We start from the raw sequence: 72,089 nt of genomic DNA, 5'->3' as shown, positions 1-72,089 counted from the left end.
GGGTGAGTGTGTTTCTGAAGCTCCCTATTCTGTTCCAAAGGTCTAATTATCTATCCTTGCACTCATATCACACTGTTTTAAAAACAATAACTTCATTTTTTGTTTTTTTGAGACAGGGCCTCACTCTGTTGCCCAGGCTGGAGTGTAGTGGCTGATCATGGCTCACTGCAGCCTTGAACTCCTGGGCTCGAACAATCCTCCCACCTCAGCCTCCCGAGTAGATGGGTCCACAGGTGTGTGCCACCATGCTTGGCTAATTTGGTTTTTTTTGTTTTTCTTTTTTGAGAGATAAAGGTCTCCCTATGTTTCCCAGGCTGGTCTCAAACTGCTGGCCTCAAGCGATGTTCTCACCTCAGCCTCTCAAAGTCCTGGGATTACAGGTGTGAGCCACCATGTCCAGCCAATAACTTCATATTAAAGATAGATTTTGGCCAGGCATGGTGACTCACGCCTGTAATCCCAACACTTTGGGGTGCTCAGGTGGGCAGATCACTGGAGGTCAGGAGTTCAAGACCAGCCTGGCCAGCATGGCAAAACCTGTCTCTACTAAAAATACAAAAATTAGCCAGGTAGTCACAGCTACTCAGAGGCTGAGGCAGGAGAATTGCTTGAGCCCAGGAGGCAGAGGTTGCAGTGAGTCAAGATTGTGCCACTACACTCCAGCCTGGGTGACAGAGCGAGACTCCGTCTCTAAATAAATAAATAAATAAAAATAAAGGTAGATGTCTGATAGGAAAGGCCCTTCTCTATCTTTTTCTTATATTTGATTGGGTCTAACAGAATCCTAAATGAAAAGTTATTGCCGGCCAGGCGCAGTGGCTCATGTTTGTAATCCCAGCACTTTAGGGGGCTGAGTTATTGTCTATCAAAACTACAAACATTTCATCGCACTGATTTTTTTTTTTTTTTAGACATAGTCTCACTCTGTCGCCCAGGCTGGAGTGCAGTAGTATAATCTTGGCTTACTTTAGCCTCCACTTCCCGGGTTCAAGTGATCCTCCTGCCTCAGCCTCCCAAGTAGCTGGGATTACAGGCACCAGCTAATTTTTGTATATTTAGTAGAGACAGAATTTCACCATGTTGGCCAGGCTGGTGTCGAACTCCTGACCTCAGGTGATCCACCTACCTCAGCCTCCCAAAGTGCTGGGATTACAGGCGTGAGCCACCATACCCGACTCACACTGATATTTTTTAATACAATATCACTGATAAGAAGTCTGATTTCAATCTGATTCTCTTTCCTTTGTAGGCATTCTGTTTTTTCCTCTGGAAGATTTTAAGCCTTTTCTCTTTATCTTTTCTACTCACAAATTTCGTGCTATTTGTAGGGACTTTGTAGGTTCTGTCCCTCTCAGGAACTAAGACTTCTTCGAATTATTTAAATGCACTGCCTCTCTTCCCTACTCATATTTCTTTCTTTCTGGAGCTTTTTTGAGACATGGTTTCACTCTGTAGCCCCGGCTGGAGTGCAGTGGTGTGATCCATGGCTCACTGTAACCACCTAGACCTCCTGGGCCCAAGCAATCCTCCCACCTCAACCTCTAGAGTAGCTGGGATTATAGGCACACACCACCATGCCTGGCTTAATTTTTTTTTAATTATTTTTTTGTAGTGATGTGGTCTCGCCATGTTGCCCAGGCTGGTCTTGAACTCCTAGCCTCAAGCTATCCTCCTTCCTTGACCTCGAAAAGTGTTGGGATTACGGGCATGATCCATCACACCCAGCCACCTTCTATTAAATTATTTCAACAATCAATTGAATTTCCACAAAATCTAATTTATTCTTATATATATGTATATTACCCTTTCACATTTCTTTAATGATACAAGTCATACTTATTGAAAAGCCCTAATCTTCTTGCTGTGTTAATTCTATTTTCTCAGACAGAAGGTTTATCATCTGTTGAGTTTTTTGTCTCTCTTTCATGTTAGCCTTCTTTAAAGTTTGGCCATTCTTGATTTGTTACTCATCTTTTTTTTTTTTTTTTTTTTGAGACGGAGTCTCGCTCTGTCGCCCAGGCTGGAGTGCAGTGGCCGGATCTCAGCTCACTGCAAGCCCCGCCTCCCGGGTTTACGCCATTCTCCTGCCTCAGCCTCCCGAGTAGCTGGGACTACAGGCGCCCGCCACCGCACCCGGCTAGTTTTTTGTATTTTTTTTTTTTAGTAGAGACAGGTTTCACCATGTTAGCCAGGATAGTCTCGATCTCCTGACCTCGTGATCTGCCCGTCTCGGCCTTCCAAAGTGCTGGGATTACAGGCTTGAGCCACCGCGCCGGGCTTTTTTTTTTTTTTTTTTTTTTTGAGATGCAGTCTCACTCTGTTGCCCAGGCTGGAGCGCAGTAGCACAATCTGGGCTCTCTTAAAACTCCACCTCCTGGGTTCATGCCATTCTCCTGCCTCAGCCTCCCAAGTAGCTGGGACTACAGGCACCTGCCACTACGCCTGGCTAATTTTTTGTATTTTTAGTAGAGATGGGGTTTCACCTTGTTAGCCAGGATGGTCTCGATCTCCTGACCTCATGATCTGCCCGCCTCGGCCTCCCAAAGTGCTGGGATTATAAGCGTGAGCCACCGTGCCCGGCCAGTGATTTGTTACTCATCTTTACAGAGGCAATGTCCTTTTAGATGTATATCATATCTATTTGTTTAGCCTATTGTGAGGCAGGATGGGATGTAGCACTGGTCATACCTTGGTGGCTAGTGTTCCAATGTGAGTGCACCCCCCTCCTCCCAGGTATTGCCAGACACTGGGGGTTGGGCACTGCCATATCTTACCATCACTCTCCTACCCATTTTTCTTGAGTGGAGATAGATACCACCCATCACTATTACCTGGTTAAACAGATAGAGAAGGGAAAGCAACCAGCAATCAAACCATCTAGATAGTCCTACTGTGGTACCTGAATTAGTCAATCTATTAGTTACCTTTGAACTTCCTGTCACTGCTATCCACCACTCTGGGGCAAGGAGTATTCTTAGTGTCCTGCTATATTTTGCAGCAATAGTCTACTGTTCTAGTTTTAACTGTGGTTTACCTCCTTCACCTGATCCTATGTCATTCAGGGATTTGTCGTAGTTTCTGGTTCCTGGCAATTTCTTGTTTCCGATGCAGTTGTGATTTTTTTTAAATCGTCTCCACTACTTACAGAAATTGGGAGCTAGAAGAGATTGTACCATTTTTGTCCAATCCATTATCCTCAAATTCACCCTTTTGCCATGCCTGAGTGATGAACAAAGAGAAGTCAAAGAAGTGGTCTGTGGAGGTCAAAATATCACCATATTCTGATTAAAACTATGGAGAATATAGCTTAACATGAAAGCCAAATGCTAATACTGAACCACAGAGTTACATGAAGTTAATTAGCCACCCAGGTCCAAGTCCAGCAACACTGAGTGGGGCACATCTCATCACATGGGTAGCACCCTGCCCTGCAACAAGTAGAGCTTATGCTTTCTTGGGCTTGACTGGCTCCCAAAGAACAAAGAGAAGGAAACTAAGCCAATCATGCTCAGTTTATTATTCTAGAATTTACCAGTCAGATTAAATTACCCTGTCCAAAAACACAGGAGATAAACAAAATCAAGTTCCTTCTTATAGAAGGTCTCCTCTTGCCACTGTAACAAATTACCACAAATATAGATGCTTAGAAAACAAATTTATTCTCAATAGTTCTTGAGGTCAGAAGTCCAAAATCCACTTCATTAGGGGTAAAGTCAAGGTGTCAGAGGGACTGGTTCCTTCTGAAGCCTCTGAGGGGAGAATGTTTTCTTGCCTTTTTCAGTTTCTAGTGGCCTGTATTCCTTGACTTGTGGCTTCTTCCTCCATCTCCAAAGCTCATCACTCCAACCTGCTTCTGCTGTCACATCACCTTATTTTATTTTATTTTTTTATTTTTATTTTTTTTGAGACGGAGTCTGGCTCTGTCGCCCAGGCTGGAGTGCAGTGGCGCAATCTCCACTCACTACAAGCTCCGCCTCCCAGGTTCAAGCCATTCTCCTCCCTCAGCCTCCGGTATAGCTGGGACTACAGGCGCCCGCCACCGCGCCCAGCTAATTTTTGTATTTTTTTAGCAGAGACGGGGTTTCACCGTGTTAGCCAGGATGGTCTCAATCTCCTGACCTCATGATCCGCCCGTCTCAGCCTCCCAAAGTGCTGGGATTACAGGCGTGAGCCACCGCGCCCGGCCGGCACATCACCTTATTTTACTGACTCTTCCTCTGTCCTTCTCATCGAGATCATTGGATTATATTGGACATACAAGGTAACCTCCCCATCTCAAGATCCTCAACTTAATCACATCTGCACAGTTCCTTTTGCCATATAACATACTCATGGATTCTGAGAATTAGGATGTGAACATACTTGGGGGCCCATTATTCAGTCTATCACAGAAGGTACTATCAAGGTCGCTTAAGAATCACTCCTGGGTGGGCGTGGTGGCTCACGCCTATAATCCCAGCACTTTGGTAGGCGGAGGTGGGTGGATTATCCAAGGCCAGGAGTTTGAGACCAGCCTGGGTAGCATAGAAGGCCTTGTCTCTTCTGAAAATTTAACAATTAGTGGGGCATGGTTGAGCGCCCCTGTAGTCCCAGCTATTTGGGAGGCTAAGGCAAGAGGATCCCTTGAGCTCGGGAGGTAGAAGCTGTAGTGAGCCACATTTATACCACTGCACTCTAGCCTGGGCAACAGAGCAAGACCCTGTCTCAAAACAGAAAAGAATCATTTCCCACTAATATTCTCTTGATGTTTGTTCTCTTAAGACATTGGTTTAACCATTCAGCCTATGCCAGCCAGAGGTGTGGCTGACATCCTCCAGACAGCATCTTGACAGCCTGTGAGGAGCGTCCTTGCCCCACCTTCATGACATTACCCTTCCCTCTCATACCACCCTACTTTGTACCTTTCCAGGAATCCTGGTAGGCAATGGCGATTTTGCTCACATAAGATTCCAAAATAGTTCACTATAACACATCAATATTTCAGGGTCCAGGCGTGGTGGCTCACACCTGTAATCCCGACAATTTGGGAGGCTAAGGCAAGTGGCTTGCTTGAGCCCAGGAATTCAAGAACAGCCAGGGCAACACGGTGAAATCCCATCTCTACCAAAAGACGACCAAAAAAAAAAAATTAGCCAGGTGCAGTGGTACATGCGTGTAGTCCCAGCTACTTGCAAGGCTGAGGTGGGAGGATCACTTGAGCCCAGGAGGTCAAAGCTGCAGTGAGCCGTGATCATGCCATTGCACTCCAGCCTGGGTGACAGAGTAAGACTCTGTCTCAAAAAAATAAAAAGTTCAGTTACATTCTGTATCCAAGGCTTAACTCCATTCATTTTTTCTATTACTAATTTTTATTGTGTTTATCTATATTGTCCACATATCAGAGGATCAACAATGAGATTAAATGACAAAATTATACTACTCTAACAACATTCACAGAAAAACCTCAATAAGAAAATGCCAATAATATTAAGAAAAAAATACATTTTAACATAAATCTCCTCCCTTTATCAAGTTTCTAGGGAGAAATTAATGTCCAAGAAATGAAATCCATCTCCTTATAAGTCAAAATCATGAGACATTAAAGATAAAAGAAAGTGAAGTTCAAAATAAAATTATCTTGCATGTGTGGGTTAATATTCAAAGAAGTCCAAAAATATATCTTCCCCAATTTCTTTTCTTTTCTTTTTTTTTTTTTTTTTTGAGACAGAGTCTTCCTCTTGTTGCCCAGGCTGGAGTGCAATGGCCCTCTCTCGGCTCACTGCAACCTCTGCCTCCCGGGTTCAAGCGATTCTCCTGCCTCAGCCTCCCGAGTAGCTGGGATTACAGGCATGTGCCACCACACCCAGCTAATTTTGTATTTTTAATAGAGACAGGGTTTCTCCATGTTGGTCAGGCCAGTCTCGAACTCCCAATCTCAGGTGATCCGCCAGCCTCAGTCTCCCAAAGTGCTGGGATTACAGGCGTGAGCCACTGTGCCCGGCCATCTTCTCCAATTTCTTATTATGCTGTGTCTCTACTGGAAGGGATTTCAATGTAGGGGTAGAGTCAGGGATCTTTTGGCAGGTACAGCTTAAGCTGTATTTCACTGGAATGGGGGCATTTCCTTCAGGGCCTCCAAGTCAAAAAATAATGATAATATTGTTACTGGTAGAGGGTCTTGACTGCAAGTTGTCCAAGTTCTTGGCGTTTTGAACAAATAATTGGACAAAATGCCCAGCAAAACAAAGAATGAAGCAACGAAAGGATGAAAGCAGGGATTTATTGAAAACGAAAGTACACTCCACAGTGTGGGAGCGGCCCAGGCAGCGGCTCAAAAATCCCGGATACAGAATTTTCTTGGGTCCAAATACCCCCTACAGGTTTCCCATGGGCCACCTGGTCGTCACCTCATGTAAATGAAGTGGTGGTCCGCAGCTGGTCTGATTGGTTGCGGAAAGCCACCAATTAGAGGCTGAAGTGAAGTTACCAAGGTCACACTCCTGTGCGAACATCTAATTGGCTGCAAAAAGCAACCAATCAGAGGCTAAGGTGAAGTCACAAAGTTGCACTTCTGTGGAAACTAAGACTCTGCCTGCAATCAGTCTGATTGGTTGCTGACAGCCACATGCCCATCTGCTGGGCAGAAAAGGTGGGGGTTTGCAAAGGGAGTAGCCCCTGGTCCTTTTGTTACTTAGGTGTGGAATGTTAGGGTTTTCCTTTAAATTTAGTTCTAGGAAGTTAGTGTGAAATGGCCTTAGGTTCCCTGTTTCCAGACTCTATTCTCCTGCCTCAATATCACCCTAGTCTGGGATGTACTTTTTTCTAAAGAGTCTATAGATATTTTTTTTTTTTATTTTTTTTTATTTTTGAGACGGAGTCTCGCTCTGTCGCCCAGGCTGGAGTGCAGTGGCCGGATCTCAGCTCACTGCAAGCTCCGCCTCCCGGGTTCACGCCATTCTCCTGCCTCAGCCTCCCGAGTAGCTGGGACTACAGGCGCCCGCCACCTCGCCCGGCTAGTTTTTTTGTATTTTGTAGTAGAGACGGGGTTTCACCGTGTTAGCCAGGATGGTCTCGATCTCCTGACCTCGTGATCCGCCCGTCTCGGCCTCCCAAAGTGCTGGGATTACAGGCTTGAGCCACCGCGCCCGGCAAGTCTATAGATTTAACAAAACCTGTAAAATGATCATAGCAGTGGCTCTATCCCAACCATCTCCATAAAACAAGTCCATCCCTAGCAGGTAGTTCAAGCAGAATTGCATACCCAGAATTAGTGCTTTGGGTGCCCAAAGACTGTTGCAGAGACTGCAGCCTCACCAAAATGCCAGTTGATCAATGCCAAGAGTACAGACTCTATAGCCTGTGAATTTACACCCAGTTAGTAGAAATCTCCTGGCCACAGGTTAATTTCAGCATTGTGGCACCTCTTACCATATCTGGGAAGATCCCCCTCTGAGTACTTTCTCCTGTCTCAGAGTATTTGAGAGGATGCTGCCTTCTTGTAAAGTTTAGAAATACGAAATGGCCGTATCTTCAGTCATCACATCTTATTTGAGAGGAGCTGGGGTTGTTCTTTCTCACCCAGATATTCAAGACCTTTACATTTCCATGTCCCCTTTGAACTTTAGGTGCCTGCACTGCAGTGCCGCAATGGAAGTGAACTTCTGCCTAGTAAGAGGGCTCCCACAATACCAAGTAAATATTTCTTTCCTATGCCACATGGCTTTTCCCATTATCTTTTTCTGTGGACTTCCTTAGGCCTATTTTAAAAAAAAAACCCCATAATTATATATTTTAAAATAGTTAGAAGAAAGATTTGGAATGTTCTCAAAGAAATGGTGTTTGAGGTGGTGCTGACCATCACACATGGTATGCATGTATCAAAATATCATATGCATCCCAGAAATATCCACAAGCATTATGCATCGGTTTTAAAAATTCACAAAAAAAGATTGTGTGATACTTTACCATGCTAAGAAAGAAAGAGAGAGAGAAACAAAAAAGAAAGAGAAAGAAAGAAAAACGGAAAAGAAAAGAAAGAGAAAGTCTAAGCAACCAGTTTCTAGCAACCTTGAGAACAAGTTGAGGGACTGATTCTTCAGCCACATGAAGTCAAACTTAGCCCTTGCCCTCTCTTGCCCTTAAGGATAGTGCAAAACAACATAAAAAAGGAATTGAAACTCGGACTGTTTACGTTACCTCGTGCTAACACATTGGAAACCAATCCCTCACTAATGCTCCATGGTCCATAGAGAACCCAGCTGCTCCATGGTTTTAAAAACAGCAAATATTTTTTTCACTCTCTTAATAACTAAAAGGATAGTATATGAAAAGACTGTTTCTTCCCTCCTTTAATTGAATCCTTGCATCAGCTGTGACTGCTTATTAATGTTCTTCAGCCTACCAGTCCCCACTTAGGCCCTCTGATAGCCCCATGCCCTTGTCAAGGCCCTGCTACAGCCTCTGAGTGGCTTTTCCAACGTTTTCCCCAGGCCATGGCTGTTAAATGCTAACTGCACTGCCATCATAAAACCGTACCTAGCCCAATATAAGCCTTTACAAACTGCCAAGATCAACATGTCCAGCACACATACTAAGAACAAGACCCAGGCCCAAGGCCAGTCCCTCACCACTCCAGAAGCCTCGATCCCTCCATGTGTGTTCACTTGCTTCCCCCTAATTGTGCTCCTTCCTTTTTTCTTACATTTCAATTTTTTAGCCAATGAACCAAATGTTGGAAGAAGGGCCCAATGAAAAGCACCCCTCCTCCTTTTTAAATTTCACAGCCAACTCAGAAATAAAGGAATGGAGGGAGAAGACCAAATTATTAGTTCATGCCTGATAGGACTGGGTTGCAGGATGCAGTTTAATCTGAGTCAGAAGAGCTTCCCAACACCAAGCTGCAGAGTGAGATCTAGCCGTTCTGGTCCAAAGTAGACTTGCCTCACTGGGGACCAGAGTGTCAGCCTGCCCCTACCGCAGGCCATGCTGGCTGGATTCCCAAGGGGAAAGTGGACAGGATAAGCTGAGCATATGCCCATTTTATTTTCCCCAAATTTGCCAATTAAATCACAGCTCAGGAGCAGAGTTAGGAAAGGGCAGAGAAAAGCCAGGGGTTACACTAAAGCAACTCCCTTCACCTGGAATGACAGGTTTTGCTTTTTGTTTTTTAACTAGTAAGAGACGTGGGCTAGACACAGTAGCTCACACCTGTCATCCCAGTGCTTTAGGAGGCCCATGTGGGAGGATTGTTTGAGTCCAAGAATGCGAAGCTGCAGTGAGCTAGAATGGCACCACTGCACTCCAGCCTGGGTGACAAAGCGAGACTGTCTCTAGAAAAAAATATATATGTATTATTACATGGGTAATTAAATAACTTAAAAAGCAAGGTGGAAGCTGCTACCTGGTTCCGTGGTTATAATCTAGAAGTCTAAAGATAAGATGTATCTGGCATTATCAATTCACATTAGAGAATATGCTGCCATAAAAAAGAATGAAATCATGTCATTTGCAGCAACATTGGTGTAGCTGGGAGCCATTAACCTCAGCAAATTAAAGCAGGAACAGAAAACCAAATGCCGCGTATTCTCACTTACAAGCGAGAGCTAAACACTGGGTACACACAGACATAAAAATGAGAACAATAGGCACTGAGGACTCCAAAAGGAGGGGAGGGAAGAGGAAGGGAGGAGGGTTGAAAAGCTACCTATCAGGCACTATGTTCACCTATTCGGGCAACAGGATCATCCAGAAACCCAAGCCTCAGCATCATGCCCACGTAGAAACCTGTGCATGTACCCCCCTGAATCTGAAATTTTAAAAAAATTAGAGGATGTTTTCCTATGTTCTCCAATAGTTTTTTAAAATGTCTTTATGAAGACATGAGAGTTCATACACTTAGTCATGCACATGTTCACCATTTGGAGCAATATTTATGTATTTATTTATTGGAGATGGAGTTTCACTCTTGTTGCCCAGGCTGGAGTGCAGTAGCACGATCTCAGCTCACTGCAACCTCTGTCTCCTGGGTTCAAGCAATTCTCCTGCCTCAGCCTCCTGAGTAGCTGGGATTACAGGCATCTGCCACTACACCCAGCTAATTTTTGTATTTTTCTTAGAGACGGGGTTTCACCATGTTGGCCACGTTGGTCTCAAACTCCTGACCTCAGGTGACCCACCCACCTTGGCTTCCCAAAGTGCTGGGATTACAGGCGTGAGCCACTGCACCCGGCCTGGAACAGGATTTAAATAAAACCTTTTCTCAACTACGGAGACACACGTTTTAAGCCTTCTTGGATTCCCACCACCCTTCCTTTTGTTCTCTCTTGGTCACGCCTCACTACCAGACTCGGATGAAACAGCCACACAGCAAGGTGTAAAATTAATTTCCTGAGTGATCGATCACGGAGCTGCCATATGACACCACATGGCATTCAGGGGATTTAGCTCTGCTAAGTAGTATGAACCCCAGCCACAGCAAATGGAGACAGGAGGGAGCTGGCAGATAAATGCCCTCTTCTTGATCCCTTTCTCAGAGTACTCTGGAGTGCAGCTTCTTCTTGCAACCTTTCTAGAGAATCCTGAGTACGGAGCAAGCATGCCGGCTGAAAGACCTGCTGTGGGCAAGACCGCTTTGCATTTTCCTTGCCTTTTGCTTTCCTTCTTCCTCCCCCTTCCCACCTCAAACATTTGTGCTATTTTGAGACATCCTGCCCTTGCCTGGAGGCCAATCTCAGCACTTAATACACCCAGTCTACCACAAATTCAACGTGTACTGTATACTTAGAGAGGCAAAGAGAATGTTAAACTACATGCAATATAGGAAGCTTTCCATTAAAATATTCTTTGGGGTTCTTTCCTCAAAAATTGTACAGCTCACTCCTCTCTCCTTCATTTTCTCTTCAGTCTCTTTTTTTTTTCTTTTTTCTTTTCCTTTTCTTTTTTTTTCTTTTTTTTTTTTTTTAAGACAGAGTCTAGCTCTGTTGCCCAGGCTGGAGTGCGGTGACACGATCTCGGCTTACAGCAACTTCTACCTCCCTGATTCAACCGATTCTCCTGCCTCAGCCTCCAGAGTAGCTGAGATTACAAGCATCTGCCAACATGCCCAGCTAATTTTTGTATTTTTAGTAGAGACAGGCTTTCACCATGTTGGTCAGGCTGGCCTCGAGCTCCTGATCTCAGATGATCCGCCCACCTCGACCTCCCAAAGTAATCTCCCAAAGTGCTGGGATTACAGGCGTTAGGCACCTAGCCCGGCCCTCTTCGGTCTCCTCCTTGTAAAATTATCTTTCAAATATCTCCTCATTTTAGGTTGGGTAGAGCAATTTGGTCTTCTCTCTGCCTTTTAATTCTCCTCACAGCCAATCACCCTGCTTAATTCAACAAAGGCCCACTAGGGAGATGAGTACACAAAGAATTTACTTTTTTTTAGACAGGAAGTCAGGTATTGCCAGTACATCATTTTAATACATTTTTCCCTCTGACACACAGGCATAAAACAATACATTCCAAGCAGGCCAGAAGTAGAGGGAAGAAAAAGCTTTGTCAGGGTGAAGGAAGTATGGGGTCCAGGTAGGCACAAGTTCATAGTGATATTTGGTGAAGGGAAAGCAGATCACGGCACATGGATCTTGTTCTCTGATCTGCCCCGTGAAGTTGGGCAGACAGTCACTCTACATAAATCAGTTCAGAATGAGGCCAAATCACCTGGCAAGAGGAGGCCAGGAGCTAGACAGACACTGAGCACAGGCAAGAGGAAAGCAGCTTAATAGGTAATAAACCAAGTTCTAAGGCAGGGCACCCCGGAAATTTACAGCCAGGATCAGAACCGATCCCAGTGGCAGCGTCCAATTCCCATCTCTTAAGTGGACAGACAAACCGACCTGCCTAGAGTCGAGAGCTGAGAAATCAGGAACCAAGCAGTTCTTTGTTTGTTCGTTTTTTGAGATGGAGTTTCATTCTGTCACCCAGACTGGAGTGCAGTGGTGCGATCTCTGAGCACTGCAACCTCCACCTCCCAGGTTCAAACAATTCTCCTGCCTCAGCTTCCTGAGTAGCTGGGATTACAGGTGTGTACCACCACACCCAGTTAATTTTTGTAATTTTAGTACAGATGGGGTTTCACCATGTTGGCCAGGCTGGTCTCGAACTCCTGACCTCAGTGATCTGCCCACCTCAGCCTCCCATAGGGCTGGGATTACAGGCCTGAACCACCACACCCAACCATTTTTTTTTTTTTTTTGAAACAGGGTCTGGCTCTATTGCCCAGGCTGGAGTACAGTGGCACAATCTCGGCTCTCTGCAACCTTCACCTTCCAGGCTCAAGCAATCCTCTCACCTTAGCCTCCTGAGTAGCTGGGACTACAGGTGTGCACCACCACACCCCGCTAATTTTTATATTTTTTGTAGAGACAGGGTTTCACCATGTTGCCCAGACTGGTCTCAAACTTGTAAGCTCAAGCAATCCACCCACCTCAGCCTCTCCAAGTGCTGGGATTACAGGCATGAGCCACTGTGCCCAGCCAGTTCCCTACTCTTAATATTTTCCTTTCACACTTAAGAATACACTCTCCATATGTGTTAGTTTCCTACTGCTGCTGCAACAAATTACTACCAACTCAGTGGCTAGAAACATCATACAATTAATTTAATTTCTTTTTTGGGGGGGACAGGGTCTCCCTCTGTTGCCCAGGTTGGAGTACAGTGATGCCACCATAGCTCACTGCAGCTTTGACTTCCTAGGCTCAAGTGATCCTCCTGCCTCAGCCTCCTGAGCAGCCGGGACTACAGGTGCACACTGTGTTCCTTGCTAATTTCTTATTAGTAGAAATGCGGTCTTGCTGTGTTCCCCAGGCTGGTCTCAAACTCCTGACCTCAAATGATCCACCAGCCTCAGCCTCCCAAAGTGTTGGGATTACAGGCATGAGCTACCATGCCCAGCCATCATCAATTTAATATCTTGCAGTACTGTGTGCTAGAAGTCTAATGTGGGTCTCAGCTAAAAGCAAGGTGTCAGCAAGGCTGCATTTGTTTCTGGAGGCTCTGGGGGAGAATCTTTTTCCTTGCCTCTTCCAGCTTCTGGAGGTTGCTGCATTCCTGTGCTCCTAGCCCCTTTCCTCCACCCTCAAAGCCAGCAACGGCAGGCGGAGCCCTCACATCACATCACTCTGAACCCCTCTTCTGCTTTCCTCTTCCAAGATTCAGGACCCTTGTGATTACATTGGGTTCACCTGGATAATCCAAGCCACTCTCCCAATCTTATAGTCAGCAAATCAGCAAAGAATTCCATTTGCAACCTTAATCTCCCTTTGCCATATAACATACCATATTAATAGGCTCTGGGGATTAGGATGTGTATCTCTTTGGAGAGGGGCATTTTTGTGCCTCCCACAGAGTGACTAGTGCTGTGGAGAAAACAAAGCAGGGACAAGGGAAAGGGAGTGACCACTCTTCCATAGTCATCCATTCCTCTGATCACAGATGGAAAGGCTCTCTGCTTTTGCTTTTAAGGATTTATTTTGTTAGATTGGGCTCACCTGGATAATCCAAGCAACTCTCCTCATCTCAAGGTGCTTAATATTAATCACACCTGCAAAGACCCTTACGCCATTTAAGGTAACATAGTCACAGGTTTCAGGGATTAGCATATGGACATCTTGAAGGGGACTGTCATTCTGCCTGCCACGCCTTATACATGATGGAATGTTCTAGGCATCTAGGCTTGTCACTGACTCTGAAATTTCCAACTGGTGCTCTGTCAAAAGCTTGTGTCGAAAACTCAGCTGCTGGACATATTTCAATTCAGTCAGAAAGCACAAGATTTCTCACTATTAGCTTCTTAGACAGTAAAATGTGTGCATCTTTTCTCTTGACTTGGACGTGAAGCAGCAATATGCTGCCATCACCACCGTCAAGACACAAGAGTTACATCAGCCCAAGTCATTCCCTGTGCTGCCTCTTTGTAATCAAAACCCTCTCCTAACTCCAGGCCCCTGGCCACTACTGATCTGGTTTCCATGCCTTTACTTTTGCCTTTCTGAGAAAGGCATATCGATGGAATTATACAGCATGCAGCCTTTTGGATCTGGCTTCTTTTGTGCAGAAAAATGCCTTTGAGATGCATTCACATTGTTGGATGTATCAATAATTCTTAATTTTTCATTGCTAAGTAGTACTCCATTGTATGGATATCCCATAGTTTATTTATCCATTCAATTATTGAAGGACATTTGAGTTTCCAGGGTTTTTTCACTTTGGTTTTGGTTTGGACTTTTTTTTTTTTTTTTTTTTGAGACAGGGTCTTGCTCTGTTACCCAGGCTGGAGCACAGTTGCACAATCATGGCTCTCTACAGCCTCAAATTCCTAGGCTCAAGTGATCCTCCTGCCTCGGCCTCCACCAAGTAACTGGGACTACAGGTGCATGCCACCACACCCAGCTACTTTTTGTATTTTTTGTAGAGACAGGGTTTCACCATGTTTCCCAGGCTGGTCTCAAACTCCTATGGTCAAACGATTTGCCTGCCTCAGCCTCCCAAAGTGCTGGGATACAGGTATGAGCCACCGCACCCAGCCCTGGTTTTTAGTTTTTGGTGATTAGGAATAAAGCTGCAATAAACATTCGTGTGCAGGTGGGTAAACTTAAGTTTTCATTTGCCTTGGGTAAATACCTAATATTACCAGGTCATATGGCAAGTGTATATTTATTTTTATAAAAAGCTGCCAAACCGTTTTCCTAAATGGCTGTATCATTTTGCATTCCAACCATCAATGTTATGAAAATTCCAATTGTTCCACATCCTTGCTAACATTTGGTGTTGTCAGTTTTTTGTTTTGTTTTGTTTTGGTTTGGTTTGGGTTTTTAGCCATTCTGATAGATGTATGGTATTACCTCATTGTGGTCTTAATTTGCAATGCCCTAATTACTAATGACATTGAGCATATTTGCACGTGCTTATTTGCCATTCATGTATCTTCTCTCATGGAACGTTTGTTCAGAATCATTTGTCCAATTTAAATTGGGTTGTTTTTCCAGGCTGGAGTGCAATGGCATGATCTTGGCTCACTGCAACCTCTGCCTCCCAGGTTCAATCAATTCTCATGCCTCAGCCTCCCAAGTAGCTGGGATTACAGGCACCTGCCACCATGCCCAGCTAATTTTTGTATTTTTAGTAGAAATGGGGTTTTACCATGTTGGCCAGGCTGGTCTCGAACTCCTGACCTCAAGTGATCTGCCTGCTTCAGCCTCCCAAAGTGACGACATTACAGGCATGAGCCACTACGCTTGGTACCGGGTTGTTTATTTTCTTACTGTTGAGTTTTGAAAGTTCTTATATATATATATTTTATATATATATTCTTTATCAGATAGGTGATTTGCAAATATTTTCTCCTAGTTTGTGTTTTGTCTTTCCATTCTTTTTTTCAAACTTTTTGAAAGACTAGTCAAGTGCAGTAGTGAGAAAGAGGGAAACAGTAGAACAAGGAGTTTAATAACTGTGGGGTTTTATTTGTTTATTTGTTTGTCTGTTTTGAAGACAGGGTCTTGCTCTGTCACCCAGGCTGGAGTGCAGTGGTCCCATCTTGGCTCACTGCAGCCTCAACATCCCGGGTTCAAGTGATCCTCCCATCTCAGCTCTGCAAGCAGCTAGGACTACAGCCAACCACCATCACGCACAGCTAATTTTTTTCTATTTTTTGTAGAGATGGGGTTTCACTATGTTGCCCAGGCTGGTCTCAAACTCCTGAGCGCAGGCCATCTGCCCGCTTCAGCCTCCCAAAGTGCTGGGATTACAAGTGTGCACATCCGGCTGGGAGTTCAATAACTGTGAACAGTCTATTGATAACTTATTACCTTTGGACCAGCCTAAACATTTTAAATTTTATTTTATTTTATTTTATTTTAGAGTCATGGTTTCTCTGTGTCACCCAGGCTGGACTCAAACTCCTGGATTTGAGCAATTCTCTTGCCTCAGCCTCTCGCGTTTCTGGGACTACAGGTGTGCACCACCATCCCCAGTTTAACAGTGTCTTTCACAATCAGGTGCGGTGGCTCACGCCTGTAATCTCAGTACTTTAGGAAGCTGAGGCGAGCAGATCACTTGAGCTCGGAGTTCCAGATCAGCCTGGGCAACATGGCAAAACCCTGTCTCTATGAAAGATTAAAAGTTAACGGGGCATGGTGGCATGTGCCTGTAGTCCCAGCTACTCAGGAGGCTGAGGTGGGAAGATCACTTGTGCCCGGGAGGTCAGGACTACAGTAAGCTGTGATTGTACAACTGCACTCCAGCCTGGGTGGCAAAGCAAGACCCTGTGTCAAAAACACAGTGTCTTTCACAAAGGAAAATCTTTAAATTTTTATGACATCTAATTTATGAGTTTTTTTATTTTATGGATAATGCTTTTGACACCATATCCAAGAACTCTTTCCCTCATCCAAGGCCACAAATAGGTCTATGAGTCATTTTGAGGTGATTTTTGTGAAATGTGCAAGGTACCTGTTGAGGTTCTTTTTAAAAATTTTTTGCATATGGTTGCCATCTGTTCCAACACCATTTATTGAAAAGACTATCCTTCCTACATTGAGTTGGTTTTGTGCTTTTGTCAAAAATCAGTTGACAATACATGGTTGGGTCTGTTTTTGGACTCTGTATTCTGTTCCACTGATATATGTGTCTATCCTTGCAATAAATAATACTCTCTTGATTACTGTAGCTTCGATGAGTAGATAACTCTATTTCATTCACCCAAAAGCTCCATCAGTCAAGATGTGTCATCTTAAGCAAGTTACATAACCTCTCTTAACCTCAGTTTTCTCCACTATAAAAAGAGGATATTAAAGCTGGAAGGGTGGCTCACGCCTGTAATCCCAGCACTTTGGGAGGCCAAGGCGAGAGGATCACTTGAACTCAAGGAGTTCAAGACAAGCCTGAGCAACATAGTGAGATCCCATCTTTAAAAAAAAAAAAAATTAGCCAGGTGTGGTGGTGCACATCTGTGGTTGCAGCTACACAGGAGGCTAAAGTGGGAGGTCACTTGAGCCCAGGAGGTCGAGGCTGCAGTGGACCATGATTATACCACAGCACTCCAGCCTTGGCAACAGAGAGAGACCTTGTCTCAAAACAGTAACAACAACAAAAACACAACAAACAAAAATGTAAAAGAGATGGGGCAGGGAAAAGATACATGTTGAAAAGTCACCACCTGTGTACATAAACCAGCTTCCTCCATTAGGCATAATATTGACTTGCACTGCTATTAATAAGAGTTAACATTTTGTAGCACTTCCATTAGTCATCATTTTCACATATTATAATAATAAATTTGTAAAGCGCTTCCAGATACACTATTTCAGTCAATCATGACAACACCTTTGTGAGGTTGTTTTCTTTATAAGCTTAGAGAGGTTAGGCACAGAAATAATGACCCAGCCTATAAGTTGCTCCTGGCCTAGCCAATGGAGGTGTCCCACAGAGGAAGACTGCCTTAGATTTCAGTCAATCAGATCCACACCCGTGCCCACCTCCATCCGGGAGTATATTTTCATCAGAAAAGCAAACGGCCTCTTCTGTGCCTGTACAGTGAGGCTTAAAAGAGAGGCTGGCCGGGCGCGGTGGCTCAAGCCTGTAATCTCAGCACTTTGGGAGGCCGAGACAGGCGGATCACGAGGTCAGGAGATCGAGACCATCCTGGCTAACAGGGTGAAACGCTGTCTCTACTAAAACATACAAAAAACTAGCCGGGCGAGGTGGCGGGCACCTGTAGTCCCAGCTACGCGGGAGGCTGAGGCAGGAGAATGGCGTGAACCCAGGAGGCAGAGCTTGCAGTGAGCTGAGATCCGGCCACTGCACTCTAGCCTGGGTGACAAAGCAAGACTCTGTGCCCCCCCCAAAAAAAAAAAAAAAAAAGAGAGGCTGAGAAGAAGACCTAGGATTTCACTATTTTTCACAGAATTAATTAGAAAATAGGAACCGAGGCCGGGCACGGTGGCTCAAGCCTGTAATCCCAGCACTTTGGGAGGCCGAGACGGGCGGATCAGGAGGTCAGGAGATCGAGACCATCCTGGCTAACAGGGTGAAACGCTGTCTCTACTAAAACATACAAAAAACTAGCCGGGTGCGGTGGTGGGTGCCTGTACTCCCAGCTACTCGGGAGGCTGAGGCAGGAGAATGGCGTAAACCCAGGAGGCGGAGCTTGCAGTGAGCTGAGATCCGGCCACTGCACTCCAGCCTGGGCGACAGAGCGAGACTCCATCTCAAACAAAAAAAAAAAAACAAAAAAAAAAAGAAAATAGGAACCGAAAAACATATAAATGAGAAAACGTCCATAGGAGGTTTGTTTTTTTTTTAAAAAGATCGGGTCTCACTATGTTGCCCAGGCTGGCATCAGTGATTGGGCTCAGGAGATTCTGCATCTCAGCCTCATCAGTAGCTAGGAATACAGGTGTGTGACACTATACTGGGCTCCATAGGAGTTCTTTGATTGCACAAAGAAAATGACCTTTTAATGAGATCCCTCACTCAGTAAAATTAGCAAGCAACACTTGGCTCTTACCTACCTACACCTACCTCCAAAGTAAGCTGGGTCTCCCCTTTCAGGCAAATGATATAGGAAGTGGGAAACCAGCTTAACCAAGATTAACAAACATAAAGTTTTGACCATGGCCGGGCGCGGTGGTTCATGCCTGTAATCCTAGTACTTTGGGAGGCCAAGGCGGGAGGATCACTTGAGCCCAAGAGTTCGAGACCAGGGCAACATGCCAAACCTCATCTCTACAAAAAATACAAAAAATTAGCAGCTGTGGTGTCACATGCCTGTAGTCCCAGCTACTCAGGAGGCTGAGGTGAGAGGATCATCTGAACCCTGGATGTCAAGGCTGCAGTGAGCCGAGATCATACCACTGCACTCCAGCCTGGGTGACAGAGTGAGACCCTGACCAGGGCCTTCTTTTTTTTGTTTTTTGAGATGGAGTCTTGCTCTGGAGTGCAGAGGCACAATCTCAGCTCACTGGAACCTCTGCCTCCCAGGTTCAAGCAATTCTCTGCGTCAGCCTCCTGAGTAGCTGGGATTACAGGCACCTGCCACCACGCCCGGCTAATTTTTGTATTTTTAGTAGAGATGGGGGTTTCACCATCTTGGCCAGGCTGGTCTTGAACTCCTGACCTCGTGATCCACCCGCCTCAGCCTCCCAAAGTGCTGCGATTACAGGCGTGAGCCACCATGCCCGGCTGACCAGGGCCTTCTTATCTACCTTGGAAGAAGGTGGCCTTTGAGAAATGCCTGAATCTATATGGAGGTTAGCAGCAAAGGAGGCTTAGAGGCAAGTTCATTTAAAACTTCTCCCTTGGGCCTTCCATGCTTTTCTTACCATGAACATCCTTTGTCCTTTGCAAAGGGGCTTCCCGACCCTAAAATGTCCTTTGATAGTTGTAAACTGCCATAAAAAGTGGCTCCTAGTCCTAATAAAGTAGTATCCATTGTTTCTTTTTTTGCCAAAGCAACCTCGTAATTTTGTTCTTTCCAGCTTGCCTCAGGAGAGACTAAGGTGCAGAGAAGTAGACAGATGTTCTTAGAGCCATTCCGGACATAGCTGGGCCTTTGTTCTTGTTTTTAAAGAAGCAATTATTAAAGATATTGTGGTATTATTTTTCAATAAATGGTAAGACATTGCTGGCCAGAAATATTTAATTACCATATGGTCTTTTAATCAGGCAGAAAGTAAAAGGGAATAATTTAGGATTGAGTGTCACACTGAGCCAGCTGGCCTTCTTCCTGTTGAGATTATTTATAAGAATGACAGGACAGCCCCAAGACCTGAATTTGAGCCCAGACTCAGCGGCCTCATGTACGTTGAACTACAGCTCCAAGGCTCAGTTTCCTTATCATTACAGCTACTTCTCAGAATTTGCGTCAGGATTAAAGGAAATAATGTAGATGAGTGGCTTAGCAGACACTGAGTGCTCCACAAATGGTAGCTATTGTTATTATGTCTTTAACTGTACAGAGAGAACATCTCTCTGCTTATCAGACTGTGTGTCTTGTTTTGTTTTTCTTGTGTGCAGACTGTAGCAAAATGCAACCCAGGAACTTCAGGGAGCTATAACTCAAAACCTAAAATTGGGAATCATTTTTTATACTTTTTCCCACTGGAAACTGTAGACAATCCACATGTTACAATAAAAACTGGGTTGGGGCCGGGCACAGTGGCTCATTCCTGTAATTCAGTACTTTGGGAGGGCTGAGGCAGGAGTACTGCTTGAGGTCAGGAGTTCAAGACCAGCCTGGACAACACAACAATACCTTGTCTCTACAAAAAAAGAAAAATGTTCTAAATTAGCTGAGTGTGGTGGCACATGCCTGTAGCCTCAGCTACTCAGGAGGCTGAAATGGGAGGATCACTTGAGCCCAGGAGTTTAAGATGGTAGTGACTCTATGATGGTGCCACTGTCCTCCAGCCAGGGCGACAGAGCAAGACTCTGTCTCTAAAATGTTTCTTTTTCTTTTTTTTTTTTTTTGAGACGGAGTCTCGACCCGCCGCCCAGGCTGGAGTGCAGTGGCGCGATCTCGGCTCACTGCAAGCTCTACTTCCCGGGTTCACGCCATTCTCCTGCCTCAGCCTCCCGAGTAGCTGGGACTACAGGCGCCCACCACTACGCCCGGCTAATTTTTTTGTATTTTTAGTAGAGACAGGGTTTCACTGCGTTAGCCAGGATGGTCTCGATCTCCTGACCTTGTGATCCGCCCGCCTCGGCCTCCCAAAGTACTGGGATTACAGGCGTGAGCCACCGCGCCGGGCCCAAAATGTTTCTTTTTTTAAGTTAAGTTGGTAGAAAAAGTATGAAAGTTTGCAACAGATAGTCCAGGTTACAACCTGATGTTCAGTCTCTTGCATTGTAGGGTACTTTTTCCAAATGGCGGAGGGAAAGGTAGGGAGATACAATTTTTTTTTTTCTTGGTAAGAGGTACCAAAAAGTTGCAAAAAGGTACAAAGACTTTGAGAGACATAATTAATGGGTTTGTTTTTTTCCCAGGTAACCTCTGCTAAATTCCTGTTTCATTGTGGCTATTTAAATACATGGTTATTGAGTAATTTGCATTCTGCTATTGTCAAGTGGCCTGAATTTCCAGGTAATACTGAATAGCCTCCTGCCTCAGCCTCCCAAAGTGCTGGAATTACAGGCGTGAGCCACCATGCCCAGCCCCAACTCAATTTTAATAGTAATATATGGATTGTCTCCAGTTTGTAGTGGGAAAATTATTAAAAAATGATTCCAAATATTATGTTTTGAGGCAAAACCTAGTAAGAATTTTCAGGTAACACTGGGCACATCCCTTTCCATGTGTAGAGGGAAGGCTGAAAGTCACTGCCTGGAGGGACCTTGAAATTTGTCATTGCGTTAAGACTTATAATTATCTGTCCAACCAGGTTTGAAAGGAACTTTAGAATTGCCAACCCATTTTTAGGGAAACAGAGAGATTGGGATATTAGGTTCACCTAGTTCAGAGGACAGTCAACTACTGGGGTTCAGATTTTCTTTCTTTCTTTTTTTTTTTTTTTTTTTTTTTTTGAGACGGAGTCTCGCTCTGTTGCCCAGGCTGGAGTGCAGTGGTACAATCTCTGCTCACTGCAAGCTCTGCCTCCCGGGTTCACGCCATTCTCCTGCCTCAACCTCCCGAGCAGCTGGGACTACAGGCGCCTGCCACCTCGCCCGGCTAGTTTTTTGTATTTTTTAGTAGAGATGGGGTTTCACCACCTTAGCCAGGATGGTCTCGATCTCCTGACCTTGTGATCTGCCAGTCTCGGGCTCCCAAAGTGCTGGGATTACAGGCTTGAACCACCACACCCGGCCCAGATTTTCTAAAGGTTAGGACAATGCAGAAAAGGAAGGTAAAAATGTTGAATGGAGCAGCTAGGATCTCAGGGCTGAAGCAAGGTAGGGTGTCCATAGAAAGTAAGATCTGAGCGCTGGGTGCAGTGGCTCATGCCTGTAATCCCAGCACTTTGGGAGGCCAAGGCCAGCAGATCACCTGAGGTCAGGAGTTCAAGACCAGCCTGGCCAACATGGTGAAACCCTGTCTCTGCTAAAAACGCAAAAATTACGCCGGGTGTAGTGACTCACGCCTGTAATTCCAGCACTTTGAGAGACTGAGGCAGGTGGATCACGAGGTCAGCAGATCAAGACCATCCTGGCTAACAGTGAAACCCCATCTCTACTAAAAATACAAAAAATTAGCTGGGCGTGGTGGCACGTGCCTGTAGTCCCAGCTACTCAGGAGACTGAGGCAGAAGAATCGCTTGAACCCAGGAGGTGGAGGTTGCAGTGACATGAGATCACACCACTGCACTGCCACCTGGGCAACAGAGTGAGACTCTGTCTCCAAAAAAAAAAAAAAAATTAGCCGGACGTGCCAGCGCACACCTGTAGTCCCAGCTACACGGGAGGCTGAGGCTGGAGAACTGCTTGAACCTGGGAGGCAGAGGTTACAGTAAGCCAAGACAGCAACACTGCACTCCAGCCTGGGCGATAGAGTAAGACTGTGTCTCAAAAAAAAAAAAAAAAAAAAAGTAGGATCTGGTAGGATCTGAGAGATATACTCCTTAACGAAAGATGAAACATAAAGTACCTAAGCTTATAATATTCAGTTATGGCTATAGGATATTTTTAAAACCCATATAATCAAAGGTATAAAATTACCTGCCCAACCTAAAATGAAAAGTTCGCTAAGAAAAAAATAGGCCGGACACGGTGGCTCACGCCTGTAATCCCAGCACTTTGGGAGGCCGAGGCAGGCGGATCACGAGGTCAGGAGATCGAGACCATCCTGGCTAACACGGTGAAACCCCATCTCTACTAAAAATGCAAAAAAAATTAGCCGGGCATGGTGGCGGGCGCCTGTAGTCCCAGCTACTTGGGAGGCTGAGGCAGGAGAATGGTGTGAACCCGGGAGGCGGCGGAGCTTGCAGTGAGCCGAGATTGTGCCACTGCACTCCAGCCTGGGTGATAGAACAAGACTCCATCTCGAAAAAAAAAAAAAGAAAAAAAAGAAAAAATAGCCATTACTCAGTGTGATTATATGAATATTAAGGTTAATAAAAAAGGTTTTTCTCCTTTTAGAAACTTTAGCATATGAAATTATCTTTGCACGTCACTCTGAGATATATTTTTTAAATAGTGTTTGCAGTTGCTATCCAGTAAAGGATACATTTCAAATGTATCTTGATTAGACAGTCACCTGTAACAAAAGTTCCTTTCCTTGAAAATGCTTGCAGGAGTTCAGAAAACATAGTAACTTCACTTTACTGTAGCACCGATACTCTTTTTCCGCTCCAGCTTTTGCTTGCTTCTTTTTAAGGCACAAAAAACACACACCTTCTCGATCTCCCTGGCTTTCAGGCCACTTGACGATAGCAGAATACAAATTCCTCAATAACCACATATTTAAATCACCACAGTGAAAATAGGAGTTTAGCAGAGGTGTCCTGGGAAAAAAACAAAATCAGTGACCTGTGCAAGATGTGTATCCTCTCCATTCAGTCTCCCCCTATTATCTGTCCCCACCTGCCAAGCCAACTTTATCTCTTAGTATTCCCCAGAACACCCCTCTCCCCAAATCTGTCCCTTGCAGAGCCACCAATTTTACAGTCAGTTCCTTGCTCAAAACTCCTCAAGGACTTCTGTATCAGTTAAGATTTGCCTTTGGCAGCTAGTAACAGAGCCCAGAAATAATAGCGGCTTAAACAAGATAAAAGTGTACTTTTCTTTTCTGTACAGGAATTCTGGAGATAAGTGGCACAAAGTTGGTGTGGCAGCGCCTATAGTTCCTGTATCTTCCTGCTCCACAATGCACCTTCTATCCTCAGGCACAAAGGATGCCTCCTCAAATTGCAGCCATCTCACACGCCTCATAGGCAGCCCAAAGGGGACAGACAGGCAGATGTCAAACTTCTTTTCAAATGCCGTCAGAACCTAACACAGTCCAGCATACTTCATAAGCACTCATTAAATTTCAGATACAAGAATCAATTAATTCTGTGGCACTACTGAGGTAGGGAAATTTATCACTCACAAAACTTTATAGTAAATATCAACAGTATACCCAAGGCACCACGTTAGAAACTATAAAGTATCATTTGAAATTATTAAAATGACGCCCTTTTAAGATATGTAGATATGTAAACATCTCCATAATTAACCAGGCACATTGGGATTCATGCTTGTCATCCCAGTGATTTGGGAGGCTAAATTGGGAGGACTGCTTGAGCAAAGGAGTTCAAGACCAGCAGGGCAACATAGTGAGACCCCCATCTCTAAAAATATTTAAAATTAGCCAGGTGTGGTGGCATGCACCTGCAGTCCCAGCTACTCAGGAGGCTGAGGCAGGAGGACTGCTTGAGCCTAAGAGGTCGAGGCTGCCGTGAGCCATGATCATGCCACTGCACTCCAGCCTGGGCAATAGAGCAAGACTCCATGTGTCTTTAAAAAAAAAAAAAAAAAAAAAAAAAAGGACTTGCTTACTCTGGTGAGGAAGGGGAGAGCCTCCCCTCATGTGTAGCAGTGGCAGCATATTCCAGAGTAAAAACATAATAATAAAATAGTGAACACACACATCGTTACAACTTTATGCAGGCTTTGTTGTCAGTTCTTTACATATATTCAATGTTTTTCTCATAGAAAGACATTCTTAAGACTGTGAAGAGAGAGGAAAAGCAGGAAACAGAATTAAGGTATGTAGGGTACTTAGTCCAGGGCCTGGCGCATAGTAGGCACTCATTATGCTTGTTACCAACAAAAGGTCTCCAGAGAACATTCGGTCCCCTTCCTCCCGCTAGATAACGACCCTCCACATTCTCAAGCATTCGCTGAGCCTCGCTCCACTGTCGTGCAGCCACATTCCCACGGTGGAACAAATCCGTCGGAAGACATCAATAGGAACTACAGCTCTACTCAGGTAGATAACACCAACCTGGCCCCCACCCCAGCCTGGATCCTCAGTTGAGGATATGCCCAAGATAAGCGCCCAGCTCCCCACTTCTCACTTTCCATCAGCGGTACTCTCTCTTTAGTGTAGACTTGTTTTATTTTGTTTTACTGGAGAAGGGGAGGAGGAGAGGTGGAGGCAAAACGGGGGAAAGGAAACAAAGAAGATAAGACGCAGGAATTATTTCAGGTCTCAGTTTTGGCAGGGGCTCATGTGTAAAGCTGTTATGTTCGAGAAATATAAAAGACTAATACTTTTCCTAAAGATGGAAACAGAAACACTTGTGATTGGACTGGGAATTACACCTCACTTAGATGAGCTCCCAAAGAACCTGAGTTGATCGCTGAGGAAATGAACAAATAGTGATCGATTTGCTGACAACTGTAAAAGCGTTATGGGGCGGATCACAGCCATTATAGCTTCCTGTGGAGTCACTGGCCAACTCTAGGTTGTTACACCACGGTAGCCAGCAGAGGTCTCTCTTTTATTAATCTTCAATTTTAAAAAAGAGGAAAAAAAATCCTCTGGGTTGTTTATTTCTATGATCCTTTTGAAGTCTGTTTCTAAAGCCAAATAAATAATGAATCATTTGGCCAAAGCATCTTCGAATATTGAATCTAGTCGCTTAGTAAAAATGAAAGACAAAAATGCTGAGCTACTTGAAGCAAAAGATTCAGTATTTACCTCTAAGCTATTCATTCGCTTAGAAGATTCACACCAATCGCACAACCAAAGAGCAAAACATGGGCCAGACTCTAAAATAGCATGAGCAACTGGCTGAGGATGACAATGAAAAGGGAGCTCCAGCTAAGACTGGTAGCTGGGTGGAGCAGGAGGCTGGCGAGGTCCACTACTTTGGATCTCTGGTTCAGTAGCTGACACTAGGCAGGGCTCTTCCTTGAATGTGCTCCTTCAAAAGCCTGAAATACACCACTTGCGACCACATCCCCTCATCCCCTCTAATGGTCCAAGCACTACTCATTACACCCTCCTTACTTAATGAAATCGGGAGTTTTGGTTTTTGAAAATTCGATTGTGTAGGGTAAGCAGCATCATGGAGAACTATCAAGGCGAAAGCTTGAACTTTCTTTCCCATGTCCTATTGGGATAGCCCCAACATAAGACTAAGGATTTCAACTAATATTAGATAAAGTGAGGAAACAATAAAATTTAATTGAAGCTGCTCAAGTCACTCTCTTATTTTATTTTATTTTATTTTATTTTATTTATTCTTTCGAGACAGGGTCTCAGTCTGTCACCCAGGCTGGAGTGCAGTGGCATGATCATGGCTCACTATAGCTTTGACCTCCCAGGCTCAGGTCATTCTCCCACCTCAGCCTCCCGAGTAGCTGGGACTACAGCTGCACACCACCATGCCCAGCTAGTGTTATTTTTTTATTTTGTTTTTTTTTTTTTGAGACAGAATCTCACTCTTACTGCCCAGACTACAGTGCAATGGCACCATCTTGGCTCACCGCAACCTCCACCTCCTGGGTTCAAGCAGTTCTCTTACCTCAGCCTCCCGAGTAGCTGGGATTACAGGCGTGCACCACCACGCCCAGCTAATTTTTTGTATTTTTAGTAGAGACGGGTTTCATCAGGCTGGCCAGGCTAGTCTTGACCTCCTGAGTGATCCTCCTACCTCAGCCTCCTAAAGTGCTGGGATTACAGGCATGAGCCACTGCTCCCGGCCTAGTTTTTTGTATTTTTAGTAGAGATGGGGTTTTGCCATGGTACCCAGGCTGGGTTCAAGTGATCCACCTGCCTCAGCTTCCCAAAGTGCTGAGATTACAGGCATGAGCTTATTTTATGTTAGTTTACAGACAAGATCTCACTCTGTCACCCAGGCCTGAGTGGCAGTGGTAGATTATATAGTTCACTAAAACCTTTTCTTTTCAGGAAAGGCCTTTTTCTTTTCAGGAATTCCTGGGCCCAAGCAATCCTCCTGCTTCAGCTTCCCAAGTAGCTATGACTACAGGTGCTCGCCACCATGCCTGGCTTATTTATTTGTTTATTTATTGTAGAAATGAGGTCTCACATTGCCCAGGCAGGTCTTGAATGCCTAACCTCAAATGATCCTCTTCAGCCTCCCAAGCAATCCACCTTGGCCTCCCAAAGCACTGAGATTGCAGGCATCAGCCACTGTGCCTGCCAAGTCACCTTGAAACTATCCAGTGGCTTCCCATTGCAGTTGAAGTCCAAAATTCCTAATGTGGCTTAAAAAGCCCATCACTCCAGCCACATCACTCATTCCTTCTGCCGTTGGCTCACTGCCTCCCAGCCACAAGCACTTTCTTTCAAAGCTCTTCTCCGACTTGCAGCCTTGGACTGTGTTCTGCCTGGCTCACTCTCCTTCCTCTCCTCCTTTCAACTGGTTAACTCATGCTCAGCTTCCAGGTCTCAGCTTGAAAGTAATTTCTTTAGGAGGGATTCTGTAGCCCCTGCTGTAGGTCAGGGCCCCTGTTTCAAACTCTTACTGCATCCTACAGGCAGCCACTGGAACATAGGGGAAGGCACTGCTGGTGAGGGGGATGGAATGGCATTTTTGATTTTTGTTTGTTTGTTTGTTTTAGAGATGGGGTCTTGCTCTGTTGCTCAGGTGGACTTGAACTCCTGGGCTCAAGGGATCTTCCACCTCAACCTCCTGAGTAGCTGAGACTCCAAGTGGCTGCCCGGCTGAAGGGAGTGTTGGGTGGATTTTAAAGGCCCTTTTCTTTTCAGTAAACACAGGCTGGCTTGGGGAAAGAGTTTCGATTTTAGCCCCTGCTTGCTTCCTCAGTTAGTCACCTTGTCTGGGATCCAAACTGCTAGAGCATGGAGCATGAACAGAAGCTCTGAGGTCCCTGCATGGCACTCATCCTTCACAACATTCACCTAAATTCCGTGGAATAATTACAGCTGTGATGCCCTGTGGAGCTCCAGGAAGCCAGCACTCCGGTTTGTGACCTTGAAGCCCACAGAGCCTGGCCTTAGTAAAGGCTCCCTGAGAGTGCACGCGACAGTGTGCAGCAGTATCTGGCACTACTGGTTGAGGTTACACATTCACGTGCTTTTTTTCTAGTGAGATTATAAACGTTCATTGTTCAGCCTACGCTATTATACGATCATCTTCTTTTGATTTTGAGTATGTGGTTTGTGGCCAAAAATCAGGACTCTAGCTTCCCTGAAAAATAGAACCTGATCCACAGGGATGGAATGTGTGATCTTGACTAGGAAACAGGAATCACAGAGCTGTAAGCCAGAAGGAATCTATAAATCATCTTCGTTTAACTTCCCCACTTTACAGGAAATCAAGAATTAGAATAGTCTCATCTGTAAAATGGAAAGACCGGATACAGTGATCTCCCGTAGCCAATAGTCTGAGATTCTAAGATTTGTCCCAGGTCAGTCACATGGAGAGGGACAGCCAAAGATTAATCGGTTAACTTGAAATGTGAAACCATTTTCCCAGCACTATGTCCTAAGTAACTAATCTAAGGCAGGGAGTGGATCTGTTGAATTCCCAGGCAGATTCCCTGAGTGTGCCAAGTGCCAAAGATTAAGGAATGTGAGTTTTGGGATCATGTTATCAGTAAAATCCCATATGGCAAAAAGATGGAATCACCTCAATTTTCCATAGTTTGTTAAGATATCTTTGAGTTAATGGGGATGATATTTATACCTCATTTATGTGCCCCAGAAGCCAAACCATGTACACAAACACGCATACGCACACTCCTAACTCATGTACAGATTTAATGGCATCTGAAGTTAGATAGAAAAATGGAGGAAAAATTATTATAGAAATGCCTTGTGCTCTGCTAATGTCTGAGAAGAACGAGACTGTATGTGAGACATAAACAGAAACTCTGATTCCACGCTCAAGAAATTGTAATGATAATTCTTTTTCAAATTTAAAATACCGGCTGGGCGCAGTGGCTCACGCCTGTAATCCCAACACTTTGGGAGACTGAGGAGGGCAGATCACTTGAGGTCAGGAGTTTGAGACCAGCCTGGCCAACATGGTGAAACCCTGTCTCTACTAAAAATACAGAAAAAGTATCTGGGCGTGGTGGCACGCATTTGTAATCTCAGCTACTCAGGAGGCTGAGGCAGGAGAATTGCTTGAACCCTGGAAGCAGAGGTTGCAGTGAGCTGAGATCAGGCCACTGCACTCTAGCCTGGGCAACAGGGTGAGACTCTGTCTCCAAAAAAAAAAAAAAAAAAAAAAATTGAAATACCTTCATGGTTTTTTCCTTGTTAAAGTCTACTGTTAAAAATGCAAACAGTACATAAATGTTTAAGGGAAAGTCTCTTCATAATCCTGACCTCAGAAATAGGAACTACAGATGTCAATGTGGTGGGTAACCTTCCATGACAATTGTATGCCTATATACATGTGAATTTTTAAATTTTTCACAAAAATACATTCATACCATAGATACTGTTCTGTGCCTGCTTTTCATCTTAATGTGTTACAGAAACTTTAATATTAAGCTGTATAACTTTTTTTTTTTTTTTGAGACACTGTCTTGTTCTGCCACCCAGGCTGCAGTGCAGTGGCGTGATCATGGCTCACTGCAGCCTAGACCTCCTCTTGTCTTAGGTGATCCTCCTACCTCAGCCTTCTGAGTAGCTGGGACTACAGGCCTGTGCCACCACATCCAGCTAATTTTTTTTTTTTTTTTTTGGTGTTTTTGTAGAGATGGAGTTTCACCGTGTTGCCCAGGTTGGTCTCACACTCCTGGACTTAATCCATCCGCCTCTCTCAGCCTCCAAAAGTGCTGGGATTACAGGCATGAGCCACCCTGCCCAGCCAAGACATATAACTATTAATACATATAAAGCTACCCAGGGTGTTTTAATGGCTATAATTTGTACCTTTCTTGCATATACCATAGTTGGATCAATCAAATAATCAATTCTGTAACCCTACATCTAAAGGGTTTTTCTTTGGTTGTTTACTCTTTTGTTCTTTTTAAAATCTAATATTTAACATTACAGTGATTACTTTGGTAAATATATCTTTAGTCATACCTCTGATTATTTCTCAAAATTAAATTCGTAGTAAAGTACATACTTTTTCTTTTTCTTTTCTTTTCTTTTTTTTTTTGTGAGACAGTCTTGCTCTGTTGCCCAGGCTGGAGTAGAGTGCAGTAGCATAATCTCTGCTCACTGCAACCTCCGCCTCCCAGATTTAAGCGATTCTCCTGCCTCAGCCTCTCAAGTAGCTGGGATCCCAGGCATGCACCACCACACCTGGCTAATTTTTGTACTTTTAGTAGAGACGGGGTTTCGCAGGCTGGTTTCGAACTCCTGACCTCAAGTGATCCTCTTGCTTCAGCCTCCCAAAGTGCTGGGATTACAGGTGCAAAGTTTCCATAACACATTAAGACCAAACCATTTTAACTGTTTTTGCGTATCTAATTCTCTTTATTAAACGCCAATTTAAAATATTTGTTTTTCTTAACGGTAATAACGGCAGTAAATAACAGTCACAATGCCCAGCTGGAAAGTACATACATTTTAAATGCACAGTATATAATATGTATGTGTATGTAAGGGGGATTTAATATTTTTCTCCAAACGGTTAGCTGTAACCTAACACTATTTATTGCATAGCATAGTTTCTCTCTACTAATTAGACAATTTATGTTTATCATGTTATCAATTCTTCGTCAGGCTTTTAAAAGAGAATAGAGAGCTTGAAGGAAAAGCCAGAATAAGGTGATGGTTTTGGAGAGACTGGTATTACCAGCAACGTACAGGTATTAAAATTAAAAGCAGGAATGGATGGGGATGTGTTGACAGAATCAACCTCTTACATACTTATAGTTGTGCTGGCTCTAAGAGGCTGATTTGGGGGATTTCTATGTACAAAGTAAGGAGATGCCACTAAGCTAAAGATGAGATTATTTGGATGAGAGGGATTTTACACTGAACCTGAAGATGGTCGTGGCTTCCACGCATGCAAACTCTTTGCTTCTCTGGCCACCAATGAGGCTGGAAAAATATCACTCACCCTCAGATAGAAAGGAGGGAAGCAAAGATTAAACTGTCAAGAAAGAATAATGGCCATCTTTGTATCTGAGTGCCTCAATTTACCTATATTTATATATTCTGTATATGGTTTATATCCCAATAGTCTACAATTGAGCATGTTTTCATTTATTAAAAGCCTTTCATATTTCCTTTTCCAGTAACTGTGTTCATATCCTTTGCTTATTTTTATACTGGTTTGTGTTTTCTTCATTGATTTGTAGAAACCCTTTATTTATTGGGGAAATTAACCCTGTGATATGTGGGTTGCAAACATTTTTCCCTCTTTGTCATTGCATATGTATGTGGGTGTATGTGCTATTGACTTATTACCGCAAATAAATCTATACCAAGTCCTTTCATAAATCATTAGATGTGACACTAAATTCAACAAGTGCCTCAAAAAAATTTTATTGTGGTAAAAATACATAAAATTTACCATTTTAACTGTTTTTGCATATCTAATTCTCTTTATTAAATGCCAATTTAAAATATTTGTTTTTCTTAATGGTAATAACAGCAGTAATTAAAAATAATAAGACATATTGACAAGGTTAACATAGTACTGGCTGTGGTTACTGGGAGAAGACAAAATAAAAACTGGATATCCCCATTAATCTGATTGTTTACAAATATGTAATGGTCATTATTATATACCATGTATTGGGCTAAATATAACACATACATTATTCCATTGAATACTTTTAATAACCCTATGAGAGTTATAACCATCCTCATTATATAGACAAATAAATAAAAACTTTTTTTTCTTTTTTTTTCTTTTTTTAGAGGAAGTCTCGCTCTTGTCCCCCAGGCTGGAGCGCAATGGCACAATCTCGGCTCACTGCAACCTCTGCCTCCCAGGTTCAAGTGATTCTGCTGCCTCAGCCTCCCAAGTAGCTGGGATTACAGGTGCCTGCCACCACGCCCGGCTAATTTTTGTATTTTTAGTAGAGATGGGGTTTCACCATGTTGTCCAGACTGGTCTCAAACTCCTGACCTCAAGTGATCTGCCCGCCTCAGCCTCCCAAAGTGCTGGGATTACAGGTGTGGGCCACCATGCCCAGCGGAAATAAAAACTTGAAAAAGTGAAGGAACTTGCAAATGGCAATTCAGTAACTGGACTCAAACCCAGGCAGTAGGATTCCAGAGCCTGAAGTTGAACCACTACAGTACCTCACAAATAATATAACCTGGTACACTGTGTGAGATTCTTTTAGACATAACATGAATGAACTTTAAATTTTTCCAGTGGGCCAGGCATGATGGTTCATGCCTGTAATTTCAGCACTTTGGGAGGCTAAGGTGGGAGGATCACTTGAGGCTAGGAGTTCAATATCAGCCTGGACAACATAGCAAGAGCCTGCCTCTCTCTCTCTCTCTCACTCTCACACACACACACACACAAAGTTAGCCGGGCATGGTGGTGTGCACCTGAAATCCTAGCTACTTGGGAGGCTAAGACAGGAGGATCACTTGAGCCCAGGAGGTCGAGGCTGCAGTGAGTCATTGCACTCCAGCCTAGGTAACAGAGTGAGACTTGGTCTCAAAAAAAAAAAAAAGTTCCAGTAGTTGTATATTATTTTATTATGGTTAAATACAAGTAAGATACAACTTACCATTTAGGTTTAAATGGTTTTATTTTATTTTTATTTTTTAAAATAATATATAATAATTTTATATATTATATATTAATATATATAATAAATATTTATTATATATAAATGTATATTCATATATATAAATAATACATAAAATAAAATAATTTTATAAAAATAACTGCTTTGTTTTTATTTTTTTATTTTTTTATTTTTATTTTTTGAGACGGAGTCTCGCTCTGTCGCCCAGGCTGGAGTGCAGTGGCCGCATCTCAGCTCACTGCAAGCTCCGCCTCCCGGGTTTCCGCCATTCTCCTGCCTCAGCCTCCCGAGTAGCCGGGACTACAGGCGCCCGCCACCTCGCCCGGCTAGTTTTTTTTTTGTTTTTTTTTTTTTTGTATTTTTTAGTAGAGACGGGGTTTCACCGTGTTAGCCAGGATGGTCTCGATCTCCTGACCTCGTGATCCGCCCGTCTCGGCCTCCCAAAGTGCTGGGATTACAGGCTTGAGCCACCGCGCCCGGCCAACTGCTTTATTTGTATTATTATTTTTTTAGAGCTGCCAAGCTGGAGTGCAGTAGTAAAATCATAGCTCATCGTAGCCTGAGCTACAGCCCCCAACTCCTGGGCTAGAGCAATCCCCTTGCCTCAGCCTCCAGAATAGCTTAACTATTTATTTTTATTTAAAATTTTATTTTTATTTTTATTAGAAACGGGTCTCGCTATGTTGTCCGAGCTGGTCTTAAAATCCTGGCCTCAAGAGATCCTCCCAGCTGAGCACAGTGGCTCACACCTGTAATCTCAACACTTTTGGAGACCAAGGCAGGAGGATCACTTGAGGTTCACGACCAGCCTGGGCAACATAGGGAGATCCTGTCTCTACCAAAAAGAAAAAAAAAAAATTACATCTTCTGAATTCTATGTTTATTGTTGTACTTAGAAAGACCTTCCCCAACTCTAAGATTTTATTTTTTAAAATCCTTTGAGGTTTCTCCTTGCATGTCTATGGTTTCATTTCTTTCTACTTCATCCTCTTTAATTCTTCAGGAATTTATCCTGATGTGTGAGATAAGAATCCCACTTTGTTTATTTTTAATGCCGACAGATTTATATTTAAAACTAGGCAAATTCATTTTAAATCCGCATGGGAAAAATGGCAAGCAAAAGAAAACAGGAAAAAAAAAAAAAAAGAGTAAAAGGGACCCATCGAGATGTGGAGGACTCATCCCACAAGCAATTAAAACATATTCCAAATTTACAGTAATTATAATATGGTCCTGAGTGGACAGACTGCTAGAACAAAGGAACAAACCACGATGATCAGAACCTGTTATCAGAATTTAGTGTAAAGAGGTGCAGATGAATTAGGGGGGACTGCCATCTTTGTCATGTTGGGTGTTTCCATCCAAGAATATAGTATACATTTGCATTTGTGCAGGCCTCTGCTAGAGACCCAGTCTTAGAATGAGCACACCTGTCCATCTCCCCACCAGCTTCCTGTCTCCTGAAGAGTAGCAGTGAGGCTCTGCCTGTGCAGGTTTTTTGCGGGGTCTAAATTGTTTTTTCCAGAGTCATAACTAACATATTGGACTTTCCAATCTTTCTCTTTCTTTCTTTTCTGTCTCTCTCTTTTTTTTTTTTTTTTTTTGAGACGGTCTCACTGTTGCCCAGGCCCGCATGCAGTGGCGTGATCTCTGCTCACTGCAACCTCAGCCTTCCAGGCTCAAGCAATCCTCCCACTTCAGCCTCCCGAGTAGCTGGGACTACAGGCAGCACCACCACACCCGGTTAAGTTTTTTTTTGTTTTTTGTAGAAACGGGGTTTCACCATGTTTCCCAGGCTGGTCTGGAACTCCTGAGTTCAAGCGATCTGCCCGCCTCAGCCTCCCAAAGTGTGCGGATTACAGGCGTAAGCCAATGTGTCCGGCCTCCAGTATTCCTATTGCCATAAAGTGAAAAGCTGTGGTGACCAAGTCTGAGTTCATCAGACATATCTATACTATATTCCCATAGTCTGGGCTCGAACCCTACATTAAGTGTTAAAGATTAAACAGGCTGGGCTCAGTGGCTCACACCTGTAATCCCACCACTTTGGGAGGTAAGGTATGAGGATTGCTTGAAGTCAGGCATTCAATACCAGCCTGGTCAACATAGCAAGACCTCACCTCTACAAAAGTAAAAAAACTGCTAGAGGTGGTAGCACACATCTGTAGTCCCAGCTACATGGGAGGCTGAAGTAGAGGATTTCCTGAGCCCAGGAGCTTGAGGCTGCAGTGAGCCATGCTCATGCCCACTGCACTCCAGCCTGGGTGACAGAGTGAGACCCATCTTTAAAAGAAAAATAAATAAATTAATTAATTAATTAATTAAAGATTAAACAGTAGGTGTTAGATGTTGGCAGAATTCTATTGAAAGGTTTCAGAGATGCTAGGTGTGGTGGCTCATGCCTGTCATCTCAGCACTTTGGGAGGCCAAGGCAGGAGAATCATTTGAGGCCAGGAGTTCGAGACCAGCCTGGGCAACATAGCAAGACTCTTTCTACAAAGTTAAAAAAAAAAAAAAAAAGGTTTCAGAGCACACATGTAATTGCAGTGATTCTGGAGGCCGAGGTGGGAGGAATGCATGAGCCCAGGATTTGGAGGTTGCAGTGAGACATGACCACACCACTGCACTCCAGCCTGGATGACAGGGAGACTCCATCTTTTAAAAAAAATAATAAGAAGAATAAATAAATAAATAATAAAGCTTTCAGAGGCTGAGTTAGGGTCTCACTTTAATTTGAGAAGTTAGGATGGCAGCTGGAAGTGACCACCTACTCCTCAGTATTAATAGTCACCACTCTTAAAAATAGTCACCCCACCACAGATGGGGCCTCAAGTTACCACAGGTGTTAGTCTTGAAGAGTAATGTCCAATAGAAATATAATTTGAGCCACATCTGTCAATTGTCTAGTAACTCCACTAAAAAAGCAAAATGGAACAGATGAAATTCATTTTAATATTTTATTTAGTCCAATATAACAAAATATTATTTCAATAGGTAATCAATATTAAAATTATTAATGAAATATTTAACATTTTCTTTTCATACTAATTCTTGGAAACATGGTGTTTATGTCATATAGCACATCTCAATTTGGACTAGCTACATTCAAGTGCTCAAATACCCAAGCAGCTCTACAAGATGCTAATGAGCAAGGAAAGTAGCTTAATTTAGTGGAAATCCAGAAATGCCAAGGTTGGAAATACAGTTTCTCAGGGGTCTGGAACAGACTTTGAAATCACTAGTCCAAATACTATTTGATATTTGCATCTTGTCCACAACGTTCCTATCACGGAGCCATCCAAGACTAGTCCTTGACTCACACTCCAGGGATGGTGAGCTCACTGTTTCCTGAGGCTAGAGTGTCTTCAACTCAAAAAAGTTCTCATTCCATTAAGGCACGTATGTTTTCTTACAGTGTCCACCCTGGTTAGGTGGGTTCTTGGAGGTCAGGAGTGACTAGCAGACCTTTATGATGTGGGATTAGAGATTAAGTGAACACACCCTTGCTAAAGGCATTATCAGGTTGGTTTATGGTCTTTCATGGACCTTAATTAAGAGGTTTGTTAGGCTAAGAAGGATTGGGGGAGTTAAGAACTAAAAAATGACACCACTGAGTTAGGAACTGTTAGAAGGCTAGTGCTGGATATCTGGTTAACATCGTCCGGTACACTACAGCAAGACTAAAAGAGAAAAAGAAAAAGGTGTGTATCTATGCAAATTTCGCTAATATGGAGATAGAATTTCACTAATATGGACATAGTGATTGGGAGAATCATTTGACTTATTATAAACTTTAAAAATGTTCACAGAGTAAAACATAATTGGGTTCTAATTCATAAAGAAAGTCATTTCCATTAGACTCGTATTACAAAAAAAAAAAAAAAAAAAAGTCATCCTAAATCTTAACGTACACATGCTTTATCAAAAGAATTTCCGGACCCAGAAATCAAAGGCACTTCAAAAGTCTCATTTCCTGTCTTGAGTTTGTTTTAACATATTCCTCCCGCAAAAACGCTCTGGAAATCAAAGAAAACTTTTTAAAAATTTAATTCAATAAAAATGACACCGACTGGCTGAATTATGATGGGTTCTGAGTGGCGGTTGAAATAACACATTTTTCCTCTATTTCCTCTCTCTCATTTTTTTTTTTTTTTTTGGTTGCGAAGAGGTGTTCTTTTCCGGGCCACCTTCACCCTCCCGCACTCCCCAGTTCTACCTTTCCAAGGCTGGGGAAGGTGCATCCTCGCCAGGCTCCTGCCCGTGCCTTCCGAGCACCCCTGGCCCGCAGGCGGTGACACTGCGCGCGGAACATCCGTGAACGAGTTCGGTTACATCTCTGTCCCTGCGAAGCTGCAGATCGCTGACCGCCCCGCGCACCCCCGCCTGCCTGCACACTGTCAACCGCACTTAGGGGAAAATTTTGGAACAGAAGCTCCGCCCATCCTCCTCCCTCTGCCTCCACGAACCGATTCAAAATCCCCACCTCGGGCCGCCGAAGCAGGTTTCGTCACACGATCTGGGGAACTGTATTTTTTACAAGAAAACAAGCATCCAAAAAAAAAAAAAAAAAAAAATTCAAACTGCACGCGCCGGCCAATGGGGAAGAAGTGGGAGGTGGGCGGAGGCCGCGCGCGGCGCGCGAGGCGGGGAGGGGGCCCCGGGCGGGCGCGGGGAATGGGACCCGGGGGGGGATTCGGCAAACGCGGCGGGCGACCAGTTCGGGGCTTTTTTTTTTTTTTTTTTTTTTTTTCCTCCTCCCAAACCAACTAGAGCGCGAGACTGAGCCTGAAGCTGCAGCCTCTTGGATCCACCTTAAATCTTCAGCGGACTCGGCGTCGGGGTCAGTGGGCGCAGCCAATGCCAATCAAGTTTACAACCAGCAGCACGGGAGGGAAAAAAAAATCATCTGCAAGTTCTCCCTACACACAAATACGCGCGCGCACACAGGCACACACGTACGCACACACACACAGAAAGAAGGAGGGGGTGGGGGCAGGCGCTCGGGAGAGGGCGAGAATGTTTGCGAAATGCGCGTCCGAGGCTCCCGAGCCGCGGCTGGAGCGCGGGGAAGGCGCGCGGGGAGCGCAGCCCGGCGCCAGCGCCATGATGGTCGCCGTGGTTCGGAGCCCGTTTTCTGGAGGGGGAGCCGCAATGATGCAATACCCCGGCCGCGCGCCCTGCTCCCAGCCTTTTCTCAACGTTCCTTTAGAGGCGCGTCGAGGTTTCGCGCCCAACGCCTTGATTTCTTTTTGTACTGCTTGCTCCGATGTCTGCCGCTCTGTGTGTCCCCACGCGTGACAGGCCGGGCGCGCGGGCGGCCGCAGAGGGGCTGGGGCATACGTGTCAACTCTGCACTTTCGGTTCTGCGGGGTCGGCCTGCGGCGGACCCCACCCCACCCCACCCCAGCCCCCAGGCCAGCCCCGATCCCGGAGGTGGCTGCTGAGGTTTTCCAACGGGACTGTGGGCCCCTTCCCCACCCCCAGCTGGGCCCGCAGGATTTTTTACCTCCCTTTTGGCGGAGAGGGGGTGGGTGGACGTAGGGTGTGGCCCAGGTGAAAGACACAGCAAGTTTTAAAAAGAAATTCATACTCTGAACAGACAGAAGATCCTAGAGGAGATTTAGAATTACTTTTTCGGTGCAAAGAGCTTGAGAGAAGAGCAAGTGTGGGCGCTGTGATGATAATGAAATGGCGAAGGCAGAGTCCCCCGGCCTCCGGGAAAGTCGCTCCCTGAGGCCGGAGCACCCCGGCCTGAGAGGCCTCTCGCCCCGCTCCCCGCTTGTGAAGCCCACGCTCCCGGAGTCCCCCAAACACGCCCCCAAACCCACATTTCCCAGTTCTTCCCTGTCCCAGGCCCCCGCGCCAGGCGGCCGGGGATGCGATGGGGGGACGTTGCCGAGCTGGGGTGAGGGCGGAGGCGACCCACGCGGGCGGCCGTGGCGTTGGGCCCGGGCCGCGCGCCTCTGTGACCCTCCCCGGGCGCCGGCGAGCCGGGCGGGCTTTCGAAATGCGCGGGGCTGCGGATCATTGGAGCCCAGTGTAGGGGTGGGAGCGGGCTGCAGCGCCGGAGGGTCCGCGAACTCGGGAAGGCTCTCTCCTTAGCTCCAATATCCCCACAGCCGCGGAGGCAGCCAGTAATTCAGGTGGAGAGTCTGTCTGCGGAGAGGAGTGGGGGCTTTCGCCGCTTTCTCAGCGCAGAGGAGAGGATGAGGGAGGAAAGTTTCTGAGAAACCGCCCAGCCCGGCTGCGCGGCGGAGGCGCGGCCGCCCGGGCGCGGGAACTGCGCGCGACGACGGGGACAGTGCGGGGGCTGCACGTTACAGATGGGGGAGCAAGACTTGATGGCCTTTTCGTCCCAAGGCACCAGCCAGCCTGACCCCGCAACTGCCGTGGCGGGCGGGCGCGGAACTGCGGGGCAGTTTGGGGAGACGACGGCGCAGTGGCTTGGTAGCGGGGCCAGGGGTGGCGGGCACCGGCGGCCGCATCCCCGCAAAGGGACGTTCGCGGAGAAGGACGAGCTGAACTGCGGGTCACTTTTGGAGGCTTGCTTGACACAGGCGGGTAAAGGACGAAGGACACGGTGACTCGGGGCTGCGTTCCTGTGGACGTGCCTGGCGCGGCGAGCATCCACTTCTCCCTGGCCCGCACAACTAAAACGCAATCGCTCAAAATTATCTTTAAAGAGACCTCTTTAGGAAAGGAGACTGGGGTGCCTGCAGCAATCCAGGCGATATTTTTTCCTCTGTTAGAGACACTTTCTGAATTATCTTCTTTTACTCAGAGGAACTTTAATTTCATTATTTTCTGACCCTCCACTCCTTCCTCCCTATTTCGAATTGTTTTTCTTGCTCCCTCAGTCTGTTTTCGAAAAACACTCTTGGATGGAGTTTCAAACAAAATGACAAAACACCTCTAGTCTTTCATTAAAATAATACCTACTTGAAAGACGTAGCCCAGCCACTAAAGGACCTATTTTTCCCTTCCAGGGAGCCGAAGAGTCCAACCTGCTCAAAAAAAAAAAAAAAAAAAAAAAAATCTTCGGGTCAAAAACTGTTCAAACTATTCTTTGAGAGCTCCTTTTGGGGTACGATAATGGAAATGTAGATATTTGAGCGAAACAATTTAACCCAAATTTAGATTTTTACGATTTACCCACTTACTAGAGTAAGTCCTAGAATAATTTACTATTACACCTTAAACACATTTTCTTTTGAGAATGTGGAATTACAGGAATCATTTTAGTTATCTGACTTTAAAATATCGTCTTACACTTTTTTCCTTAGGTAAAAAACATATATCTGCTGTATGGCTATGGAGACTCAAAACTCTCAGATTTGGTTACTTACATTAGCCAGTTTTTGGTTGTGTAGATTATAACAAGGGTATTTGGAAATTAAAATAATTTTTATATGACCAGTTAAATTTCAAAAATAGCTACCTAGAGTGCACACCAATTTCTTGAGGGCCCATATGTTTGAATATTTTAAACAAGATTTATACATTAGATGGTCCAAACAACTGCTTTAATTCCTCACACTTCTCATGTGTAAATAAAGAATTTAGAGAAGTCACCATGTTACTTTCATTTTCAATCCTGCATGTGTGTCAGTCTACACTTATGTAAGGATTTTTTGGTTCTGACACATTCATATCCTAGAAGACATAAATATTTTTACTAATGCAGACTTTGACAACCTTATTCATATGAAAATGTAGCTTTTCCATTTTCACCTTCTAAAGTTTTGTCCACCCACACAGAGCTAGGTGGAAAATACTAACTGCTAACTACATTCAGACTACATAAAACACCATCTGAGTTGTGGGCCTGAATTACCTAGATATTTGCCATTTCACATTTACATTTGTTTAAACATGACTAGAATGCCAAGTCAAATACCTCGTTTGGTAAAGCACATTACAATTTGACTCAATGAATAGCTATGGAAGTTTTCTTTATTGACTGCTTAATGTATAACAATAATTGGCATCTTTTTCACACATTACAAAAAATTATACTTGGCTCAGTATGCAATCTTTTAAGCATAGCCATATTATTTAACAAAAGAGGGGAAAAACCTATTCTACCCAATACAGCATTTACAAATGCACAAAACATGCCACTTTGGCTTGTATATTGTCTAGATTAAAAAAAATCTTTTAACATAAATAAGTTAGTATAATTTTTCAGTGTTTTTACAGAGTTATGTACACAGGTACACTTCAAAAGGTTTTCCATACACAGGCAATGAAATACTGTTTAAAGATGTAGTATCCATTTCACTTATCCTACAAGTGTGCTTTTCTCTACATGAACCTTCCTTTAAAAATAACACCTTCCTTTGGATAAATGGACAAAGAAGCTTTAAATTAAAAATATTTCATTTTTTAATGTGAAGTTACTTACAGATCTTTAAAAATATCGATGGATTTAGAATTATTTGGACTGTGTTTACACAGCCCAAAGTGAAAAGAAAATGAAGAAATTTTGTCAACAAATTTAATAAAAGCAGATGGTCAATTCTTAACATTGAAAACTCCCAAGCACTTCGGATTTTTGCCCCAAACTACCTGGAGTGATTACCATTCTGCTGATTAACTGGTAAATTCCAACTTTAAGAGAGATTGGGGAGGGCACTGAGGATAGGTTTTTGTTGCTTTTTTAAAAAAGCCATATGCAGCTATTTAACAAACTTGGGAGATCACCAGATCTCCCAAATGAGAATAAACAATAGCAATTATCTTTAGCCAGTGTTCAAATTTTTGTGATTTTTTAAATGAAGTATCAGCCGTCACTGAAAGGGACATTACATCTTTAAAGAAAACAATTCAAAACCTTTCCCAAAATTGCTTCTCTTCATGAAAGTCAAATATTTATCTACTTGCTGCAAATCAAAGCAAGCTCTTCATATCCCCCTCCATGTCAGTTACTCAGCCCCACCCTGCCCTCCCTTCCCCAAAGTTTATGTGCTACATAAAAGGTAAAACTATATACACAGGTAGTACAATGAAGCAAATAAGGAAAAACCTAATTGCATAATGCTACATCCAACGCTTTTAGAGGCAGATCATTTAAGAGTGCCTAAAATTTTAGTGTTATTGTTGCTTTTCAGTGCTTATACAGGATGTCCATTCCATGAAGTCAACGATATGTATTTTTAAAATTTTCATGTATATCTTCCTTGCTTCATCAAGATCAAGATGTATCTGATAAACAAGGAAACATATTCTTAATTCTGCAAAAGAAAACAAAACGGAAAAATTAAAGGAAAAGCATTAGAGTAACGTTACCAATAGAGGAATTATTTTGTCACTATGTTAGCTTGGAAATACTTCATGAGGAAAAAAGTTTGATGACTACAGTCATCTCCACCTAACATTCTCTTAACTGGATTTTTTTCCTCTCTTCTGTGCTGTGTTCTTTTGTCTAGAGCAGTGGTTCTTAACCGTAGGCAATGTTGCCCCCGCTCCCCAGGGAACATTTGGCAATGTCTGGAGACATTTTAGGTTGTCACACTGTGGGAGGAGGATGCTGCTGGCATCTAGTGGGAAAGACCAGGGATAATGCCAAACAATCTACAACACACAGGACAGCCTCCTACAACAAAGAATTATTCGGCCCAAAATGTCAGTAGTGCAGAGGTTGAGAAACCCTAAAGAATCTAGGTCAAAGACAAGTGGGAAATAAATAGGAAAATTAGGAAACTGTAATACTTAAGAGTAAAAATTTTCTAAATTTTTTAAAAATTTAGAATTTTTTTTCTCTACTCCTGTGACAGATTAAATTTTCTAAATTTGAAAAATGATTAGAAATAAAAATCATAAGGGCCTTCCAGAAGAAAATTTTATTAACATCATTTTCAAAATATTCTAATTTCTTATTCATACGCAGAAAATACTCATGAATACTTTTGAATAGGTTCTTACTAATATTTCTAGTATTCTTTGAACTAGCAATATTACTAAATGCTATAAATGCCTCTCTGCATGTCAAAACGGGGGCCAGATCAAAATCCAGGTCCGATTCTCATGGCTCATCTGATAAGCTGGGCCACAAGTCACAAACCAACAAGGGCTGCGTGTGTTAAGGTTGCTTCAGGGAAATTTTCACCTGATTTTCCCACTTCACATGGTGCTATAAAATAGAGGTTCTATAGTGCCGTTTTGTATAAGCTCTGAAAAATATAAGATATGTAAAGTCACATATACAATTTAAAGACACAACACACCTGAATCCCACCGTAATCCCTGTTGTTTTAAAATTTTTTATAAATGAGGATTTAAAAAGTTAACATCAATATTAAGATCGCCTCATATGCTAAGCTACGTGTGTGCTTTAGAAAATAAAGAGGTCAGTCTTGGTCTATAAGAAGCTAACAAACTATTAATATATGTAGTTCGATCATTATGAATAGCCAATCCATGTACATTTGGGGACTGAATTATTCAAATTAGCTATTTACAGTGATCAGATTCTTGTGCATGGAAAAATCTCCACTTCCTTTGTGCTGGGCTGACCTGCGGTCACCAGTCTTGATATTTACTACCCATTTCCCCTACAAATATCCAAATCACCCTGTTACGGCACAATTAGCATACACTGGCTGACGTGTTCCTGGATTGCTTACTGACGAGAGTTAATTTAACTTCTGCTTTGCAACTTCAGTGTTACCAGAAATTCTGTAGAAACTTTAGTAATGTTTTTTATCTTTCCATTTTGGTTTTTGCAAATACTGGTTCCTTCTCTCTCCAAACTTAGGAGCAAACAAGGAAAGTGACAGTTTATGAAAATGTCAAAGAACACAACATACCACCCACTGACATCTCTAATCCCTTGCATAACCAAAGGTGAGCAACTTCTACCAAACATTCCCCCTTAAAATTGAAACTTAATAATGTACTTGCCATTTTTCCATGTATGGCTCAAAATCTGTTACTGACTCAAGCTGAACCTCTGGGAAATGAATTCTCATGAAGTGGGACTGAGGGAGTACCCCAGTTCTTGTTCGGATGGGCGAAGAACCTATTGTTCCCAACATGTTTTAGTGGGACTCACAGGGAAATGACCTTCTTACCCGATGGGGCCTTGGTTACAAGTAGTTGCTCTGGTCTACTGTTTCAAGAGAAAGTATCTCTAGGCATAGAAGAATTACAGTATCCCCAACCTTCCCATTGCTACTTTTTTGACCTCACGAAAGTATAAACAAAACAAAACCCCAAAAGATTGTAATCTGCCAGCAACCAGCAAGATCAGGTATCGTGAGGTCTGATGGCCCCGGGTTTCAGTACGTGCTCCTTTAGTGATCAACCCACCTAGCTGTTTACGTTTGACGTCTTCTGAGGCCAGGCTTCTTGGGCGTCTGCTCCACAGAACCGGCATTTGGGGAACCGTCTGAAACATTTTCTTCTGTTCTGTTGGCTCTTTTGTTTTGAGTGGAAGAATCTAAGAGCAGAGGAAATTTTTAAAAAGAACACACAATCTTTATTAGAAAAAACAATGGCTGGCAGAAGTTGGCCCAATAGTCGCGGGACGAAAAACCCACTCCCTCCACCCACAATCCAGGATCCGTCATCCTCAGTAGCCTTTAAGGACACAAAATGAGGTTGTTTTCAAAAAGAAGAAAGTGCATTCTCCGCCCCAGAGCTCTCTCCCTAGCCAGGAGGCGGACCGTTGATAAACATCCCAACTTTGTCACATACCTAGGGGTTGCTAGTGGGAGGGACGGCGATGTCTTAAGTTAGGGAAATTATCGGATCTTACCATTTCCAGTTTCTGACTTAAAAGTCACAGACAAGCAGTGGGCCAGGTAGCACTGAACACCTAAGACCAATAAAGTTCGCTCTCCCAAAGCTAAATCAGAATACGCCGAAAAGCAAGCTAAGGTTAGCACCCTCCAGCAGGCAAAGCGGGGCCCCAGACACAGACTTTCTGTGGTTGGGAAGGGGTCATTACCGTCGGTTGGGAAGGGGTCATTACCGTCGGTTGCAGGTCGCTTCCTTATTCCTGCGCACTGCTCCGCTAACCCCGTCTGGCTGTCCGACGGATCAGTCTTTGGGTCTACCAAATGCGTGTCCTCAGGGTTAGCCGGAGCCCCAATTAAAGGCGCCGCCGGGCGGCTCCCGCTGACATCCTGGCTCTCCTGCGCCGGCACCTTGCAGGCGCCTTTGGGGGCCCGCGGGGGTCTATAGTAGAACTCAGGCAAGCTGCCCTTCTCCACCTCTTGCCACTCGTACTTGCCCTCTAGGGGTCTGTGATTCTGAAAATCGAAATTCCACTTGCGCTGGCTCGCCTCTTCCATGTCTCTGCAGTGCTTCTCCAAGTCCCGGGTTAACTCTTCGTGGTCCACCGGGCCGAAGAGGTTCCTGCAGGCCGAGGGCTTGGGGTGCTCCGCCTGCCTGGCGTCCATCCGCTCTAGGCTAGGGCTCCCGTTAGACACTCGCACGTTTGACATCTTTCTCCCGGGTCTGCACGACCGCCTCTCTCGCACTCTCAAAAAAACAAAACAAAACAAAACCGAACAAAACAAAACGCCCCTACGCAGCCCGGACCCCTCTCGGAAGCCCAGCGACTGGCCTCGGAGCCAAAAGACACAGATCCGGACAAGCCACGGCCCGAACTCTAGGAGCGCGCAGGGGCTGCGGGGAAGCCCCGGCACGGCCGCCGAGAATCTCCGCTGATCAAATGGACCGGCGAGCGGGAGGGCGGGGAGGGGAGGGGTCCAGGCAAGCGGAGAGGGTGGCAAAGCCCGTCCGAGTCCGGGCGGGTACAAGCCCGCAGGTCCCGCAAACCCAGCCGCTCTCCAAACCTTGCCGGCGTCGGAGTCGCGGAACCGTGAGCAAGCGGGGACAGGGGAGGGGGAGAAAAACACCCCGAAAAGACGAGCCCCCTTTTTTTAGTGGCCCAATATGGCGGTGGAAGGGAGGCTGACGAAGAAGAAAATGATTGACACGGCGAGTCTATTTAAACAGAGGAGGAGATCCATTGGTTGCGGCGCCGGGAGCCGCCCCGCCGAGGCTGGCGAGCGCGGCCTTAAGGTGGCCCCGGCTCGGTTCCGCCGCCTCCCCGCGTTCCCGAGCGCGCCGCCTCCCCGAGCGCCGCCGGGAGATTGGCTGGTCGCGTGACTGCTGGAGGGGTAGTGCTGCCAACAAACCTGCTCTGGCTGGCCTCGGAGAAATTAAAATTAAGACAAACAAACTAGCCAAACGGCCGGGAACCTGGGGCGGGGCCTGGGGTTCGGGGCCCGGCGCTGCACTGGCGGGTGCGCAAAGGCGCCTAAGCCCCGACCTCCCTCCCGCTCCTCGCGGGGGAAGCCGGGGCCTGGACCAGAGGACCGCGAAGATCGCCGGCAGCTCGCTTGGAGCCGGGGTGGCGAGCTGCCCCCAGCTCGGCCCTCCCCGATGGCCCCCACCTCGCGGTCTGCGGGGGAGGCCGCGGAGCGTTTGCTGGGGGGCTGGGCGCCCCCCCTGCCGGCGTGCCTTAGCTGGGGGTGGGTGGAGGCGGTGGGCAATGGTTCGCTCAGCCTTAACCCAGAAGTTTCTGCCATCCGTGGGGAGGCTGGGGGCCTAGGAAAGAAGCCAAGGCGAACGTCTTTCTTTCAGAAATTAGCCAGGAGTAGACGCGGCACTTATCATGAACTCAAGCTCTCCCTCAATGAAAATAAGAAAGGAACTCAAGATTAAAAAAAAACTCAAGTAGTCTCTCAAGTCCCTTAATACACTTTGTAGCTGTCTCAGACACATTTAGTTTTGAAAAACGAGGGAACACCCCTGGCCCAGGATCTTGTTTCCCAAGCACAGTTAAGGCCATGGACATTGGCTGCGTGTGGGAACTCCTCTCTTTCTACTTTTCTGTTCTTTCCCGGGATTGTAGCAGTTTCCTCTACCTGACTCCAGCCGCCAAATACAACAGCTCCTTCCTTCCTCCACCCTTCTCTCTCACCAGATTTCACTGCTCCAACAAACTCAGAACAATATTCAGATGCTAGTGAATGCTTTCAGAGGGCTGAAGAGTGAAAAGACTCCCCTCGGGGTCAAACTCCAGATGATGAAATGATTTTTAAAACCACCACATCTATGTCCTAACGTCCGATGCTAGTATTCCAGCGTTTCTCTTCTCCCTTTTGCAACTGGAAATTTCTCTCTCAGTGTGGGCTTGAGCACCGTGGTGGAAGGTAAAGTAGGACGATGAGCAGGGCTGCCCCAAGAGCTCAGTGGATCTTCAACTGCCTCCCCACCCCCATGCCCACTACCCATCATCTTGGTTTGAGCCAAAGTTAATGCATTTTACTGGAAACCAACCTTCCTTTCTAACCTTAAACAGCAGCAAAGTTTTCTTATGCACCTATGCTACAGATGAACTTCATGTGTCTCTTGTTTTCTTAGCCACATCTTGTTTGTCCACTTTGTGTGCCTACCTCATCTCATACACTCCAGAATGTGACAGCTGGAAGGGACCTTCGGGACCCTGTGGTTTAACCCTCTCCTCTTTACCACGGAGGACATTGAGACTCAGAGAGGTTTCCTGTCCAGGGACATACATTCGGTTGGTACCAGAGTCAGGACTAGATGCAGGTCTCGTAACACTCAAGTTGGTTCATTTTCTGTTCCTTTCCTTCCTAATGGTTCTCACTGGTTCAGGGTTTTATCTGGGTTTGATTGTGCTATAGTCTGCAGGTCCTGCTGTCTTACAAGTGACTCAAAATGGCTCCTTCCCAGGCCCTGGGTTGCCTGCAGATGTTTCCTTGATGTGGCCTGTGGTCACTGATATTTAAATGCAGCTGTCATGAGCCTTTGGTATCACCATCCACTAGTTCAACTAAAATATAGGCTCTAGAAGGACAGGGGTGATATCCAGGGAGAGTAAAGGAGGCAGTGCCCAGAACTAGTTTTCAAGTCAGGACTTCCTACCTAACTGACAGAAAAGAATTCACCTAGGATCAAGCAAGAGGTCTCATCCTCTTTATTTTTGCTACTTTTAAGGCTGTCAATTTATTGGACTGAAGACTAGGGGAGAAGGGACAGGAAAATTAGGGTAGGGCTCCCTACCATAATTTATACCTTACTCCCGAAATTAGATAATTGTCCAAATTTTAAAACAATTGCTAGACAACACAGGAACTCTATATATGTGCATCTATCCACATGCATAAACACCCAAACTACCACACATATGTAAATGGAGACATTCTAGAGTATTTCACCTTGCCACAGAAGTTTGATTTTACTCATGGAATTCATGTCTTATATGGAAGTAGAAAATTAACACTTCGATCCCCTTTACATGCTGAATCTTTCAACTAATATGTAGGAGAACTATTTTGTCGCTTTTTTGTTGTTGTTAATCTCGAAAAGTAAGCAAGTCACAGTCACGCCACCTTAAGAAGTCTGGCTGCCAGCAGAAAGGCTGTGCTTACATCCACCTCACAATGATCTAAAGTGTTTTGTTTACAGTCAAGGCACCGGAGATCTGTACAGCAAATAATGAGAAGGCAGGCGTCTGCTGTAGTAGTGACGAAGCGTGAAAAAAAATACTATGGAGTCCCCGCAGGAACAGGGAGCCTAGAGATCAGAGCACCATCCTCCTGCAAAGTGGGCAGCTGCAAGCGAGTAAGCCAGGGGGAAAATTTTCAGATAAAGTGTTAAAAGGTGGACCCTGGTAGAAGACGGAAAGCTCTACACTGCACTGCTCTAAAATGAGCTGTTTCCCCAAGACCCCCAGTCCTGCGTGATGTTTTGGTTGCCATTTTCACTGCTGTTTTCCTACTTAGGGCTGGGAAGCAGCCCATAAGCCATCCCAGATTTCTGTAACCTTCACAAGCTGAGGAGAGAGGCAAAGACCAAAATAACTTAAAACACCTGTGTCATAGACAAGTGTTCGGATTGGGTGGATGAACAAGCCGCCGGCATCGCCAGCTCCCAGATGCAGCGCTCTCACTGGAGCCCCAAATGTTTCGCGAAGGTTCACGGTTCCTTGCCCAGCTGCCCCTCCCACTGCAAGCACACAGTTTCAGTCCTTCCTCGAGGATGTTTATAATGAGGCAGCACTCAACTCCACCATTCTTCTAAGCTCACATACTTTTAGACTTTGGGAATTTCACAGCCATCTCTTTCTGACACTTTTAATTCAATTTCACAAATATTTACAGAGCACCTTCTATTAATTTGCTTATTCCTTCTTTCTTTCAACAAATATTTGTTGAGTGCCTCCCCTATGCCAGACATTATCCTTAGGTTCTGGGAACACAGAAGTAAACAGATTTAAACTAGAATGATGCTGACATTCCAAAAGGGGGAGGGGAGACAGAAAATGAACACAGCACATTAAAGAAATATATACTGTGAAAGGAGGTGAAAAATGCTATGGAGAAACAATAGGCAGCCGGGAGGAAAAGGGAGTGTTTCAAGGATCACCATGTGAATAAGTGGTCAGGGAAGGCCTCATGGAGAAAGTGGCCTTTCAAGCCAGGTGCGGTGGTTCACATCTGTAATCCCACCACTTGGGGAGGCAGAGGCAGGCAGATCACTTGATGTCAGGAGTTCAAGACCAGTCTGGCCAACATGGTGAAACTCATCTCTACTACAAATAGAAAAATTAGCTGGGCATGGTAGTGCAGGCCTGTAATCCCAGCTACTCAGGAGGCTGAGGCAGGATAATGACATGAACCCGGGAGGCGGAGGTTGCAGTGAACCAAGATCTTGCCACTGCACACCAGTCTGGACGACAGAGTGAGACTCCATCTCACAAAAATTAATTAATTAATTAATTAAAAAATTAATTTAAAAAAATTAATTTTTTTTTAAAAAAGGACGACCTTTGAGAGAAGCCCTGAAGACATGAGAGAGCAGCCATACTGGGGAAAGAGCATCCCAGTAAAGGGAAGGGCAAACCAAGTGTCTCTGAGGTGGGATCTTGCCTAATGTGTTCAAGCAACAGCAGAGAGGCCCACAGAGGATAGGGCGGAGCAAGTCGGGAGTGGTAAGAGGAGCATCAGGGCCGGGCGCAGTGGCTCACTCCTATCATCCCAGCACTTTGGAAGGCCAAGGCGGGTGGATCACTTGAGGTCAGGAGTTCAAGACCAGCCTGGCCAACATGGCGAAACCCTGTCTCTTCTAATAATACAAAAATTAGCTGGGCATGATGGCACATGCCTGTAATCCCAGCTAGTTGGGAGGCTGAGGCAGGAGAATTGCTTGAACCTGGGAGGTGGAGGTTATAGTGAGCCAAGATCGTGCCATTGCACTCCAGTCTGGGAGAGACAGAGCGAGACTCTGTCTTTTAAAAAAAAAAAAAAACCACATCAGATCAGATAGGACTAGGTAGGCATAGGTAGGGCTTTTATTATTGACCTGGTGATATGGAAAGCCATTGGGGCATTAGTAGATTTTAAACAGTGATCAATACCATGTGTAAGGTATTGTCCAAGGCATTATTCTCAGCAATGTGGGAAGTGAAGAAATGTTTGTCACAGTCCTAGCCTGTGCGGAGTATATACCATGTGCACAAAAACCAGAGGTAGGAATCAGGTATGGTGGCCTGCACCTGTAGCCCCAGCAACTCAGAAAGCAGAGGTGGGAGGATCACTTGAGCCCAGGTTGAGGCTGCAGTGAGCTATGATCATGCCATTGCACTCCAGCCTGGGTGATAGAGCAAGACATTGTCTCAAATAAACTAGAGGTAGAAAGCAATACATAGAAAAACATGATGCTATGAAGTACAAAGCAAGGAGAAAGAGGAAGGCCTCGTGGAAGGAGTGATATATGAGTCAGATCTTGAAGAATAAGAAAATGTCAAGATGATTATAAGGATGGGGTGATAAGTGGGGATGGGATCAGACAGTGGTTGGCCATGGATGGCATGCTAAAAAATCTGTTGCTCAGTAAGTACTGCGAACTTATGGAGCTTTTAGTGAAGAGAATGATCAGTGTCCAAACTTGCCTCCTGAACAAAAGCAAGCCTGGGCCCTGGGCCTGGGTTGGAGCTCTGGAGTTTGGATTTGTGAGATGGGGTGACCTGCTGAAGATGGGGCTGTGGGTGATATGAAAGACAGTGTCTAGGGACAGGGCTAAATGAAAAGCTGGGCAGACAGTCCCACTGTGGTGTTCATCCAGAGGGATGTGGGGAGATGGGCAGAGTTCAAGTGTGAGACGGAGAACCCTGAGCCCAGGAGGACACGGCTTGGCAGAGAAGGCAGGAGGCAGTCTGCCATAATCTCCTGAGCCGCAAAGGTGTAGCTGCAGATGCTTTTTATATGGTGCTTCCAGCCTTGACTGTGAGTCGGGAGGTGCCTGTTAAGAGGCCCAGGCTGTCTTGGACAAGCAGATCTTTGTGTTTGGAAGTAGTGTCTGACGGCAGAGTAAAGGATGGCTGTGATGAGCCTGGAGAGACTGACACAGGGAGGTAATTCTGGAGGATGATGAGTTATTCAAACAGATACAATGGATTTAAGTCATGCTATAGAGGAAATGGAAAGCAAGGAACAAATGCAGAGTTACTTAGGTAGTTGGAACAGATAAGAGGATTGAGAGAGATGGAGAAAGGGAGGACAAATTTAAGGACTCAAGCTTGGGTATTTGAGAGAATAATGCCATTAACTGAGGTAACAGAGAAGGAGAATGTAGGAGAGACTATAACCTTGAACTCTTGGGGTCAAGTTATCCTCCTACCTCAGTCTCTCAAGGTACTGATGGATCCAGTCCATCAAAATCCATTGTTGCCTTCTTTCCCAGTAGCAGAATTATAACTGAGCACACAACTGCCCAGCAACATGAAATTCCCCAGTCTCCTTTGCAATTAGGCGTGGCTTTATGATGAAATATTTTCCAATAGAATGTAAGCAAAGGTGGTATGTGTCTTCCAGGCCTCGTGCATGAAACCTGTCATGTGACCCCCCTCAGAATCCACCATTTTCTTTCCCCTTTCTCATGGGCTGGAAATGTGAATACTAGAGCAACCTTGGAAGCCACATGTTGAAGATGACAGAGCCACCTTCAACTTGGGTCCCTGACCTGATTTGGGAGAAAAAATAAGTCTTTATTTTGTTGAACCATTACATTTTGGGTCTTTTTTTTTTTTTGAGATGGAGTCTCATTCTGTCGCCAGGCTGGAGTGCAGTGGCGCGATCTCAGCTCACTGCAACCTCCACCTCCCAGGTAGGTTCAAGTAATTCTCCTGCCTCAGCCTCCCGAGTAGCTGGGATTGCAGGTACGTGCCACCACACGCAGCTGATTTTTGTATTTTCAGTAGAGACGAGGTTTCACCATGTTTGCCAGGATGGTCTCAATCTCCTGACCTCGTGATCTGCCTGCCTTAGCCTCCCAAAGTGCTGGGATTACAGGCATGAGCTACCATACCCGGCTAATTTTTTATAGCATTTTACAGTCAGTCCTAACTAATGCATATGGAACAGTTTGGGAGATAGGGAATAGGCAAGGTGAAGAATAAATACTTTATTTTTATTTATTTATTTTTTTAGACGGAGTCTTGCTCTGTCACCCAGTCTGGAGTGCAGTGGCGTGATGTCAGCTCACTGCAACTTCTGCCTCCTGGGTTCAAGCAGTTCTCTGCCTCAGTCTCCCAAGTAGCTGGGATTACAGGTGTGCGCCACCACGCCCAGCTAATTTTTGTATTTTTAGTAGAGATGGGGTTTCACCATCTTGGCCAGGCTGGTCTTGAACTCCTGACATCGTGATCCACCAGCCTCGGCTTCCCAAAGTGCTGGGATTACAGGCGTGAGCCACCGCACCTGGCCACTTTAAATACTTTAAAGCAGGTTCCTTGGTGTCATCACATTTGATCCTCATAAGACCACAGTTGTGAGGCAAATGCTATTATCCTCTCTTGCAGATGAAGCCCTGCGATAGAGAAGTGAGTGTTCCAATGCCACAAAAGAGAGCAGAGAAGGCACTAGAACTAGTGTACCTATTAATCCTTCTTAAGCTGAGTCCAGAATCCATTGTAGAAGATGCAGTTACTTGATGGGTTTGCAGTTATATCACTAAGGCTTCATTGGTTTAATTTACTTAGAATGCACTATTCACAAAACAAAGGCTCTAGAGAAAATGGAATTCAAATGCCTGGAAAAATGGCATCCCTGAAAAAATTAGATTCAGGAAGGGTTTAAAACTAATCTAGTGGGATCAGAATTTAAAGAAAAAAATACATCAGGCATTTTACTTAGATGAAAACTTTCATTTCCAAGTAAAATGTAATGAACTAATGCAAGCTTACCAGCATTGCCAGCATCATAAGAATAGGAAATAGGCCACGGTGGGAGGATGGTTTGAACCCAGAAGTTTGAGATCAGCCTGGGCAAATAGCGAGACCCCATCTCTACAAAAAAATTAAAAATTAGCTGGGCATGGCGGCACATGCTTGGAGTCTCAGCTACTCAGGAGGCTGAGGTGGGAGGATCGCTTGAGCCAGGGAGGTTGAGGCTGTAGCGAGCTATGATTGCACCACTGCACTCCAGCCTGGGCGACAGAGCAAGGCCATACCTCAAAAAAAAAAAAAAAAAAAAGGAAATAAATAGCAAAACTTGGATTCATGATCACACACATAATCTAATTTCCATGATTAAAACATAAGTGGACAACTTGTATGACTAAACTATGGAGTTTGGGCTCGGTGCAGTGACTCATGCCTGTAATGCCAGCACTTTGAGAGGCCAAAGTGGGAGGATCGCTTGAGGCCAGGAGTTTGACCCTGCAGTGAACTATGATGGCACCACTGCACTCCAGCCTGGGCAGCAGAGTGAGACCCTGTCCCTAAAAAAATAAATAAATAAAATATGGAATTTGGAACAATAAACATATTTATTACCAATCCACCATATTCAACTAGGTTCTATTTTTTACATTGAGAAGACATAAAGGAGAACATTTTCCCTGATTGTGATCTTAGTCTTCCGTTTATACAAGCTTCCATGTAAAACCAAACTGGAAACTACCCACTTGCTGTTCTTGACCAACTCTCGGAATAATTATCCACATCAATATTTGTTCATTTCTTCATTCATTACATTCTTAATGAGCCCTCACCAGATGCCAGACTCTCTGAGGACACAGCAGAGAACAAAGATAGCCAAAGTCTCTGCTGTCATGAAACGGAACTTACACTCAAGTGTGGAAGACAGACAATGCACAAATAAATAAGCATAATATGTCATGTTGCTGTAAGTGCTAATATGACAAATCAACTAGTTAAGAGTACAGAGGGTAACGAAGGCAGATGCTGTATGAACAAGGAAGAACTTTTCAATAAAGTGATATTTGAGTACAATCCTGAATGGAATGAGAGCATGGACCATGTAATTTTGTGTTGCAGGCACAAAATTACATGGTCAAATAGCAAATAGCAAATCCAGAGGCTCTGAGGTAGGAATGTGCCTGGGATAGTTGAGGGACTATAAGGGAACTAGTAAGCTGGAAACATGGTGAGTGGGGGCTGGGGAGTAGGAGATGAAGTCAGAGAGGAAGGAAGTAGAGACCCCAATCATGTAAACTTTATAAGCCATGGTAAAGACTGATTTTATGCCAATTGAAGTACGTCATCCTTGAGCAGAGAGTTTTGTTATCTGACTTCGGGTAACTTTTGTCACTTTGCTGAGTAAGAAGTATTTCAAAGAAGCAAGAGAGAAGTAGGGAGACTATGTATCATAGCAGCCTATACAGTAATCCAGATAAGAGGTCATGGGCCTCAGACTAGGGTGACAGCAGTGTACATGAAAAGAAGGATACAGAGTTGATAGTGTTTTTTTTTTAAAATACAGCCAATGGGATTTGCTGACGATTTGGAAATGGTCTGTGTGTGTGAGAAAGAGTTCATGATGACTCCAAGCAACTGAAGAAAGGTATGACCAGTTGCTGAGATGGGGTTGATTGAGAGATGAACATATTTTGTTTTGGTCATGTTAAGTTTGAGATGTCCATAGACATCCAAATGGAGATGTTGAGTAAGCAGATGGATATATGAGTCTGGAATTCAGGGTAGAAAGGTCTGTGCTGGAGATACACATTTGGAAATATTTGGCATTTAGATGATATTAAAGCTATGAGACTAGATAAGATCACCAAGGGAGTGGGTTCAGACATAGAAAATACCTAGGCAGTTAGCCTTAGGGTACTACAACTTTTAGAAATCAAGATGAGAAGTATCTAGATAAAGGAGATAGGGAAGGAGCCCCCAGTAGAGTGGAGGAGAGCCAAGAGAGAGGTGACCCAGGGATCAAGTGAAGAGAGTGTTCCAAGAAGGAGAGCATGATCAAATGATTCAAACGCTGCTGACAGGTCAAGTAAGATAAACACTGAAAACTGACCATTGCATTTGGCCATCGAGGTCATTGATGACTTGATAAGAGGAGTCTTGGTAAAGATGTGAAAGCCCGACTGGGATGGGTTAAAAAGAGAAAGTCATGTGTATGCATGCTGTAAACCCACATGAATAAATTATGCACACACACTCCTAGTCTAAGCAGAGGGTAGATGGGTTCCGATCAGGAAACCAGTCTGGCAACAGGCCAGGCTGGGGCCGAGGTGAGGGCTGGCTGATGGGGAAGCAAGCACATTAAAAAGGTGCCACAGATTGACTGTCTTTCTCCACTCTTTCATTGCCTGCTTTTACACTGTTTCTTTCAATATCTTTTCTTAACTGTCATCAAAAAATTGTCACACTGGCCAGGATTGGTGGCGCATGTTTCTAATCCCAGCAGTTTGGGAGGTGGAGGCTGAAGAATCACTTGAACCCAGGAGTTCAAGACCAGCCCGGGTCTTGTAGACATGGTGAAACCCCGTGTCTACAAAAACACAAAAATTAGCTGGGTATGTGGTGGTGTGTGCCTGTAGTCCCAGCTACTGGGGAGGCTGAGGTGAGAGGATCTCTTGAACCCAGGAGTTCAAGGCTGCAGTGAGCTGTAAACATGCCACTGCACTTCAGCCTAGGTGACGAAGCAAGATCCTGTCTCAAAAAAAAAAAAAAAAAAAAAAAAAAATTGCCATGCTGACAAATGACCTTATCTTCGAAAGTAACCACTTTTGCAGGATATGCTAAGAGAATTAGCAAAGAATTAGCTTTACTTGTGAGTCCCACATTTCAACTGCCGAGTGTTCTTAGAAAATCAATCACTGTAGAACAGCATCTTCTGTTCCCACCATAATAGACTATCTTATTAACCAAATAAACAGTGTAAGGCTTTATTGTAAATTCTCAGCAATTTTTTTTTTCCTTGAGACCGAGTTTCGCTCTTGTTGCCCAGGCTAGAGTGCAATGGCATGATCTCGGCTCACTGCAACCTCTGCCTCCCAAGTTCAAGCGATTCCCCTGCCTCAACCTCCCAAGTAGCTGGGATTACAGGCATGCGCCAAGATCGCGCCACTGAACTCCAGCCTGGGCGAGAGAGCGAGACTCCATCTCAAAAAAAAAAAAAAAAAAAAATGCATTTCTATTTATTCTTGACAAAGAGCCCTTCCCAATGCTGTAATAATGGAGAAAAACACCAAACCTCGATAATCTGCTCAGGATCTTCTAGATTGTGTATCAATTATATCTCCAATGTCAAATTCAATTTGCAATGAGTTGCCTTTTTCCATAACTCAGGATTAGATTGTCTGACCTAGAATGTTTCCAAGTAGTTTTCCTTCACTTCCTTTACTGAAGAATCAGAAACATCCAAATAGCCGCTCTGTGGCCACAGGAGGACAGAAGAGGGTTAGTAATGAGATCGACTACCCTCCCCCAATTCGGAACATTCATGAAGCAGGAATGTAATTGACCTGCTGTGCTATTTAAACAGCACAGGAGGGCAGCACAAGGCCAGAACTGTCAGCCCCAATCCTACAGCTATTCCAAACCACAACCGTATTTATTACTTTTCCAAATGCATACACAAGAGTTTTAATCCCCACCAAATTTAATTGAACTCTAAATTTGCATAGATTTTACCTATTAAACATTTTTGTATCATTTTCATACCTTACACAATAATCTGAATTTAACAATTATTTTATGATAGTATTTTTTGTGTTTTTGTTTTTCTGAGACGGAGTCTCGCTCTGTTGCCGAGGCTGGAGTGCAGTGGCACGATCTTGGCTCATTGTAACCTCTGCCTCAAGCGATTCTCTTGCCTCAGCCTCCCGAGTAGCTGGGATTACAGGCCTTTACTACCACGCCCAGCTAGGTTTTGTATTTTTAGTAGAGGCAGGGTTTCATGATGTTGGCCAGGCTGGCCTCAAGCTTCTGACCACCAATGATCCGCCCAACTCAGCCTCCTAAAGTGCTGGGATTACAGGCGTGAGCCACCACACCTGGCTTTATGATAGTGTTTTAACAGTTGTCTATACAGTCAAGGTAAGCATTACAACCCTTAACAAGTGAAGTAGAACAAAAGATCAAAGGTGACTTCTCTATAGTCACACACGATTGGTTGCAAAGTCAAGATAATAACCTAAACTTGATCCTTTCCCACTAAACATAGCTCTTTCAGAAAGTGCTTCCCCCGCCACATACACATCAACACATACACTGTCTCTATGACTTAATCACCTTGACTTTAGATATAAATCTATATAGTCTTTAATCTTTTTTGGATCCTCCAATGAGGCTAATTCTAATGCTCTAAACAAAATAACTGCAAAGTAGGTAATTAGCACCCAGTAGATATGATTGGCAAGTACAGCTGGTTCTAGTGAAGATCCCAGAGATGGCTCCCAGTGCACGGTATTAGGAATCCTAGACATGGCAGTCACGGAACTTACAAAGTCTATAGCCCCTTCCGAGAGAAAGTACTCCACCTCCAAGCCACTAGCTTGGGCTCCTGACTCAGCACTATGGTTTATGATGGGGCCTGGTACACACTGCTCTACCCAAAAGAAAGAAAATGGTTATTAGCTAAGCCAAGAATTAGAACTAGGAAGTACAGTAAGAAGTAGGAAGTACAGTAAGAAGAAAACAGACAGGTGCATTGAGAAGACATGGAGGGACCAGCAGAATCACTATATGCTGGAGCGAGGGGCCATAGCCTTCTATGGCAAAGATGTCTAGAATTCACAGACCTTGGGAATCTTTGATTACCATTTACCTGTGAACCTTTCAAGGTCCCATAGTTTGGCTTTTCATGTCCTTAGGACTTCGCAATACAGCTAAGATTCCTCTTACACACATGAACATGCACTCACGCATACTCCATATATTAGTTGTGGTAACAAGTGAGACTGTGCCTCACAACCAATAGACCTTGCCCAACCACCAATGCCGCAGACATAGAGGCAAGTTCAAATTAGGTACTAGATCCTTTCCATGTCCAATATAAGTGTAATCTAACCTCAATCAAGCTCATTTGGAACATGTGATACTTGATCCCAGGTGTACTTCATTTATTCAGTATGTATCCTTTATTACCTACAATGTGTCAGGCATTGTGCTGAGTGCTGGAGTTATAGAAACAAGCAAGCACCAGAAGCAAATAAGACAAAGTCTGTATTTTTGTGGGGCTCCTAGCTCTGTGGGAAAAGCATAGGAACATCATACAAAAAACGGAAATAAATTATAGAAAATTTAAGGAAGCTGGGCGCGGTGGCTCACGCCTGTAATCCCAGCACTTTGGGAGGCCGAAGCGGGTGGATCACCTGAGGTCAGGTGTTTGAGACCAGCTTGGCCAACATGGTGAAACCCCGTCTCTACTAAAAATGCAAAAATTAGTCGGGTGTAGTGGTAGGCACCTGTAATCCCAGCTACTTGGGAGGCTGAGGCAGGAGAATTGCTTGAACCTGGGAGGCGGAGGTTGCAGTGAGCTGAAAGTGCCACTGCACTCCAGCCACGGCAACAGAGCAAGACTCCGTCTCAAAAAAAAAAAGAAAAGTTAAGGAAACTGTATACTGATTGCCTAAACAGTAGATTCTCTTTTGCACCTAAGTCATCCTAACAGCTCTTCTATCCAAGCTCAGTTTATCAGTCGTAATGAGATTCATGTCAGTATACTGTACATCCAAGTGAAAAGACCAGAACAAAATTAAATCATCATTTTTTGACACCTTTATCACTGGGGTATAGAATAGTGTAATTAGAGGGCCAGGGTTAATAATTACTAAGTTCATTATAACCATTATTTGACAGGAATGCTGTGTTCTCAGGACTTTAAATGTGACTATGATGTTTTAGATTTAAAAGTTAAATATCCCTTACTGATTTGTTTTGAGTGATTATCAAGGCAGAGAAATAATGAAAACATAGTTTGAAACAGAGGAAGAAAAGGAGAAGGCAATGAGTAAAAGGAGAAGGGAGATCCAGAAAACCAGGGTCTTTTAAAGTGAGTCATCACTATATGGATCTAGATTTATCACAGGTCCATATTTACCATGGATGTAATCATAATTACTTAACATAATTAAAAAAAAACCCAGTACATACTCTAACATGTTTAGCCTGACTTTATAACACTATTTTATATTCTGTTGCACTTTAAGCACTAGAGATGTGAGTCAAATACCAACTTGTATTTAGAATTTTAGAAATATTCTATCTAGTTATTGTATTGCTAACAGAATAAGGTTCTATTATTCTATTAATATTTTAGAAATATATTATTTATTCTAGTCTATTAATATTCTATTATTTTAGGATACAGCACAATTAAATTCAACAAATATTTAGGTGTGTCTAATTTGTACAAACCATAAGGCTGCTCATCAGAGGAATTTTGAAAAGTGAATAAAATACAATCACTGTCTTCAGTGGGAGGAACTTTATTCTACATATGCAAATTAAAAATATTATTCTACATATAAAAATCAGACAATAACATAAACATAATGCCAAATATGTGTTCTATAAAAAGATGATACAAGTAAAATGCTATGAAGGTTCTATAGGAGAGATCAGGAAAAGATTTACTGAAGAGATAGCCTTTGTCTATTTTTTTTTTTTTGACACAGGGTCTCACTCTGTCACCAGGCTGGAGTGCAGTGCCATGATTATGCCATGACTTCTTCAGGCTCAAGCAATCCTGCCATCTCAGGCTCCTAAGTAGCTAGGACTACAGGCACGTACCACCACACCCAGCTAAAGTTTTCGTATTTTGTAGAGGTGGGGTTTTTGCCATGTTGCTCAGGCTGCTTTCTAACTCTTGGAGTCAAACGATCCTCCTGCCTTGGCCTCCCACAGTGCTGGAATTACAGGCATAAGCCACCTGGCCTGGCCTTTGAAATGGGTCTTTAGAACTCAATGGATTTTAGCTGAGAGAAAGGGGTAATTGAGTAAATCAAATGGGGCGATTAACTAAATGTTAACTTGGTGAATAGAAAGGACACTGTCCAAAATATCCCATAATTGGGTACCAACTCTTTGAAATTATAGGATTAGGATTTTCTCTCCCTTTTGTCTACTGGCAGTTCTATCTCCCACAATAAAAGCTTTATATGCCAGATATAGTCATTATCAGCTAATGGGCAACCAACAAATGGAGAGATAATGTCAATATAATTCAGAAATTACATTGCTTCATTCATTATTTTTCCCAGCACACTAACATTTTGGGGCAAGCAGGGACAAGCTTCTCACAATTAAAGAGAAAACCTTAGCAACATATAAAGATGTTAAGAAAAAAAGCAGCAAATTCTGTAAGAATGCCTTCCTTTGGTGCAAATAGAGGCTTGTTTGGTGGCTTCAATAGTTTTTACAACATTAAGTTCTGTGGTAAAACTGCAAGTCTAAATGAAGGTGCAAAACCATTTTGCCCTATTGGGGGAAAACTTATTGATAAAAAAGGCAAAATTCTCGATCAGATTTTTAATTTTGATGAAACTGCTCTTAATTGGAATTACTACCCTCAAGGGCGTATACATCCAAGGAAGAATCATGTGCCCCAGGATTCAAGAAACTAAAGCAGCACTGTCCAACAGAAACATAAGACAATTTACGTTTTCTAGTAGCCACATTTATTTATTTATTTATTTCTGAGATGGCGTCTCGCTCTGTCACCCAGGCTGGAATGCAGTGGTGCAATCTCGGCTCACTGCAGCCTCCGCCTCCCGGGTTTATGCCATTCTCCTGCCTCAGCCTCCCGAGTAGCTGGCAGTACGGGCGTCTGCCACCACGCCCAGTTAATTTTTGTATTTTTAGTAGAGATGGGGTTTCACCGTGTTAGCCAGGATGGTCTCGATCTCCTGACCTTGTGATCCACCCACCTCAGCCTCCCAAACTACTGGGATTACAGGCATGAACCACCATGCCTGGCCTCTAGTAGCCACATTTTTAAAAAGTAAAAGTAAAAAGAAATGCTGAAGTGACACTTTAACATGTAATCAATATAAACTTTGAGAGTTTTACATTATTTTTATACTAAACTCTTAAAATCTTATGTGTATATTTTATACTTACAGCACATCTCAATTTGGATTATCACATCTAAGTGTTCAATAACCACACATGACTAGTTACTACTGTATTGGACAGCATGGCCCTAAAGGATGACTGTGATATTGAGTACAAGTGTCAGAGGGAATTTAATTGTGTTAGTTTTTTATTAGCATAGTAATTATTATAGCCCTCAACTAACAAAGTTGCAAGGCTTTTGAGTGATCTGCTTCTAACCCTATATTTCCCACAAGTCCTGTTATTTTTAGTGCACCATTTAAAAAAACATGCTTGTTTTCTCTGTACATACTTCCCTAAGCCTCCCTTGAAGCTAAAGGTAGTCATATGACATAGTTCTGGGCAATAAGAAATAAATGGAAGTCTGTAATATCATATGGGAAACATTTTTGCCCTTATGAGAAAGTCTAACAAAACAATAACCAATAGCCAGGTGTGGTGGCGTGTGCCTGTGGTTCCAGCTTCTTGGGAGGCTGAGGTGGGAGCATCACTTGGGCCAAAGAAGTCAAGGCTGCACTGAGCCATAATCATGCCACTGTAGGCCGGGCGCGGTGGCTCAAGCCTGTAATCCCAGCACTTTGGGAGGCCGATTCTGGCGGATCACGAGGTCAGGAGATTGAGACCATCCTGGCGAACACAGTGAAACCCCGTCTCTACTAAAAAAATACAAAAAACTAGCTGGGCAAGCTGGTGGGCGCCTGTAGTCCCAGCTACTTGGGAGGCTGAGGCAGGAGAATGGCGTAAACCCGGGAGGCGGAGCTTGCAGTGAGCTGAGATCCGGCCACTGCACTCCAGCCTGGGCGACAGAGCGAGACTCCGTCTCAAAAAAAAAAAAAAAAAAAAAAAGAAAGAAAGCTTTTGGCCAGGTGCAGTGGCTCATACCTGTAATCTCAGCACTTTGGCACTTTGGGAAGCCGATGTGGGAGGATTGCTTGAGGCCAGGCGTTCAAGACCAGCAGGAGCAACATAATGAGACCCCATCTTTACAAAAAAAAAAAAAAAGGAAAAAAAAAAAAAAGCTTTTTTGGCTTGTACTCTCTTTTCTATTTGAAACATTTCATATGAGAACATGATGTTTGGAACTGTGGCAGCTATCTTGTGACTATGATAATAGTCTCTTTAATACATTGAAGATAACAGACCATAAAGGTATCGTTCCTTATCAGAGATGTAAATGGAATGAAGTCAGCCATGCAAACATGCCAGTAGATGGAGGCAAGGGCAGAGTTCCCTCGCAGGAAGTACAGTGCATCTGCAGAGATGTCCTCAATGGGCATTATTTGACTAGTCACAAACCAAATTTGCCCTTCTTTCTCCCTTTTCCCCTCTCATGCTAATGATTCTCTTCCCTCTGATTGAAACAGTTTTTTTTAGTGATGGGGTCTTGCTATATTGTCCAGGCTGGACTTGAACTCCTGGGCTCAAGGGATATTCCTGCCTCAGCCTCCTGGGTAGCTGGGACTATAGGCGTGGAATTGTGCCAGCAGAAACATACTTTCTTTAGGTATGACAAGAGTACTGAATTAGCCCCAATACTTAAGACCTGAGTGCAGAGCTAAAAGTAAGCAAAATTTATTTGGCTTATCGTTAGGGATTCATGCACAAACCCTGCAATTTGGCCCTAATATGTATGTTTCAATTTTTTTTTTTTTTTTTTTTTTCTTGAGACAGAGTCTTGCTCTGTCACCCAGGCTGAAGTGCTATGGCATGATCTCGGCTCACTGCAACCTCCACCTCCTGGGTTCAAGTGATTCTCCTGCCTCAGCCTCCCAAGTAGCTGGGATTACAGGTGCGCACCACCATGCCCAGCTAATTTTTTGTATTTTTAGTAGAGATGGGGTTTCACCATGTTGGCCAGGCTGGTCTCGAACTCCTGACCTCGTGATCCACCCACCTTGGCCTCCCAAAGTGCTGAGATTACAGGTGTGAGCCACTGCACCTGGCCAAGTTCATTCTTTCTCTTCCCTGGGGATTAAGTTAATTTCAGTGCTCATACTGACTATGATAAGCCAAATTCTTCACCTTCCCTATTCCCTATCTCCCAGACTCTTCTCTATGCATTAGTTAGGAGTGACTGTAGAATGCTACATAAATTGGGCTGGGCACAGTCGTTCACGCCTGTAATCCCAACACTTGGGGAGGCCAAAGTGGGCAGATCACGAGGTCAGGAGTTCGAGACTAGCCCGGCCAACATGGTGAAACCCAGTCTCAACTAAAAATACAAAAAATTAGCTGGGCGTGGTGGCGTGCGCCTGTAATCCCAGCTACTTGGGAGGCTGAGGCAAGAGAATCGCTTGAACCCAGGAAGCAGAAGTCACAGTGAGCCAAGATCAAGCCATGGCACTCTAGACTGGGTGACAAAGCAAGACTGTCTCGAGAAAAAAAAAAATGCTTTAAGTTATCTATCATGAAAAAAATGTCCTATCATTCAGTTAATAAGTAAGGTTACATTGTGTTGTTTCAACCAAGTTTGAGTAATTAGGGATGCATATCAGATTCGTTATTTGGCAATTTCTTTTGTTTGTCCTGGGGTCACAATAATTCGAGAACTCAGATTCACATAAATACGTGGATACAGATGGCATCAGTTTTTTCACTACTTTACAGTATCAGGGTAATCACAGGGGAGCATGCCCAGAATACTGGCTAAAGAAATGGCATGATTAACTTTTTCAGCTACCGATAATGGAAATTTTGGTAAGTATATTTTCTGAGTCATAGGGCAGACTAAATTACCAATCCATCAGTCAGTTTCTATTACTCACCAAAGATTTTTATTCAGTGAAGAAAAATGTTTTATTTGACAACTTACTATTCTTACACTATAATTTTCATCACATGTAAATGAACTAGGAGTCTCAAAGAAGTCACTGTTCTTTATCAGCTCTTCCACTCACATACTTAATTTTCATTCAAGCCTTCTCATTATGTGCAATGAGAGTATTCAGTTTGTTTAATACTGGTTGTTTGCCTTGACAAAGTAAGCCAGCTTCCTGAGTTAGTCTTAATCATTAAAGTGAACAAGATACCCATTCACTTTATCTGCATATTTTCTTCATGATGAAAATGCCAGTTCAATATTGGCTTGGAAAACCGATTTTCACCTTACCTTAACCAAGTCAGAGTACCCCTAGATAATGGAGCGGAATTTTAAAGTTACTTCCCACTTTGGTACAAATTTGTGTTAAAAGGTATTCAAACAGCTGGATTTACTGAATTTTATCATATTGAACATGAGAAAATCCAGAGGTTAGCTTCCTGAGATAAAAGGATTTTCTGTGACCGATGCTGGGCACATCGAAAGCCTTCAAAATTTGGCTCCATCTGCTCACATGTCCATACCTGTTCACTGCTTAATTTCATCTCTCTTGAAAATCCCACTTTCCTTGTAGAAAATTTCTTGTTACAAGTTGAAGACTTCAAATTCACCATTCAAAAACATAACAGAGTCCGATAAAATTGCCAAATTGTTAACATTTATGCTTTTATCCAACTCTAAGATAATAATGATCCAGGTTTGGCTAAATCTACCAGTTATTTAAGGTTGGTTTTTGAGCACATTAAAATGTATCATTAGAAATCCTTCCATAAAAATGCTTTTCAAAAAGTCAGTTTGCCTGCCTCTTTTTGTTTTCAAACGAATCCAGTCATATCTGTAAAACAAGTTTCCATCAGATTTCACTTTATAAGCAACATCCTCTTCTAAGCCACCTGAAACTGCCTTTGAAGATATTTTCAAACCATTTCAAAAATTTGTTTGTTGGTTTGTGCTTTCTTGGGTTAATGCTTCTGGAGTCGTCCCTAAGTTTCAAAATTTGCATGGCTGCCTTTTTTTTTTTTTTAAACTTTGCTTCAAGTCAGTCTTAAATCATGTAGGTACTGCTCGAGGTTTGCTCCAGCAAGATGAACTTAGGTTGCCATTTTACCATAACTGGGCCTACATTCTAAAAAAGTAACTAAATACCACCTATGAGTTTGATTAACTGTGGCTAAATGCCACATTTTAGTTCTGGTCAGGGTGGTGCTATTGTTTTCCTCAGGTTCATTATCAACATCTTCGGTGACGGCTCTGACAAGGCACCGATTCCACTACCATTATTTTCCTTGGTCTCAAGTTGACACTTAAACTGTCCAGTTTTAAACCTCCGATCCGTGTTCCCAAATGAAAACATGACTTTCATTATGAATTACACGTCAAGGGACCAAACCAAGGCGCTCGGGGCGGCGAGAACCGGGACACAGCGCTTCGCCCGGGCTGGTAAACAAACCGCCGCGCAGGCGCAATTGCAACAGGACGGTAACTTGGGTAGCTGCCAATGGGCTTTTTTGAAGAGTGAAAAGCGGAAAAGCCAAACAAAACGCTGGTTCCAAGGTGATAAACTGGCTGACTTTCTTTATTTTTACTTTAAAAAAAAAAAATTGTTTCTGAAGAACTAGTTGTGCGGCCTCCCCCGGGCCTCGCAGAGATCTTCATGGAATTCCTCGGCCCCAGAGAAATGCCGCTAGCCTGTCGGCTAGTTATATTAGTTTAATTTTTTATCTTGACCTTTTTCATTTCACTGCAGCACTAACCCTAATCCACTGGTGCAGCAAGAAGAAAAAAAAAAGCGGGGGGGGAATCTCAACCCCACGGAAAACCTTTCTACTGGCCGGCCTTCCCCAAACCACGCGAGATCTGCCTGAGGAGAAGCGCGACCTCGGGAGGGCATGTTTGCGCATGCGTCTGGCTCATCATTTTTAGCGCGCAAAAGTTTCAAAACTTTCCGTCTAGTGGGAGGCGGCGCGATTTGGCCCTTGGGGAGTATCCGTCGCGTTGATCTGATGGATTCAAGTACACAACGCCACATTCTGTGAGATTTTCCTGGCAAAAGTCCACAAGCTTGTGTGGTCGTCCCTACTTTCCGTTTTTATATTGGCCGTGAACTCTGTGAGGGGAGGTTTCAGCGAATCAAGTAGTAAAGGAGTGGGAGCGAGAGAGCCGATCAATGAGGTTGTAGAATAAGACAGAAATCTGAAGGGCCAAAGGTTTTATTTATTTTTTGGCTGGTGACCAAGAGGATATGAGTGTGAGCTAAGGTAATACCGTGGGAAGGAAAAGATGGGAAGATTTGAGAGGTAAATGAAGGCAGTAGCTCTATAGCCTACCTGGGAGGCCAGACGAAAGAAGTTGACAGTAGAGGACATTTGTCTTAAAAGAGTGTGAACTTGTGCATGTTTATAAACAGGCAGAAGTGGCATGCATTTAGTACATGGTGTATATAAGGTGGAAATTGGGACGCCCCTAATGGAATGGAATGAGGAAGATTCTAAAAGCCACAGTCCTGAACACAGGCCGAGGTAGAATTGGGAAGAACAGTCGCGGTAACAGAAGTCAGCGATTTGGGAACTGTCTCGAGGGATCTGACTAATCTGACCTCTTTTTGTCTCTCAGGATATATGGGACACCTGCACAGGCATTGGATTTGGCCCCGCAACATCTTAAAGTTACCACCCAACACCTGAAGCGTCTGCCTCCTTCCGATGGAGCCTCCTGGCCCTTCCCACCTCTCACCAGCTTTACCCTTTAGCCGGAATGAAATGTGGATTTCATGGAATGAAATGGTGGCATTTAGCTACCACATTACTCAGATGTGTCACTGACACCTTACAAAAGTGCATACTTCTAGCCTCTAGCCTCCCAGTTCACTAGATATTAGAGTCCATCTTGATATTGGCAGCAATTCTATGCCACTTAGCTGGTATATTTTGGTTCTTTGTATACTATCTGGAGTACAAGGCAGAGGAATGCTGATGGAATACGTAATTTTACTCCAACAAAGGAATGGCTGATAGGTAAACAATATCACTTCATCTGTAAGAAAAGCTAAATATGGAAAGCCACAGGATTGAAGCTAGCAGTGATGGAGAAGGATCCCGGTGTGAATATATAGAATGGAAGTACTTCAGTAAAGAGCCAGGCATGGTAGTTACTTGCCAAGAAAGTGACTTCATTTCATTTTGGCAGCCTACAGTATATCCTGGCAACTGTATGTGTGAAGTGCATAGGAAGATGCTGCAGGAAAAACCCATGGAGGCAATGGAATAGGATTTCAGGGTTGAAGCCTGGGTGTCTTGTTTTAGGGAGTGGGATCATCCAGCTCTGAGAAGCATGACATCTCGATATGACATCATATAAAGTGTGTACAATTGGGAATCAGACCTGGGCTTTGACTTTAGGGTCTGCCAGTCACTTTGTGTGACCTGTCTGAGTCTCAGTTTATTTGTAAACTAAGGATAATAGTGCCTGTGCCATAGAATTATTGTAATGACAAAACAAGGTAGCATAGGACTTAGTATATAGTACATGCCACCTACCAGTTGAATTGTGGATGCTCTATCTAGGTCCATCTGTATTTAGGGAACTTTTAAGACAGGTACTGTACCACGCCCACACATTGAAATCACCTTGGGAGCTTAAAAAAATCCTAATGCCCTGGCTTTACCCTAGACCAATTAAATCAGAATCTCTGTGAGTGGAGCCCAGACATCAGTATTTTCTTAAAGCCCTCCATTTTGCAACTAAGGTTGAGAGCCACTGCTTTAAGAGTTCCCTCTAGGGGCAGGCACGGTGGCTTACGCCTGTAATCCCAGCACTTTGGGAGGCCGAGGCGGGTGAATCATGAGGTCAGGAGTTCGAGACTAGCCTGGCCAACATGGTGAAACCCTGTCTCTACTAAAAGTACAAAAATTAGCTGGGCGTGGTGGCACGCGCCTGTCATCCCAGCTACTCAGGAGGCTGAGGCAGGAGAAATGCTTAAACCCAGGAGGCGGAGGTTGCAGTCAGCTGAGATGGTGCCACTGCACTCCAGCCTAGGTGATAGAGCAAGACTCCGTTTTGGAAAACAAACAAACAAAAAAACAGTTCCCTCTAGAAGGAGAAAATATATTAAAACTGTGGCTTAAGATCTCTTGATCTGGATGGTTGTATATTTGAACAATTTCTGGAGGAATAAAGTTTAGAACTTGAGACAGGCAGATAAGTAGGGCATCATGAGCTCTATTCAGGAGGGAGGCCACTGTGATAAGAATGGGGTTGATATACTAATTTGGGAAAGGTCATTGATAAAACCATTAGTATAATTGCCAGAGATACACAGGATTAGCTGTAGAGATAGAAAAGTTTCAGTCTCCCAAGCTGGTCTTTTGATCCAGCACAGGCAACACAGATAATGATGTCTTTATTGCATTACACACAGTGAATCTTGGGCCATCAGCAGGGCCAATGGCAGTAGTGGGTTGGGGCGGACCTTTACAACCTGCAATCCTCATTGGTTGGGGAGGGCATCAAGGCATGATTGAAATGTGGGTGTTCTTTTCCAATGAGAGGCTGCTATACATGGGAATGCATGTGCAGCAGGGCATTGATAATGAAGCTTTTTCCTGTAGCCTATCAGGGTTGATGTGGCTGCTCTGACCACACAAGTGGTTTTGTTATTAGTAACAGGTGAGAAAGGTGAGGTTCAAGCCTGTTTTTGTAGCCTTTCAGGGAACAGAGAATCACTTGGAATAGGAGAAGTGGCATGGTCAGGAATTTCAGCTTCTAAGAGACAAGTTACTTGCTAGTAGGGCAATTCTGGTTTCTAGGTTTATAAATAATTCAGAAGTTGAAATCACCGTACTACTTTAGTTATTGAATATAAGACAAAAAAGGTAGTGATAATGGCCAAGAATATCTTTTGCCATGTGAAGTTACCTGTCTTTAATTGGGTGCCTTTTCTTGAAAAGCAGGCACACATGAGTGACCGAGAGTCTTCCTGGGACAGATAGGAATGCTGGACCGATTGATCTCTGTCTTTAAAGGTTTCTATGAGTTAGAGTGAGCCAGGACTAGAGCCAAAGACAAGTAATGCGTCAGTTTCTTAAGGGTTATTTCAGCTTCTAGAGGCCAGTAGTATTTTTGCTGAGAAAGCAAAGGAGAAAGGGGCTAAGTCCAGTTGGAAAAAAATATGTATAGTTAGGTCTTCTGTGCTTTGTGGATATCAAATACCTGTTGGACCTTGTTCAGAAACTTTCATGTTGTACCAGTATGGGGTTCCAGTTCTATAAATGAGGGTATCCAGTCCATCTTTCTTTCTGCCTGTTTTTGGGATGCAAGAAATTAAATTTGTGTCAGGTGCAGTAGCTCACGCCTGTAATCCCAGCACTTTGGAAGATCAAAGCAGGAGGATCGCTTGAGCTCAGGAGTTCAAGACCAGACCATTCTGGGCAACATGGCGAAACCCCACCATTAACCTGGCTAATGTTACTGAAAAAAAAAAAAAAAAACACACACACACACACACACACAAGAGAAGCCAGCAGCAAGTCATCACTGGACCTGACCAAGATGACCACCCAAAGAGAGGAGTAGACTTCAGCAGGGAAAAGCTAAAGGTCTTTCTGGAGTTAGGTAAGTGGCCAGCTAGTCAAAGGAGATATAGTTGAAAAGTTCATAGAAGTAGAGTTTTGTCCCCCCAAACCCACATAAGTTCTCATGATATAAGGAATCAGTTTTTAATACCTGTGAGGTACAGGGAAACTGATGGCAGCTTACAATAGTACCAACAAAGTAAGATGTATTGCTCATCCTCCTCTCAAACGCTGGAGGGATCAGAAACTAGGAGGGGTAAGATCTAAGGAAACAAGTCAGGAAAAAAGAGAAGTGGCCACACTCTTTTGCTAAATCTAGGCTTCCCTATCTACAGAAGGTACAAACTGAGAGAAAGGAGAAATGCCTAAACTAAGTCAGGTGCCAACTTTTGACTGTTATACAGGACTGGATATTTTAGTTATTAACATCTCTTAACTAAAAGGGACCAGAAAAAGTAACGGGACCACCCAAGTTTTAATTCAGGGATAAGAGAAGAACCAACCTTGCAACCAAACACCCTTGAAGGGTGTTTTCAAAGGGACAGTGGAAAATACAAATTAAGTGGTTTTAGGTTAATCTCAAAAGTCATGCTTATTCAGTGTGCTGGTACACTGTTGCTGAGCACCTATTTTGCTGTTTTAGATCCTAGAGGTATAAAGATGAATTGGATGACATCCGCCCTACAAGAATCTATGAAAGTCAATGCAATATGATATATGCAATCATATAAGTAGTATATGTGAAAATTAAAGTACTATAGCAAAAAGGAAAATGTAAGTAACTTATTTTGGAAGGATACAGAGTGGTAGAGAAATAGAACTATAGATAAGCTAAAACCCAGCAGGGTTTGAAAAGAGGAGTAGATGTTCACAAGGAGGACAAGGCAGAGAAACTGTGACAAGTCTAAGCCACAGAGGCAGTACACGCAGTGTGAAGGGCATGCTTGTTCAGCAGGTGATTCAAATGGAAGAGAAATGGAGGTCATAGGGGTTGGGGAGTTTAGACCAGAGCTATTGGCAGACTCATTCTGGAAAGTTAATGAAATTTTAGAAACAGATACACCAAGATACCAGTCATTTCATCTATCAGTCATTCTTCCCTCTGTTTGCCCTTGCCTTTTATAAAATTGACCAACAGGCCTTTTTAGAGAGTGCTGAGAAGGTAGTATGGGAACTCTTCTCCATCCCGTTCTCCCAGCTGGTTGGATCTGGCTCTGTATCTGAGTTAGGCTGGGTCAAACAGACTCTGCCTCCTAAGAATTTAGAGTCAGAACATTGAGAGACTAGGTCACTCTGACAGGAGCATTGAATTTATAAGGACATGTGAATTTCAGATCCAAGGCCACCATTTAGGGGCAGCCATTTTGGGGCCAGTAATACAATAAGGGACAAGCAGAACTAGTTGATCTCAAGAGAAGCTGGTGAATGCAGCTAATGAAGAGACAGAGAGAACTGGAGGCAGTAGGCCATGTGGTCTCCTAGAGAAAAAGAGTCACTAACTACTTGGGTCTTACCACTTTCAGGACCCTTGTTTCAGTCCAGTCTAAAGTCTGGCTGCCACTTTTGGTTCTTGAGTTCCCTGCACTTCCTCTGAGTCGTAATAAATCCATCTCAACCTAAGGGGATTTCTTTTTCTTCTTAGACAACGGTGTTATGTGCCTAATTATGTTCTCCCCTTCTTAATGTTCTATGTCATAATAAAACCATATATCTTCCACATTAGGGATACACATGTAGAGCAAAGACACTTATTTAACTCACTACAGATATCTCATGAAAATGTAGATTCTTTATTTTGTCTAGAGTTTAATCCATTACTGCATAACAAAATTCCCCACAGTTTAGTATATTGAAAGAATAATATCAAATTCAACAGAGCTTAAAAAAGAAAGCAAGCGAACAAAAATTATGTCATAGTTTCTGTGGATCAGGAATTTAGGAGCAGCTTAACTAGGCCATCTGGCTTCAGGTCTCTCACAAAGCTGTAGTTGAGATATTGGCTAGGGGTACAGTCACTTGACTAGGGCTGGAGAATATCCTTCCAAGGCAGCTCACTCACAAGGTTGGCTAGTTGGTGCTGGTTGGTGAGAAGCCTTGGTTTGCTACGTGTGGGCCTCTTCACAAGGCAGCTTAGTTTCCTTATGACGTGGTAGCTGGCTTGCCCAGAATAAGTAATCCAAGAAGGTGAGAGCCAGGTAGAAACTGTCACAGAATCACTTCTGTCACATTCTATTTATTAGAAAGAAGTAACTAAGTCTAGCCCACATTCAAGGGGAGGTGGATTAGGTTTCACATCTAAAAGCTAATGTGGCAGCCAGACCTTAGATGCATTCTTTGAAGGCATATCAAAGAATTTGTGGATGTATTTTAAAAACCACCACAACCTGTTAGGTTACAGAAAAGAAACAAACCCAAAGTGTCTAATCCTGTTTCAAATATAGTTCAATCTCATTCAGTTCCTTTAGACAGTATTAGTCTCCTATGGATGAAATGTTTCATCTTTCATAATACCTCCCAAAGAGGTCCTGTCATTTTTTTCTGAAGATGACGTTCATTTGTTTGGGGGGAAATGGGGGTATAATTACGTATCTTTGTGGCACTGATGAGAGAGAGGGTACCTCCTGGCTTCATTCTGGACCTAGAGTATGTATGCACTGAGGTACTTTCAGGTTTCCAGGATGACACCCTGATGTAGTTTGAATATATGTCCCTGCCAAATATCATGTTGAATTGT

The 72,089-nt window shown here is 43.9% G+C and overlaps 1 protein-coding gene and 1 long non-coding RNA gene across 3 annotated transcripts; one reads left to right on the top strand and one right to left on the bottom strand.

Annotated features, from left to right (window-relative positions):
* Positions 1–40,545: 40,545 nt before the first annotated feature.
* Positions 40,546–45,537, bottom strand: CDKN1B (cyclin dependent kinase inhibitor 1B). 2 transcript variants are annotated; one of them, XM_077952474.1, is made up of 3 exons: positions 44,561–45,536; positions 43,921–44,050; positions 40,546–41,843 (listed from the first exon to the last, which is right to left on the bottom strand). In XM_077952474.1, exons 1-2 carry the CDS (start codon positions 45,057–45,059, stop codon positions 43,929–43,931), a joined length of 621 nt encoding a protein of 206 aa, XP_077808600.1. In that variant the 5' UTR covers positions 45,060–45,536; the 3' UTR covers positions 40,546–41,843; positions 43,921–43,928.
* Positions 45,538–65,688: 20,151 nt separating this feature from the next.
* LOC144332796 (uncharacterized) lies at positions 65,689–69,069 on the top strand. The gene is made up of 2 exons (XR_013400915.1): positions 65,689–65,817; positions 66,399–69,069. It is a non-coding gene; the product is annotated as an uncharacterized LOC144332796 (long non-coding RNA).
* Positions 69,070–72,089: the final 3,020 nt, after the last annotated feature.

The sequence above is a fragment of the Macaca mulatta genome, chromosome 11 (assembly GCF_049350105.2).
Source record: "Macaca mulatta isolate MMU2019108-1 chromosome 11, T2T-MMU8v2.0, whole genome shotgun sequence".
NCBI classification, from domain to species: Eukaryota; Metazoa; Chordata; class Mammalia; order Primates; family Cercopithecidae; genus Macaca; species Macaca mulatta.
The sequence above is the reverse complement of the archived record's forward strand: the minus strand, read 5'-3'. Positions and strand labels throughout refer to the sequence as shown.

Coding starts and splice junctions, on each gene's coding strand:
- CDKN1B (XM_077952474.1), bottom strand. CDS start 45,059: ATGTCAAACGTGCGAGTGTCTAACGGGAGCCCTAGCCTAGAGCGGATG. Junction 44,051..44,560: donor TGACCCCTTCCCAACCGACG/GTAATGACCCCT, acceptor CTCTGCTCTTAG/ATTCTTCCACTCAAAACAAA.